At 46.3% G+C, this 69,472-nt stretch overlaps 7 protein-coding genes across 12 annotated transcripts in view; 5 read left to right on the top strand and 2 right to left on the bottom strand.

Moving 5' to 3' along the window:
* Positions 1-446, bottom strand: part of LOC112873408 (UDP-glycosyltransferase 73C1-like) — a 1,767-nt gene extending 1,321 nt beyond the window's left edge. The window contains exon 1 of the mRNA XM_025936370.1: positions 1-446. This exon is cut by the window's left edge and continues 1,321 nt beyond it. Within this exon, the coding sequence (XP_025792155.1) occupies positions 1-358 (358 nt within the window). The 5' untranslated portion in view covers positions 359-446.
* A 13,528-nt stretch (positions 447-13,974) lies between these two features.
* Positions 13,975-16,185, top strand: LOC112894756 (transcription factor NIGT1-like). Its single transcript, XM_025962559.1, has 5 exons — positions 13,975-14,313; positions 14,450-14,700; positions 14,817-15,183; positions 15,304-15,380; positions 15,491-16,185. The coding sequence occupies exons 1-5, from the start codon at positions 14,187-14,189 to the stop codon at positions 15,851-15,853; spliced, it is 1,185 nt and encodes a 394-aa protein (XP_025818344.1). The 5' UTR covers positions 13,975-14,186; the 3' UTR covers positions 15,854-16,185.
* A 5,776-nt stretch (positions 16,186-21,961) lies between these two features.
* Positions 21,962-24,395, top strand: LOC112881233 (3-ketoacyl-CoA synthase 11-like). Its single transcript, XM_025945915.1, has 2 exons — positions 21,962-22,151; positions 22,644-24,395. The coding sequence occupies exon 2, from the start codon at positions 22,649-22,651 to the stop codon at positions 24,206-24,208; it is 1,560 nt and encodes a 519-aa protein (XP_025801700.1). The 5' UTR covers positions 21,962-22,151; positions 22,644-22,648; the 3' UTR covers positions 24,209-24,395.
* Positions 24,396-29,679: 5,284 nt separating this feature from the next.
* Positions 29,680-35,561, bottom strand: LOC112881244 (serine-threonine kinase receptor-associated protein). Of its 6 annotated transcripts, none has more exons than XM_025945921.1 (8): positions 35,300-35,561; positions 34,998-35,205; positions 33,925-34,060; positions 33,066-33,147; positions 31,857-32,032; positions 31,118-31,255; positions 30,885-31,024; positions 29,680-30,158 (listed from the first exon to the last, which is right to left on the bottom strand). In XM_025945921.1, the coding sequence occupies exons 2-8, from the start codon at positions 35,113-35,115 to the stop codon at positions 29,923-29,925; spliced, it is 1,026 nt and encodes a 341-aa protein (XP_025801706.1). In that variant the 5' UTR covers positions 35,116-35,205; positions 35,300-35,561; the 3' UTR covers positions 29,680-29,922. The 6 variants fall into 6 exon arrangements, with proteins under 6 accessions (XP_025801706.1, XP_025801714.1, XP_025801720.1 ...); XM_025945929.1 differs by having other exon boundaries at positions 35,311-35,561; XM_025945935.1 differs by having other exon boundaries at positions 35,340-35,561.
* Positions 35,562-37,123: 1,562 nt separating this feature from the next.
* Positions 37,124-41,629, top strand: LOC112902541 (26S proteasome regulatory subunit 8 homolog A). The gene is made up of 9 exons (XM_025971666.1): positions 37,124-37,443; positions 38,197-38,294; positions 39,175-39,399; positions 39,473-39,535; positions 39,620-39,783; positions 39,924-40,080; positions 40,178-40,276; positions 40,364-40,474; positions 41,149-41,629. The coding sequence occupies exons 1-9, from the start codon at positions 37,233-37,235 to the stop codon at positions 41,287-41,289; spliced, it is 1,269 nt and encodes a 422-aa protein (XP_025827451.1). The 5' UTR covers positions 37,124-37,232; the 3' UTR covers positions 41,290-41,629.
* A 4,407-nt stretch (positions 41,630-46,036) lies between these two features.
* LOC112874598 lies at positions 46,037-47,705 on the top strand. The gene is made up of 3 exons (XM_025938021.1): positions 46,037-46,208; positions 46,313-46,813; positions 46,905-47,705. The coding sequence occupies exons 1-3, from the start codon at positions 46,127-46,129 to the stop codon at positions 47,435-47,437; spliced, it is 1,116 nt and encodes a 371-aa protein (XP_025793806.1). The 5' UTR covers positions 46,037-46,126; the 3' UTR covers positions 47,438-47,705.
* A 20,265-nt stretch (positions 47,706-67,970) lies between these two features.
* The window catches only part of LOC112902131 (cytochrome P450 734A2-like), a 2,558-nt gene continuing 1,056 nt past the window's right edge, over positions 67,971-69,472 (top strand). Inside the window, exons 1-5 of the mRNA XM_025971062.1 lie at positions 67,971-68,135; positions 68,260-68,483; positions 68,586-68,836; positions 68,944-69,340; positions 69,457-69,472. The exon at positions 69,457-69,472 is cut by the window's right edge and continues 1,056 nt beyond it. Of these exons, the coding sequence (XP_025826847.1) occupies positions 68,117-68,135; positions 68,260-68,483; positions 68,586-68,836; positions 68,944-69,340; positions 69,457-69,472 (907 nt within the window). The 5' untranslated portion in view covers positions 67,971-68,116. The remainder of the gene's footprint in view (positions 68,136-68,259; positions 68,484-68,585; positions 68,837-68,943; positions 69,341-69,456) is intronic.

Here is a 69,472-nt window from a genome sequence, read left to right as displayed (position 1 = left end):
GCGCGAAGAAGAAGGGGAGGAACTGGTAGTTGTCGGCGACCATGTCGGCGTTCTGGCAGTCGTCGGGCAGACCGGAGCCCGGCGGCGGGAAGGGCAGCTCCACGAGCTCGAGGGGCAGCCCGACGCGCGCGGCCTGCTCCGCGACGCCGCGCAGCCGCGCGACGTTGAGCGGCGTGGTGACGACGCTCGCGCGCGCGCCGCGCTCCGCGAGGAGGCGCGCGAGGTCGACCAGCGGGATGATGTGGCCCTGCGCCACGAAGGGGACGAGGACGAAGTGCGGCGGCGGCGGCGGCGGCGGCGGCGGCAGCGTTGCTGTCGTGGTCGTGGCAGCTGCGACGGCGGGCTCCGCGGGCGCCATTGCCGACGTGCCCCGTACAAGCGAGTGGCAACGAAGGCCGGGAGCAGCCGGAAGGATAGAGAATGTTGGCCACTCAAGCGGCAACGAATTCCTACTCAGCTGGAAAAGCGCTCGTTGGAGCCACTGAAAAATGGCTTGATTTTGTTTTCTTGCTCGTGGAGGAGCTAGCATTTCACTTTGGGTTTTCTGTGGCAGAGACATTCAGGCGACTGACCCCATGTCCCCATAAGGCATTCCGCCATACAAATTGGCAGGCACTTGGTTTCAATTCTGTGGCATTAGTTCCAACTGCATCAAAGCAAGAGAACTGGAAAGGTCTTTTCCTGTAATGCGTCCTTCATACAACCACAGCATTGTCAGGCTGCTCAAGCAACCAATGCCAAACGTGGGACTATAGGTGAGGTTGAGATGACGATTTTGTTGGAATCGAGCCCTCAATCTCACTCACACTCACGCCGGACGGAGGTAGAAGATGAACAGTGCACGGACACAAACTTGGCGACGAACGCCCCGGCCGCCACACGGCCTGTATGTTGGCTTGCTATTAGATCAAAGGACTCGACTCAACCGTTTACATGGGGATTACAAGGCCCCTTTATAGGCCTAGACACCACAGCGCCCACGCCACCACACTCCGGTAAGCACGGCGCCCACGCACGCACGTCCTGGAGACCCGGCTTCTTCACCGAACGTGGGCAACGAACTCCACGCAAGAAGCGGCCTCCATCCTCATCCGTTAGCCAAGTAGCGCTCCCCACGCTGCCTCTGTAATCCTAACAACTACACGCCGCACGCGTCTGGCTCGGCCACTAACCGGAACGCAAGCCCGTACTCGCGCCGTCCTGGCACAACTCGCCTGGTCCGTGAACGCCCGCCCGCACACACACGACGAACACGACGCCGACTCGACACGCACACGCCACAGTCACGAACACCATGGCATGGTTTATTCCTAACAGATTTGAGCTTCCATTTCGACCAAATAAAAGCGAGCATGGTAAGCTGTACCCATCAAAATGGTAATATTTTCAACCCCTGGTCTAACAGCAATAATCTGAAGCCAGTTTTTGAGATAACAAGTTTTGATATCGCGGCAGTCGATATCAATGGACCCTGTTTGGAACTTCGAAGTCGCTGCTCTGTACCAAGGTTTTGCTGAAGCTGATCCCGCTCCCCTGGTGGAACTCTTCTCTCCTGCTGAAGCTATCGCCGCGGTAAAGGCTATGAACCCGACCAGTGCTCCTGGTCCTGATGGTTTTGGGCCAAGTTTTTATCGATCCACGTGGGAATTTGTTAAACCGGCTGTCATGAACTTCCTCGACTCCTTCCACGATGGCTCTGCAGATTTGGAACGTATCAATCGAACTCACATTGTTCTGATCCCCAAGACCTCAGATGCAAGTACTCCCGGCTCCTTCCGCCCTATATCTCTCCAAGGGTGCCCAGTAAAAATTGCGGGCAAGATCCTGACTACCCGGCTGCAGCAACAAGTTTCGTCCCCGGTCGATGTTGATCAAACCGGCTTCATCAAAGGTCGTTCTATTTCGGAGAACTTTGTCTACGCTACAGAGCTTATTCAGTGCTGCCACAAGAGTAAACCCCCCACTATCGTGCTGAAACTTGATTTCGCCAAGGCTTTTGATAGTGTATGTTGGGGCAGTCTCCTCGCTGTCCTCCGTGTCCGAGGTTTCCCGGATAAATGGTGTGGATGGATTCGTCAGCTTCAAGAAATAGCAAAATCCGCCGTGCTGCTGAACGGAGTCCCAGGGCGCTGGATCTCATGCCGCAGAGGCCTCCGGCAAGGAGACCCCTTGTCCCCGTACTTGTTTATACTAGTTGCAGACGTGCTCCAAATAATGCTGACTCAAGATGCAACTCTTCGTCATCCTCTGGCAGCTGATCGCCCCTGTGCTGTACTTCAACATGCGGACGATACCTTGATTGTGGCTAGTGCTAGCAGTGATGCCGTGCAGCGTCTCAAGGAGCTGCTGGGTAGCTTCTCTCAAGCTACTGGTCTAGCAATCAATTATTCCAAAAGCACGCTGGTTCCGATGAACGTCCCGCTCCATGAGATCGACCACTTTGTTGATGTGCTTGGCTGTGCACAGGGCACCTTCCTGCAGACCTACTTAGGTCTCCCCTTATCCAATGAGAAGCTGAACCTCGCAGCTTTCTCCCCACTCATTTCTAGTGCTGACAAGTATCTATCAGGTTGGAGGGCGAGTCTCCTTAATCACCAGGGGCGACTCGTCCTTGTCAATGCGGTGATCGACAGTCTGCCGGTCTATGCTATGGGCGCCTTGCATCTGCCGCAGGGTGTGATTGATGCCCTGGATGCGCGCCGGCGTGCGTTTCTGTGGGCAGGCGAGGAATCAGTCTCTGACGCTCAGTGTTTGGTGAGTTGGAAAAAACCTTGCCTGCCGAAAAAGGAAGGTGGTCTAGGTGTCCGCGACTTCCATCTGCAGAACACTTGCCTGCTACTAAAGCTGGTTCACCGGGTACATGATGCAGAGAGTTCAGCGTGGGCTCGCTGGATCGAGATGGAGCTCGGCGGCTTGTTGAAAGCCCCGACCACAACGGATGAGGATACACACCTCGCCACTCTCACGCACCTTCTGTTAACTTGATCTCGACCCCGGATCGGTCCAACGACCGATCCGGAGTCCATTACGCGCCCCGATCGGGGGCGCACAGCCAAGACGATGGCATGTGGGCCCCCGTTGCGCAACGCCATATAAAAGAAAGGTGGGGGCCGGGGCACGGGGGATGAGGTTCGCCGCCGTGCCTGTAGCCCACCTAAAACCCTAGCACGATCCGATCTAAGGGGCGCTGAAGCGACGGGAAGTCCCGCCGCCTCTGCACCGAGCACCGCCGCCTCTGCGTCACGCGCCGCCGCCTCTGCTCGGTTTCGCCACCGCCCGTTCACCCTCGCCCTCGACTCCGGCTTAACTTCTTCGTCGCCATGGCTAACAACGGCGAAGCCGGCTCATCAACTGAGGGTATGGACATCTAATCCACCTCCCTCTCTCTCTCTCTGTTATTCTCTCGATTAGTCCCAATTTTCCACATTGTTTAGCTAATCACCGAGCTGGCTTACACTTAGTCGATTCCTAAGACCTAACATTGGTATCAGTAAGCCTAACTAAGTGTAGTTAGGCTCGGGTAAAGATCTCGCACAGCAGTTAGAAGGAGGGGATTTTAAATCAACCCGAGAGAAATTGCAAGGCAAGAAAGCAAAGATCGATATAAACCCTTCGGGGTGAAAGAACCCACGCACCCCGAGCCAACCCCACTAACCCTAACCCTAACCCTAACCCTAACGGTCAAGCAAGAACACTTACCTCGCCACCAGGAGCTCCCTGCTCCACGGGACAGTACCGCCGAGGCCCAGGAGCTCCGGCGCACCACCGCCGTCGATGGGCCGCGACATCCCGAGCGCGCCGTCGCTCGCGGATCTCCACCGTGCCGCGCACGCGGGCTAGCTAGCCACCTCGGGCCCACTCGACGGCGGCGCGCTCATGCATCGGCGAGAGCGCTCGCCGACGAGGAGGCCCGCGGCGGCGCCGTCACGCGGAGGAAGAGGAGAGGCCGGGGGAGGAGCGGCGAAGGAGAGGGTGAAATGTTCAAGGGTTTGAAGGGGAGCGGGCTGGCGATGGCCTTTTTGATCGGACCGCAACGGCCGGACGGCCGTCTGATCAAATCCGACGGCTACAGAGATCCGCGGGCGCGCGGGCCACTTTCAGCCCAGGCGGAGCGCGGCTTTCCCGGCCCAGGCCCAGGTTGCGGCCTGGTGCGCGGGCAAGCCCCCGCGCGCGCGCGTTGGCCGTGCTGGGCCGGGCCGTCTGGGCTGTTTTGGGCCGGTTTGGACAAGATACACAGTAAATTTGTTAAGTATTTTTTCAGAAAATTTCTTTTAGACATTTCTTGTATAGTTTTGTCTCTAATTTATTTTTCACCAACGTGATAAATTCTATAGTGAGATAGTCAGTTAGAAAGTTTCTGAAAGTAAGCATATTGTAACTTTTCCGCTGCAAATTTAATTAAGTTATATCCTTTAAATATTTTAGAACCAACGAGACATTCTAATTAAAGGAGTCAGTTTTCAGTTTTTCTTCTGTTATAATATTGTTATTTTCTGACCAACGTTGATAATAGCAGTATTATAATTTTTTAAGTAAGTTTCCATGCATTTGCTCTAATTCTGCCCAACGGTGTTTTAGAAATAATGCAGCTAGATATTTGTATGTCTTAATATTGACCAACGTTGAATTAAGATATGCAATCCTTATTCTATAAAGCAGTTCTCACTTTTCTTGATTGAAATTTCAGGATCTAACGCAATGACCTTCATTAATGCTATCCCGCCGTTGGATGGTTCCAACTACGAGATATGGGCACAGAAGCTAGAAGTGGCTCTCGCACTGTCAGATATTGACTTAGCCATCACCTCACCGTTTCCCGTTGGTCCTGAAGAACTGGTGAGGGACCCGGAAGAGACCTCTGCCGCTTGGCAAGCTCGTCAGAGAGAACATGCAAATGTTCAAATGAAGTATGATCTTGAGAGAGCAAAATGGAACTCTTCCAACAGGAAGTGTTTGATGGTCATCAAGAGTTCCATTATAGATAGTATCAGGGGAGCAATCCCAGATTGCGCCACCGCAGTTGAGTACTTAAAGAAAGTTGAGAGTCAATTCATTGGCTCTTCAAAAGCTTATGCACAAACTCTGATTCAGAGGTTAGTAAATGACAAGTACACTGGCGATGGTGTGAGAGAGCACATACTGAAGATGAGCAACATGGCATCTAAGCTCAAACCTATGGACATGGAGCTTCCTCATGCTTTTGTTGTCCATTTGGTTCTGACTTCTCTGCCAAAAGAGTTTGAGACTTTTGTTGTTAACTACAACATTAGCCCAGAGACATGGGATCTAGAGAAGCTCATCGTGATGTGTGTGCAAGAAGAGGAAAGACTTAAAGCCTCGCATGGTGACACGCTCAACTATGTTAGGCACGACAAAAGAAACAACTCTTTTGATAAACACATGAGGCCACAAGGGAAACCTCAGTTCAAACAAGGTTCCACTTCTTCTTCTTCTTCGACTCACCCGGGCAAGGGTGCAAAGAAAGATCAACCACACATTGAAAAAGATCAATGCATGTGGTGTCACAAGACAGGATACTACAAGAAAGATTGCCCAGATTTTCTAAGACATTTAATTAAGAAAGGTGAGGATGTTATCACATTTATAGATGAGACCCTGTACGTAAGTTATTCTAAATCTACTTGGTGGATTGACTCCGGTGCAACTGTTCATGTTGCTAATTCTTTACAGGGTATAAGTACAAGGACGATGCTACAAAGAGGGGATAGATGGCTGAAAGTCGCCAATGGAGTTAGAGCCGACGTTGAAGCAGTTTGTCAACTCACGTTAGAATTAGAGAACGGATTTAGACTCCAGTTGCATAATGTTCTTTATGTACCCTCTTTGTCCAGAAACTTAATTTCAGTATCATGTTTGGCAGATGATGGTTATGATTGCCATTTTGGCAAATAACAATGTGAGATTATATCTAATAGTCAGTGTGTTGGTCTTGCCATCAGACAAGACAAACTTTATATGTTGCCTATGCATGAGACTGTGAATTCTGTCAGCAATACTACGAGTATTGAATGCACGACTAACGATGCAAGTAATAAGCGCAAACGATACGACAATGAAAATTCAGCGAAATTATAGCACTGTCGTTTATGCCATATTTTGAGGGGAGAATTGAGAGATTAATTAAAGAAAATATTCTCCATCCAATAGATTTTTCAAATAAAGAATATTGCATCAATTGCGTTAAAAGAAAGTACGTTAAGAAAATAAATAAAGGAGCCAAACGTAGTTCAGGGGTTCTGGAGATAGTGCACATAGATATCTATGGTCCATTTCCCATAAAGTCTGTGGACGGTTATGATTCATTCATAACATTTACGGATGATTATTCGTGTTATGGCTACATTTATCCAATTAAAGAAAGATCAGAAGCATTGGATAAATTCAAAAATTTTAAGGCTGAAGTAGAAAATCAGCAAAATCTCAAGATAAAAATAGTAAGATCTGACCGTGGAGGTGAGTACTACGGTCGACACACCCCGTATGGCCAAATTCCTGGACCCTTTGCAAGGTTTCTACAGAAAAATGGAATAGTAGCTCAGTACTCTACACCGGGCGAGCCTCAGCAAAAGGGAGTCGCTGAAAGACGTAACCGTACTTTAATGGATATGGTGAGAAGTATGCTAAGTTACTCCACGTTACCGATTAATTTATGGATGGAGACGTGAAAAACCACTATTCATATTCTTAATCGCATACCGAGCAAGTCGGTGCCTAAAACATCGTATGAGTTATGGATAGAGAGAAAACCCACACTAAATTATTTGCATGTGTGGGGCTGTCCAGCTGAGGCGAAAGTATTTAATCCAAGTATTGGAAAGTTAGACCCTAAGACAGTAAGTTGCCATTTTATTGGCTATCCAGAAAAGTCGAAGGGTTATCGTTTTTACTGTCCTAATGGATATACAAAGTTCGTAGAAACGAGACACGCTGTCTTTTTGGAGGATCAGATGATGAGGGGGAGCACGGTAGATCGAAAGATTGACCTTGAGGAGAAGCGGGTTTTCGTGCCTACTCCAATGATCCAAGATCCATTTTTCATGTTGCCTATTGCTGCTTCACCTACGGTGTCAGCACCTGTTGTTAGTTCTTCACCAGTTGCTGCTTCATCTACGATGCCAGCACCTGTTGTTAGTTCTCCAGCTACGGCGATGAGTCAGAATCAGGAACCTGTCCTTCAGGATCCGATAGAACCGGTAACCGCACATCAGGGGGAGCAATAGGAGCCCCAAGTAGAAGAAGTGCCGATAGCTGAGGCACCGAGAAGGTCTCAAAGAACGAGAAAGCCCGCTATTTCGAGCGATTATCAAATCTATAATAGCGAGAAAATTCAGATGGAGGGTGACGCCACTTCATTTGAAGAAGCCATGAGAAGCGTTCATTCGTCTGAATGGTTGGAAGCCATGAAAGATGAAATAAAATCGATGAGTACCAACGACGTTTGGGATCTAGAAGAAATTCCTAAAGGAGCCAAAACAGTAGGCTGTAAATGGGTCTACAAGACAAAATGTGACTCCAAAGGGAATATAGAAAGATATAAAGCGCGACTTGTGGCGAAACGTTTCACGTAACCAGAAGGGATAGATTATAATGAAACATTTTCTCCTGTTTCATGAAAGGATTCCTTCAGGATTATAATGGCGTTAGTGGTATATTATAATTTAGAGTTACATCAGATGGACGTAAAGACGGTGTTCCTTAACGGGGACCTTTATGAGAACGTTTACATGGCACAGCCGAAAGGTTTTGTCGTGGAAGGAAAAGAAAAGATGGGATGTCGTCTAAAGAAATCCATTTATGGATTAAAGCAAGCCTCCAGTCAGTGGTATTTGAAATTCGATGAAACCATAAGAAAGTTTGGTTTCAAAGAAAATGAGGAGGACAACTGCATTTATGCAAAATTTAAGAATGAAAATTTTGTTTTCCTTATTCTGTATGTGGATGATATTCTGCTTGCTAGCAGTGATATTGATCTGCTACTAGAGACAAAGAAATTCTTGTCCTCAAAGTTTGATATGAAAGATTTACGTGAAGCCTCATTCGTTTTAGGAATTGAGATTCACCGAGATAGAAACAAGGGGGTTTTAGGATTATCGCAGAAAACATACCTAGAAAAGGTACTAAAGAAGTACAATATGCATGCGAGTAAGCCAACACCTGCTCCTATAGTCAAGGGCGATAGTTATGGAAAATTTCAGTGTCCCAGAAATCAGTATAAAATTGATTAGATGAAAGCGGTACCATATGCTTCAGCTGTCGGAAGCCTACAGTATGCTCAAGTATGTACGCGCCCTGACTTAGCTTTTGTCACCGGGATACTTGGCAGATTTCAGAGTAATCCAGGGATAGAACACTGGAAAATGGTTAAGAAAGCTTTGCGTTACGTGCAAGGAACGAAAGACCTCATGCTAACATATAGGAGATCTGAATCTCTAGTGATAGAGGGTTATTCAGACTCAGACTTTGCGGGAGATAAGGATGACAGAAAATCCACGTCAGGCTATGTGTTTACTCTCGCAGGTGGAGCTATGTCGTGGAAAAGCTCCAAACAGACAGTCACTGCATCGTCTACGATGTATGCAGAATTTATAGCTTGTTACGAAGCATCGGGGCAGGTTAAATGGCTAAAGAAATTCATACCCGGATTAAGAGTGGTTGACAGCATAGAAAAACCACTAAAGATGTACTGCGACAATAAGCCTGCAGTATTCTACGCTCACAACAACAAGTCAAGTGGAGCTGCCAAACACATTGACATAAAGTTTTATGTCGTTAAAGAGCAAATCCAAGATCATACAATCAGTCTTGAGTATTTGAGCACAAAGAAGATGTTAGCGGATCCGCTCACAAAAGGCTTACCACCCAATGTGTTCAGAGAACACTTAGCCGGCATGGGTTTACGGGAAAGTCTATGATTCCTGGACAGTAAGGGCCCAAAAGTAGGGTTCTGTTTCAAACGGAAAGGTATGTTGTGGCTGTTAATCCAATAGTAATAACTGTTGAGACGAGGCATGCTCAATGTACTAATCTGAATAAAATCGGACGTAAGAAGTGAGTGAGTTAGTAGAGATCAAAGAGGAGAATGTTAACTTGATCTCGACCCCGGATCGGTCCAACGACCGATCCGGAGTCCATTACGCGCCCCGATCAGGGGCGCACAGCCAAGACGATGGCATGTGGGCCCCCGTCGCGCAGCGCCATATAAAAGAAAGGTGGGAGCCGGGGCACGGGGGACGAGGTTTGCCGCCGTGCCTGTAGCCCACCTAAAACCCTAGCACGATCCGATCTGAGGGGCACTGAAGTGACGGGAAGTCCCGCCGCCTCTGCACCGAGCACCGCCGCCTCTGCGTCACGCGCCGTCGCCTCTGCTCGGTTTCGCCACCGCCCGTTCACCCTCGCCCTCGACTCCGGCTTAACTTCTTCGTCGCCATGGCCAACAACGGCGAAGCCGGCTCATCAACTGGGGGTATGGACATCTAATCCACCTCCCTCTCTCTGTTATTCTCTCGATTAGTCCCAATTTCCCACATTGTTTAGCTAATCACTGAGCTGGCTTACACTTAGTCGATTCCTAAGACCTAACACCTTCTTCCCGACTATAGGTTGCTTACCACGGTGGAGGTTGGGGACGGTTGCTCGACGTCCTTCTGGCATGACTGCTGGCTGTCAGCTGGTCTCCTATCTAAAGCGTTCCCGGCGCTTTTCACCCATGCGCGCCGGGCTGAAGCCTCTGTCCAAATGATCCTGAGCATGCCACTGCGTCACGCTTTTGTTCCAAGGCTCACCTCGGCAGCTGCAGCAGAGTTTGATGCCCTCTCCTCTCTTCTGGAAGACGTGGAGCTCACCGATGAAGCTGATATTCGCAGATGTCCTTGAGAGGATAAAGCTCATAAGCTCAGCTCTTCAGCCCTGTATAAGGCTGTGATCACCACTGGTGCTGAATGCAACTACTATAAGTTCATTTGGGAGAACCGTGCTCCTTTCAAAGTAAAGTTTTTCGGATGGCCGCTGGTTCAGAACCGCATTCAAATGAAAGAGAATTTATTGAAGAAGCACTGCCTGGACAGTGACACTTGTGCAATTTGTAACTCGGGGGTGGAAAGTTCTGCCCATCTCATTGCAGGGTGCTCCTTCTCCGCGGGTTGTTGGGCCCGTATTGGTGTTGAGCTGGATGAAGATGACATGGCAACTTTGTGGCAAGTCCGGCCGTCGGTGCACCTCCCCCCTACCTATTTCAACGCTTTTTTGCTCCTGTGCTGTGGCGTCTATGGAAACACAGGCATGATGTTATATTCCGTTCTCTCCCCCCTGCTATGATCGGCTCTTCGCGGGATGTCGCGAAGATGCCGAACTCTGGGCTTGTAGATTGCCCCCTGCGGACCGTGATGTTGCCCTTGCATGAGCTCTTATTTTCTCTCCCCCCTCCCCTGCTGTCCTACCTGTAACCAACATGTAACAACCTGCTCATGTATGTGCTATAAAAGGAAATGAAAAGGTGGGGATGCTCTTCCCCCGAATTTCTCAAAAAAAATATATCGCGGCAGTCCAAGATGTCAATTTCGAGTGTTGCTGACATAAACATTTGCATGTTTTGCAGCAAACGTATTGAACCAGAGTCGTCCAAGCTTTTCTGAAACCTGAAAAAAAGAAACTAGACTGCTGAAACTGAAATAGGCCCTGGTCTCTGCTCGGGCTAGCAGCCTTGGAGGCTGTTGCTCTCTGACAGCTCGAGATGAAAGACTCCACAGAGAAAATGGCAGTTCTTTTCGACCAAAAACATTTTGGCGTATCTGTTTTTGGTTCGGAACTGTATCTGCGGTCCATCTAACAGTTTCCTGTAGGTGACATGATGCCAGTTTTTCTGGCAGCCAAAAGAACCACCGTAATGTTCTGGCCATTTACATGTCGAAATGGCAGCTATTGCTTCACTTGCGTCTCAGATGTCGAGATGGAAAGATTGAATTGCTGCTGTGCAGCTGGCTACAAGTTTTTATATGTAAATCAGTACAAGTTGGAGAGCTCCAAAAGGATTCTATCAGAATCCGATGAAATCCATTCAATTAAAAATGAAAATAGCTTGAATCCTCTAGACCTCTTCCGGGCTGAAACACCCTTCCCAAAACACCTAACCCAACCCAGCCCACCTTCTCATCAACAAAGATACAAGCCCACACATAGCAAGAACTTACGAAGTGCCGGCGTTGCACTTGTTTTGGCTTACAAAAAACACCTAACCCAACCCGGCCCACCTCCTCATCAACAAAGATACAAGCCCACAGATAGCAAGAACTTACGCAATGCCTGCGTTGCACTTGTTTTGGCTTAAAACACAGACCTACTTTTACATCACTAACCTTCAGGGACTCAACTGCAACCATTTAGCCTACTTTTTTTTAAGGCAACAGGAGGGATTTCCCCCTCGCCATCGAGAAACCATCCACAAGCGTGGAGGAGAAACCACGGCAAAAGATGCCGAAGGGTGCCGCCGCTGCCTCCCACACCACTGCACAGGCTTCCACCCATGAGCCTAGACAACGGCAAGGAAGCGGAGGGGAGCGAGAGGACTAGCGGTGGAGATGATCAAGCACGTTGTCCATATTTCTTAAGAAACGGATAGTACAAATTATATATTTAAAAAAAATAAAAAATAAAGGTGAAATAGAACGATAAAGCCTCACGAAACAAAGAAGAAGGAAAAAGGATCAACGAATCTATAAATGGATGTTTTTCTATTGACGTTTCATATTGCGCGATGAGGCGATGACTCACTGACTATATTGGCTCCTGAGAATTGACAAAATACTGCAAGCAATATTAGAATATGATTGTGATTTTGCAATAAGTTTGTAAGATTAAGATTATACGATTTCTATGTTCTATGGATGGAGTCCAACCTATATACAAGATGGTATAATTCGCTGTCAAGATGTCTAAGGTGTAGTGAAAATACAGTTATTGCAGCGACGAATTGGACAATTGCCAGCCAAAATCAGTCAACCGGTTAAACCGATGGTCCCAGAATATAACACGTCAGTGTATTGGTAGTTGAAACAACGATCAAGTTCAGAAGAACGCGATTGCACCAGTTGAACCGACGCTACAAGAATGGAGGTGTCGGTGCAATGAGAAGATGACATGATGATCAAATGGAGAAATGACAGAGGCATGGTTAAACCGACAGTGCAAAAGAATACGTCGGTGCAAGCGTCTTGTATTTATGTATGTTTTGGTTCTAGAAGGGTTTCCAAGCAAAATCTTCAGTACCGGTTAAACTGACGGTCGTTGGTGCATTGTGTCGGTATAATAACGTCAGTAGAGGATGACAGTTAGAGTTTAACATCGAGTAGGCAGGCTGAGTGTGATCGGTTAAACCGACTGTGGCGACCGGTTTAATCGACGCTTTATGTTTTTCTAGGTAAAAGCAAATAACGGCTATAAGCTGCCCTCTAGTCTATATAAGGTATCACCCCGAGTCATTTGAGGTTGCTGGAGTTCGTGAGAAGCTACCCACACTCTGAAGAAGTTCTCCAAGTTACCCAAGAGCTCATTGATCATATCCTTGATTTAGTACAGGCTTTGAAAGTGTTAGTGTTAGGATTAGCTCTGGAGAGAGTGAAAGAGCAAGGTGTTGCTGCCTTGTGTGTTGGTTCTTAAGTAAACCACAAGTTGTATCTCGGTGTGCCGATCCCTTGGAGTCTTGGTGGCTCACCAGCAAGTCATCAACCCTCCGGCTTGGGCTTGGTGTGGAGCGGCGACGATGGCTTTGTGCGGGGAACGTGGAGACACATCCTTTATCGAGAAGCTCCTCAGTGGAAAGCGGCATCAAGGTGATCGGGAATTTGACGAGAGCCTTGGTGGCTAAACCTTCGTGGCGAGTTGAGAACAGTTCCGGAACAAACTTGGTAACCAGGAAGTATTTACTATTAGTGAATGCTTCAACAATATGGATTAAGAATGGTTTTGTGCCTACAATACCACGGGATAAATTTTCGTGTTGAGAGTTTGCTTTGCCTCATTCTCTTCCTTTAAGCTTCATATTTCTTATTTCAATGGTTTTAACAAGTAGTATCTTGCTAGAATTGGTTATAGGTTGTAAAACTCTCTAGGATGAGATTTTACACTAGTTGAACCCTAATTGCACATCGAGATAATATATTTTAGTTTATATTTTGTGCTAATTAGTTTGAGTTATAGGTTAAGATTTTACAATTGTCTAATTCTCCCTTTCCTCGCTTAAGCTACGAGTACTGATTTCTTTCAGCGTATTTTAAACCTTAGGGGGTGTTTGGTTTCCTAGAACTTATTTTAAACCTTATTACATCAAATGTTTCAATACCAATTAGAAAAGTAAATATACATAAATTTAAATTTTATTAACAAGATGAACCTATTAAGCCTAACTAATCCATGATCAGCACATATTTACTGTAGTATTACATGGGCTAATCACGGACTAATTAAGTTAATAGATTCGTCTCGCGAATAAGTCTAGAGGTTATAGAATTTATTTTATCATTAATCTACGTTTAATATTTCTAATTAGCATCCAACACATATGATGTGATGAGCTTTAAAATAAACCCTCGAGAAACTAAAGACCCCCTTAAAACTAATCCAACTTTAGAGAGAGAATAAATCGAAAATGGCTAGACTCTTGAGATGCTCCGACGAGGGGAGCGGCTTTCTCCCGAATCTTCCGGTGCGTCGTCGGATGTTCGGCCGCAGCGCGTCAGACCAGCTGCCGGTGGCCCCCTCGGTAGATTCCGCATCGTCCCGATCGATCCGCGGCATCCCCCGCTGTCCTTTTCTCTCCTCTCTCCCCGTCGTCGGTCTTTTCTCTTCACGCCACCGTAGCATGCAGCCCCACCCGCATCGGAAACGGAATCCCCGCCGAATATTCACTCCGCCCTATTTGTGTCCGTCCCTATCCACCCACCCGCCCACCCGTCAGGCCCTCACTAGTCAGCAGCACTCCCTCCCCGCCTGCCGTGCGAGAATAAGCGAGGGAAGATTCGCCTCCTACGCGACGCCCCGACCCCGATTCCCCGCTCCCTGTCTTCTCCTCTTCCCCCCTCTCTCTCTCTCTCTCTCTCTCTCGGTCTCTGTCTCTCCCACGGCGCGGCGTTCGGCGGTCGATCGAGCCGGCACGTACGGCGCGGGAGGCCGAGATGGACCCGCCGCCGCACTCCGGCCGCCGCCGCTGCCGCGAGTACCTGCTCGCGCTCGAGGAGGAGCGGCGCAAGATCCAGGTCTTCCAGCGGGAGCTGCCCCTCTGCCTCGAGCTCGTCACGCAGAGTACGTCGCGCGCCTCCCTGTCTCAGCGACCTCTCAGGGCGGCAGCTCAGCTCGAGCTCGCCGTCCTCCCGTTCCATGCAGTTGGTTCGTTGGTTGGTCGGTCTCAGCATCACTCAAATGTGTTCGTTTCATGCAGCTATCGAGGGGATGAAGAGCCGGATGGACGGCGCCGGCGGCAGCGAGGAGACGGTCAGCGACCACGGCCCCGTGCTCGAGGAGCTCATGCCGCTCAAGCCCAGTCTCTCCGTCTCCTCCGAGGAGCACGAGAGCAGCGGCGGTGCCGGGAAGAGAGAGGAGGCCGCAGAGACGCCGGACTGGCTCCGGTCCGTGCAGCTCTGGAGCCAGGAGCCCCAGCAGCGGCCGTCATCCCCGTCGTCCCCGCGCAAGGTATGCCACAACTTCACAAACCGAGTTGTTTGGTTCGTCCTTGGCCTGGCACTCGAAGTCGAAGGTCAAGTAATAACCACCATCGCCCATCACCTCAATTCTCAATCCCCCCACAGGAGCCGCTGTGCAAGCCGGTGGCGCTGAGCGCCCGCAAGGCCGGGGGCGCGTTCCAGCCGTTCGAGAAGGAGAAGCGCGCCGAGGCGCCGGCCTCGTCGGCGACCACGGCCGCTGCGAGCTCGGCGGCGGCGGTCGTCGGGGACAGCAGCGACGATGCGCCCGCCGACACTGACACAAGGGAGAGGCCGCGCAGCGACGACAAGGAGACGAGCAGAGACGCCGAGGACAAGGGGGGTAATAAGAAGGACAGCAAGGGCGGCGAAGAGGGCCAGTCACAGGCGCCCGCCCGGAAGCCTCGCCGGTGCTGGGCGCCGGAGCTCCACCGCCGGTTCCTGCAGGCGCTTCAGCAGCTCGGCGGATCCCACGGTCGGTGTCCCCAGCAGCACCGATGGATTAAATTATCCTACAAGCTCACCCCAGCAGTTTTTCAAAAATGTGTAGAAACTGATTGATCTCGTGCCGGTGTTAAAATGTTAATGCGTGCAGTGGCGACGCCGAAGCAGATCCGGGAGCTCATGAAGGTCGACGGCCTCACCAACGACGAGGTCAAGAGCCATCTGCAGGTCAGCCTTATTATCTGATGATACTAATCATCATGCCTTGCTTATCTTGACATCATCATAGTAGCGTCTGTTCTTAGCTAGCACTCACATGCCTTTCGTTTTCGCTTCAGAAGTATCGTCTGCACACGAGGCGGCCGAACGCGACGGCGACGGTCCAGAGCGCCGGCACCAGCGCCGCGCCGGCGCCGCCCATGCCGCAGTTCATCGTAGTAGGAGGCATCTGGGTGCCGCCTCCGGAGTACGCCGCGGCGGCGGCGCAGCCAGCCGGCGGCGACGCGCCAGGAACGACGACGACCGCCGGCACGGTGTACGCTCCGGTGGCGACGCTGCCGTCCGGAGTGCATCGGCCGCAGCCTCGGCAGCAGGGCCCGCCGAGGCAGTCGAGCGGGTGCTCGGACGCCGGCCGGCGCAGGGGCGACGCCAGCTCGGGCTCGCCGGCCGTGTCGTCGTCGTCGCACACCACCTCCGCCTGAGCACGCTTCGCCGCCCCCTTTCCCTTGACGCTTGTGATCCTAGTGTAGATCGATCCGACGGTACAGACTACAGAGAGTGTGAGAGAGACGTAAATCTGAGAGTGCTTTGATTTCATGGTGCCAGCTTAGCTAACTGCTGCTGCTTAGCTTGGATCGCGATCCCTGCAGGCTACACACCTAGGTTTGTTTGCTGTTCTAGTTAACTTATTTTGATGCGTCGCACGGTTAGGAAGGCAGTACATTGTTTGGAAGTTGGAACTTCAGATCAGTGTGGATTCACAGGAGTGAAGCTGGTTCGTTATAAATAAAATCATCTACTCAGATATCATCCATCGCTGGGTGCGATGACGGAACGCAGATACCGGCTGTTGCAGCCGTTGATGGCGAGCAAACGGATGAGCATGCGCGGAGACGAAGACGACGGGGGCATAGGCTCCTGCAGGGTTCGGCGCGCGGTGATCCACCGGGGAACGGGAATGTTCCCTCGGCGCCTCGAATATCCCGTGCCGCATCTCCGGCGGGGGATCTCGGGCGGCCGGCCAGCTTGCTTTTGGAGCCGGTGATAGCGATGGATGGTCCGTCCCTTTCGTCGCCGAGGGGTCGTCCATTCGTCGCGGGGCGGCGGGATATTCCTTGTTCCAGCGGCTTTTCGCCGCGCCCAGGGGCCGCTTGGTCCGGCCGCGCCACGGCACCTGCGGCCTGCCATGGCCCCGCTCCTGCCCACCGTACATGGGCGGCCACATCCGTACTCCCTCCAGACGGCCACCTCCGTACTCCTCCTGGCAGGCGAGGTAACGATTCCTTGCTCAGATCAGAGTCGTCCCTGCTGAGTGCGGAGCCTTCTGGTAGCGATTTCTCGGCCGTGCAAATGTTTGGATGAGTCTCTCATCACATCGGACGTCTGTATAGCGATTACAACTGTTACAAAGGGGACTAAAGCTCCATCGTATTAAAAAGAATCTTATTATTTAGGAATATTAAATAAAATCTGTTTATAAAATTTTTACATAGATGGATGCTAATTCGAGATGAATTTAATGAGCCTAATTAATCCATGATTTGCAACAGTGATGCTACAGTAACCATCCACTAATTATGAATTAATATAACTTATTAGATTCGTCTCACGAATTAGTCCGGTGGTTCTGTAATTAGTTTTGTAATTAGACTTTATTTAAGTTTAGCCCTCCAAAATCAAACACCCCCTAATTACAAAACCAATTGTATAAATAGAAGCTAATTCACGAGATGAACCCATTAAATCTCAATACTCTATGATTTGATCATGTTGTGCTACGGTAAACATATGGTAATGATGGATTAATCAGGCTAATAGATTTATCTCGTGAATTAGCTCCATTTATACAATTAGTTTTATAATTAGTCTATATTTAATAGATCTAATTAGTGTCAAACATCCGATGTGACAGGACTAAACTTTAGTCCAGCAGATCCAAACATACCTTAAGTTTGAGATGGGGAAAAGATGAAACTAAAAACAGGAAAAAATAGGAAAGTTGCGGATGATTCATTTGAACTTTGCTAGTTTACGCAAGATTTCACTATATATATATATATATATATATGAGGAAATAATATTTTTTCCACCCCTTAATAACTTCTTTATCACTACTTAGTCCCCCTTATATATTTTTCGTGGCTTCGTCCCTGCTTTGCCCATGGTCTATGTGCTATATGAAATTTGAATTTATCACATATGTTATTTCATTTCTTCCATTCCCCAACCCCTTAACTTTTTTCATAAAATGTCAGTGTTCCTCTTCTCCTGTTGCTTCCATTCTACTTAAATGCTTGTTGAAATGTCAATGTAGCATATGCCACATCAATGGTGATGATGATGGGCGAGGTGGTTGTCGATGCAAGCTCCACAACGCCCGCCCTAAAATTTGGATCATTACCACCTGCTCACATCTGATGACCATCTCTATGGTTTTATGTCTTTAAGCCTGATCATGGGCCACCCAATCCAACAGAACCAGCTTGACATGACATCGGCTGGACTTGGGCCAAGATTATTGTCATGTTGCATTCACCAAGCTAGCGCCGGGCCTAAAACCTCGGGCCAAAACCTGAAAATACTATAGGCCTGACCTGTCTGTCTTGTCTGATTATCGGGCTACGTATTGCTTGGACTACTACTTTTGAGGACTTAATATAAATTCTGAGACCACAATTTGTTCTCTCATCATAATATTCAAGAATTGGTGGTGCAATTTTTTTTTGTTGATATATGGCAGGGTATGAGCTTGTTACCAGGGGCAAGGGCAGGGATTCAACAACAACCCCCCCCCCCCCCCCCCCCAATAACTTATTTATCGCTACTTGACCCCCTTATACATGTTTTTTCTGGCTTTGCCCCTGCATGTTACTTCCCATGGTTTATGTGATTTTTGAGATTGAATTAATCATATGTTACTTCATCCGTTCCATGTTCCTGACCCTTAACTTTTTAATAAAATGCCACTGTATCTCTTCTCCATTTGCTTCCATGCCCCTTTAAATGTTTGTTGAAGTATCAATGTAGCAGATGTCACATCAGTTGATCCTTCAAGTTGGTGAATAGATTGTATTTCATAGTAGTGCATGGATAAGCATCAGGTGTTTCAGATCTGATTTTGATTTAGTTGGGAATTTTACAGTATAAGGATGGGGTGACAAGTAGATGAACTTTGTCAGGTAGCCAGCAGTGGGTGCTTTCAGGGGGAAATCGAATGTCCAGCAAATCGGCACCAGGAACATGTTTCTGAACCTGATCAGACGCCTCCGACATCCAGAACAATGAGAGGAAGCAAATTTAGGGAGTATGCAGAGCATGCATAACATTTTTTTGTTTTCCATGCCATTTTCCCATGGACTGATGGACAAATCGCAGTGCACCTTCTGAATAAAAATTATCATTAGGGACGCCATGCCAAAGCTATAGTTATTTGTCTGAGCAATGCATCCACAAGCACTTTCTTCCTTCTTCGAGCAATTCTGGAGCAGGAAATAGAACAGACTTCTGACGCTGGAATAATATTTTTTTCCTAGTTAGTGTTTTTTTTGGCTAACATGCCTTATCCCTTCTCATTTTTCTTCCATCTGTTAGAAATATACGTTTAAAAAGATCAGATTTTAATTCGAAGCAAATTATATAAAATAATGCTACTGCTATGTAGTTTAAATCTAACAGCAGGCATGCTATGTAGTTTAAATCTAACAGCAGGCAAACTAAAAGGAGTTGAAACAAACTCATGTAACAAACCATCACACTTATAGATCAGCGCTCCGTCCTCGTGAAGATACGACACAGTATAGATCGTAGTTGATCATTCTCGAGCTGATCATTCTCGAGCGGTCGCGCAGTTGCGCTGCCCAGAAACCTTATTGTCGTCCCTCGTGCAGGCTTCACGACGGCAATGCCTCGGAGATACCACTCACCCTTCTCCTTAGTGCACGTCAAGGAGAAGAGCCGGCGAGTTCCAGCAGCTTAATATCACAGCACAGTTAACCAGATGGAGAAAAAGAGAGAAGAGAAGTTTGTGGGTTTTTCATGTGTTATTCCTGGACGTCTCCAGGAATTTCTTATAGATGAGAAAGCAGACCACTGCTAACCGTTTTCGCTATAAATTCACCCACTAATTAGCAGTAGTAATTTTCTAATAACTCGGATTTATACTGTCCATTTAACTTGAGATTATGGCATTGACTGCGCATTAATCATGTCTAATGACTGTTATCAAAAAATTAATATGCAGATGGCAAAAGGTCTTCACCAACTTAGCTTGGCAAGTCACAAGTCACGTGGTTCATCACGTAGAAATATATGCGCTATGCATTATGTAAACTAGCCCCGGTCTTCCTTTTTTATATGTTCAACAATAGACAAGAGCTCTCCCATTTAAGTTGGTTTGCACCACCTCAAACTACCCGTATGGGACTATTGGATGCTATGCATTCTTGCTTTGGAATTTCTGAAATAGGCCTATTCCTAGGTAGGTCTATTTTCCAGCATCTCCCCTCTCTTGATGCCTGCTGGACTCGCCGCACATGTTGCCGATGGACAGAACCTTCTCACCTTCTCTCCCTTTTCGCTACAGTTGAAAAGGGCGACTAAAGGTGCCGGGGAGATGATGGGGAGCTGCGGATCCGGCGGCCGATGTACATACTCTCTCTTTCTAGCCTACATGTCTAGGTAGAGTAGGAATAGTTGTGCCCATGTTGAGATGCTCGGATGGATATTTTTGCTGTCTCTGCTTCTCTGGTGATGTTGCTTACTATGGCGAAGAGAGCGGGAAGATTAGAATAAATCTCCCCATTGTGGTCAGCCCGATTGGGATCTGTTGTATCTCGCTGCCAGCTTGGCTATCATCGTCGTCCTTTGGCCCTGGCATGGTGTGCGCGGTGAGATCTTTTGCTTCTCCACGAGCTCTTCTGTTGTCGTCTTTGTTGGCGGTGGTTTGGTCTTGGCGGGTATCGACTTTGTCACCAACGACATGGCGGGTGTTCAGAGGAATCTTGTTGGGTTCTTTTACTACTCTGTCTACGTTGAGGATGTTGACCTCGCCGGCATCGATCTTTGGAGTTTAGTTTACCAACACGTAGTGAAATCAGGTTGGTTTTTAGTTCTCACCTGTTTTGGTGGTTCAGTCCCCCTTATGGATGACTTGTCGTCCGATGATTTGGGGTGTCTATCGGTCTTTGAAGCGTTAGATTTCTCGATGTGATAGTCTGTGGCTATCTTCTTTAGCCGGTTGTTCAGCGTTCATAGTGCATGTCGGATACATCCCGACATCTGTTCAGCGTTCATAGTGCATATCGGATCCGATGTACTGCTTAAGATGGAAAAAAAAACTATGTGTCTTCTCCAGGGAGGACGTCGGTTTCAAGCTGTGTGCTCCAGCCGGCGGTGAGGACCGGGAGGAGTTTCACAAGGACTTGATTCTAATTTCTTTTCTTTTGAGGTGTCCTTGTAAGATGGGCTGTAATCACCAAAATCTATAAATGAAAAAAAAAATCGCCGATGGAGAAGCTACCGTCGCCGAGGTGGCTATGTCGCAGCTCGACATCGTGATGATTGATGAACTGATGATGGGCGTCCGCAAGGGCCAGGCTGCAAGCCCACAACGCCCTCCCTGAAATCTGGATCAGCTGCTAGTTAGAGGAATTCCAAAACTGGAGGCAATTCTTGTCTGACGACGTTCTGAATTGCCCGTCCGTCCGTCTGTCCTGCTCGTCCTCGCAATCTGACCATCGGAGTGAGGGTGAGCACGTACAGTATCTTATCTTTTCCTCGTCACGGTAGTCGTCGAATCGATCCCGTGCCGCCGAATCTCCAGCCCCGCGCGCGTGGTCCCACCTGACGACGCGTCCGCCGCCGGGCGACAGCTCGCCGGTCAAAGGTTCCAGTTCCAAGCACTGTACCTACTGCTTCCAGAACGGCGGCGACGCGGCTCCACGTGCGGGCGACCACTCGCCCTCCCTCCTAGGCTCCTAGAAGCCGCGAGGAACAAGGAGGCGTAGGCCGCTTGGCGTCTCCCGTTCGCCCGCCCGCTCCCGCCGCACCGCCGAGCGCCGACGGGATACGAGGCGCGTGCCCGACCCCGAACCAACCCTCTGGGCTGGACTGATCATCGTGGGGGCGAGGACGGTCGTGCGGAAGAAGCTTCCGTGGGTCCCGCTCGATCGCGAAGGCCCTGCAGCCGCTTCCACGGCCCGCGCTGCGCTGGGCCGCTGGGGACAGTCAACGCTGACCGTTCGTCTGCCCACACACAACTGCCGCTGACCGCTGGGGCCCAGCCATCGGCCCCGTCTCGAGGCGGCCCCCACGTGGCCGCAGCAAACGCGCCCGATAACGGGTACGCGACGGAGTGACAGACGCCGTAACGGTTATCCGCCCGCCAGCCCGCGTTCAAACGGAACGTGCCAGGAAGTAACGGAACGGAGCCCGCCACCCCGATCCGGCCGTCCATCGGTCGATGCCGAGCGTACGGCTGGCGTGCCGCCGCTCGTGCGCCCGGCCGACGCTGTCAGGTGGGCCCACGCGCCGGGTTCCCTCCCCCCGCTCCCCCTCGTCTCCTCTATTAAACCCCGGCTCCGGCAGGCGGGGGCGGGGAACGACGGGCGGAGGCGGCGGCCGGCTCCTCTGCTCTTCTGTTCGGAACAGCCTGCTCCTGCCTGACTCCTCCGTCTTCCTTCGCGCGAGGCCCGGTCGATCGGTTGGCCGGTTCCGATCCGCCGGGGGGCTTGGGTCTCGAGGCGATCGTATCATCAACCCGTCGCTCGCGCCGTTCGATTGGTACGCGTCGAGATGCCTTTCCCTCTAGTTCTGCGATCGCGCGGCGCATTGATCCGTCCTGCTCCTGCTGTTTTCTCTTCCCCTCCCCTTGGGATGCCCGTGCCCGTAGCTGTGCTCATGATTTGGTCTCGTCGTCTTGACTGGTTCCACCCACCCTGTTGATTTGCAGTAGTCTCTTTGACAATTACGCCAGGGAATAGAACCAGGCTGTCCTTATGTTGTGACAGTTTCTTGGGAATTCCCCTGTTCTTGCTCCATTTCTTCTCTGGATTGCTGCTGTTTTGCCCAGAAAAGGCGGAAATTGCGGCAAATTTAGTCCAGACCTGAGACCCATGAGTTTTTTGTTTCCCAATTTTTGTTGAATCTTTTGGTCATTTATCGATTCTTGACTCCGTTCTGGTAAAAATTAGGAGTATCCATTGCGTTTCAGTCATCCAGATTTCTGCGTTGCAATTTTTTTTTGGCGTTTTTCTGACCGAATCTGCTTCGCAGGGGCCATGGACAACCCAGCGCCGCCAACGAATGCCGCGGCCGTCGCGCCAGAGCCGTCGCCGTCGCGGCGGCTGCCGGACTTCCAGCAGTCGGTGAGGCTCAAGTACGTGAAGCTGGGGTACCACTACCTCATCTCCCACGGCATGTACCTGCTGCTCACCCCGCTGATGGTGCTCGTGGCCGTGCACCTCTCCACGCTGTCCCCACGCGACGTCGCCGACCTGTGGGCGCACCTCCGCCTCAACCTCGTCTCCGTGCTCGCCTGCTCCACGCTCCTCGTCTTCCTGGCCACCGCCTACTTCCTCACCCGCCCGCGCCCCGTGTACCTGGTCGACTTCGCCTGCTACAAGCCGGGTCCCGAGCGCCGGTGCACGCGCGACACCTTCATGCGCTGCTCCCGGCTCACGGGCTCCTTCACCGACGCCAGCCTCGAGTTCCAGCGCAAGATCCTGGAGCGGTCGGGGCTCGGCGAGGACACGTACCTGCCGCCCGCCGTGACGCGGGTGCCGCCCAACCCGTCCATGGACGCGGCGCGCGCCGAGGCGCGGGAGGTCATGTTCGGCGCCGTGGACGAGCTGTTCGCCAAGACGGGCGTGAGGCCCAAGGACATCGGGGTCCTGGTCGTCAACTGCAGCCTCTTCAACCCGACGCCGTCGCTGTCGGCCATGGTGGTGAACCACTACAAGCTCCGCGGGAACGTGGTGAGCTACAACCTCGGCGGGATGGGGTGCAGCGCCGGGCTGCTGTCCGTGGACCTCGCCAAGGACCTGCTGCAGACGCACCCGGGGTCGTACGCGCTGGTGATCAGCACGGAGAACATCACCCTCAACTGGTACTCGGGCAACGACCGCTCCAAGCTCGTGTCCAACTGCCTGTTCCGGATGGGCGGCGCGGCGGTGCTGCTCTCGAACCGGCGGGCCGACCGGCAGCGGGCCAAGTACGAGCTGCTGCACACCGTGCGCACGCACAAGGGCGCCGACGACCGGTGCTTCGGCTGCGTGACGCAGGAGGAGGACGGCGAGGGCAGGGTCGGCGTGTCGCTGTCGCGGGACCTGATGGCCGTGGCCGGGGACGCGCTCAAGACCAACATCACGACGCTGGGCCCGCTGGTGCTGCCGCTGTCGGAGCAGCTGCTGTTCATGGCGTCGCTGGCCGCCAAGAAGCTGCTCAAGGTGAAGGGGGTGAAGCCGTACATCCCGGACTTCAAGCTGGCGTTCGAGCACTTCTGCATCCACGCCGGCGGCCGCGCCGTGCTGGACGAGCTGGAGAGCAACCTGTCGCTCACGGACTGGCACATGGAGCCGTCGCGGATGACGCTGCACCGGTTCGGGAACACGTCCAGCAGCTCGCTCTGGTACGAGCTGGCCTACAGCGAGGCCAAGGGCAGGATCCGGCGGCGTGACCGGGTGTGGCAGATCGCCTTCGGGTCGGGGTTCAAGTGCAACAGCGCCGTGTGGCGGGCGCTCCGGGCGGTGAACCCGGCGGAGGAGACCAACCCGTGGATGGACGAGATCGACAGGTTCCCCGTGGATGTTCCCAAGGTCTCCAAGGTTTCCAGCGCCTGAAATGCTATTTTGCCCTGCCAATCCCCATTCCTTCAGTTCAGAGTTTGCAATTCTTTGGATTCAAGGATCTGCTAGGAATTCGTCATAGATCATCATCAGCTCGGGTTATACGTGACATTAGTTGTTTCTGTATGCCACTCGTTTTATATATAGTTCCGAGTCCTGTGACAATTGCCCTGTGACATCATCAGCTGATTGTTCTGAGTCCTGTGACAATTGCCCCCTTCTACCATCTCTCCATGGCTTCAGTCGTAGATCTTGCGCTGAGCCTTTCGGCTCTTCAGTGAAAAAAAAAACTTTTGAAGAAACTACCTTATTCCACCTCATCTTCGCTGGAAGAAGGTAAAGTTTCAGGTTTCTCCGCTTCATCTTTAAGAATCTTTCTTTCAAGTTTGTAACTGATGTAGAAATAAGCTGTGTGACTTGTCAAGTGAAAAGCAGCACTCAGCTGTGCTCCGTGTTGGCATTGAACTTGCAGTTGTGTCCTATGAAGAACGGAAAAATCCGGTTTACACCGTCGAACTATCGCAGAAGTCCGATTTTCAATCTTCAACTACAAAACCAGATAACGAAGGTCATCCAACTGCCAAAACCGAACAAGTTTGACCCTTTAGTGATAGTTCAAGGGTGTAAACCGGGCTGCAAAATAATACTGTACATACATACGTTAAATGAAAAGTCACTGCAGCTGTATCTGATTCCTTCAAAAAGCAGCACTTGTGTGATTGTGTGTGTATGTCGCGTCAGTTACAGAGCTTCATTCTCTAAGCTCCGTAAGTAACCACTTTGTGCTCAGTTTTAACTTATTTTTCTTGTAATCAACCAATACTTGATCAGCTTACTCAAGCATAAATTCGTTTATTAGCAACCAACTGTCCTGTTCGTCTCTAGGCGTTACACATGATATTGCTGCCAAATATTTCCACAGCTGATCCACCCAAGGCTGAGAAGCCATCTGATATTCTTATCCATCTGCATCTCAATACAACATAGGCCTTCGCTTGCAGAATGGGAAGGGGAGACAAGCGCAATCGGAAGGAACTAGGAAGCGTTACACTTAATTGTCGTACTACCACTGAAATCCATTGTTGTACTCAATTGCGTTTTTCCACATTAGTTAGTGCATCATGGGCTGTCCATTATTTGTTGTCGAGATGGTCAAGGAGAAATTGAAATTTTAAATTTTTTTTCAGCCCAAAAAATTTACCTGTAACTTTTTCAAAAAAATTTGCTATATTTTTTGGATTTTTGTTTGTAGTCTAGTTTGCAGAGGGGAAAAAACAGTTCGGCTGCTTGTTCTTCTTTCTGCACAGATTAGTTAGTGCAGAATGGACTAGCTCTTGTTTGTTGTCGAGATGGTACAGTAGAAATTGAAATTGTAAACTTGCCCATAAATTTTCCTGTAACCTTATAAATTTTGCTGTTTTTTTGTCGTCTAGTTTGCAAAGGAAAAAAAACAAGCTGGCTACTTGAATTTTTTTTTGCACATATTAGTTAGTGCATTGTGGGCTGCCTCCTCTGTTGTCAAGATGGTCTAGGAGAAACTGTACTATGTAATTTAGTTGTCAGTCCAAAAAAAATTTAGCTGTAACTTTTTTTGTTGTTCTTTTGGAATTTTTGTTTGCAGTCTTGTAAAGGAAAAAAGACACAGACAGTTAGTTGGCTCAATGTCATATACTAGACCAGCAAAAAACAACAAGGTCCCCTAAATGCTATTGGCCTATTGGGTCCGCAGTCCACCGTCACAACCGAAATGAGTCTGGTTACCCTTAGCAGGCGTGCTACAGTAAATGCACGTCAGATAACACTTGGAAATGGAATAAGATGTGGGGCTATAGTAGAACCGTTGGATGAAAATCTAATGGTGGAAACATGTGATTGATGGATATGCTATTTCTCAATCGATTGATAGGTGATAGATCTATCTATTATCTTAATAGAGTTAAAAGAAACTATCATATTTGCCGAGAGAGACTAGAAATTACCACGTTAATTGAAAAGAAAAAGATTATACACTGTTGGATGTTATGATGATTTAATTATGCATACTAACCTAAAGAGTCCATATCAAATATGACTAATAAATATATAAATTTTGGAATATAGAAGAAATTACCTTTGCCATCGATTTACATATAGTGACATAGCGGGCTGCAACATTACCAAGTCTTAACTATCTATCCGGACCCTTTCTCTTCCTTATTTTAGGAAATAGAATATCTTGCCTTTCATATCCATTTAAATTGGTCTTTACACCCAAAGTAAATCTATAGTTAACCTAGAGACAATATTAATTTTGAAGGTAGAAACAAGAGCATTTTCCATATTAGTAGCTAAGTTGTCGGCTCACGGTGTGGTCACAACGATAATAAGATAGGACAAGATCAGTGAAAGGTATACCATGACCATGGCACAACTACAATGTAATTCTGATATAATTCTGATATGAAAGATCCACGAGTCTACAATTGAGAATTTGATGTGGATGGAGAGTATGAAGATATTTGTACATAAAGTTGTAGTAAGTTAAATTATTACAAAAGAAACCTATAGAGTTGACACGGAAAAAACTTATGTATTAATTATTTCAATACCAATGTGTTAAATGAAGATATTATGCTTGGTTATACGACATGTAGTTACCATGTTAATCATTGAAAGAAATAGAAATATCTCTACTCTTGATATTAGTGGCCCACGTCATAATAGATTGATTGTACTCTGATAGAAGATTAAAGTATAAGGGTACAACTCTAATTTAAGATAAAGCTTTGCATCGTAAGGAAGGAAAAACATGAGAGATGTGGACTTGCATCTATGAACAACAATGCACCAAGGAACTAGCAGAGCAAAAGGAAGGTGGAAGAAGGTGACATGAGATTGTAGCAGCAGCTGATATGATGCATAGCCCCATGTGGCACACATGCTAGCCACGAAGAGTAAGATAAGCAATCCCCCAATGCAATATGATCATTGTGTGAAGTGTGGCGGCACCCTAACGTTGGGAAGACGGAATGAGTGATCGATGATGGAACCATATTGGCCCAATGCCAATGACCAAGAGAGATACTATCTTGTATGTGCCACACACGTCATAGAGATACGAAACCGAGGCCACTGAAATACTACATATGTTTGAAAGATGATGTGATGATAAACTGGAGTCGAAGAAATCCACTGCAATCTAATTTCCATCTTAGCTGCGATGTAAATATATGAGAAATATAAAGGACCTCGTGAAGTACTTGGATTTAGAGAGGCTTTGTAGTCAAGGCTAGATGCATGAGGCCTTAGTGGATGCTGGTGAGATAGAATGAAAGGCTCAAAGATAGAGAAGAAAAGGAAGAAATCAGTCTTTCCTAGAGGAAAGATGATGACACACAATAGAGGACCCGTGGTGTGTCTCGAGAGCATATTCTCTATTCTTTTTTCCAAATAGTTTAAGAGTTAAAAGATTTTTATGAAACTATAGAAATAGTGTATGAATTAAAAATTTTGAATTAAGTAAAAATTAAAGATCCATAGTGAGCACGAGCAAACAATAGAATCAAAATTAGTAGTTTATTTGCATATGAGTTTGTGCGCGCTAAATATATATAAATAAATATCTAAATTTTAATAACGGAAAGGCTAAGCAAATGAGTATTATAAAAAGACATAAACAAATGGCTCATACAAAATCTAATTTACAATAATTAAATTTAGATTAAAACACTATGGGAAAAGTAAGGGGCATGTTGGGGAAGTGGTGCCGTCCACGAACAAATGATAATCCATGTAATGGGGGTCTAAGGATTTATTTGTAAATGTTTGTACCCACTAGGGGCTTGGGAGTTTTTTTCCTAACCACTATCTCCTTTTATATAAACAATCCAAGGGGTAACTTGAAAGGGACTTACCCTGTGCTCTCCTCACTTGCTCTATCATGTTGTGCTTTCTTTTCTTCATTTTCTTCCATCTTTCTCTCTCTTCTTTTCATCTTTTATTCAAAGGAGAAAAATCTCAGATACGACACTTACAATGGAAGGAGATATTTACAAATCAAATTAAAACATAACCTTAACTTTTTATGTTATTTTTAACAGTTTTCCAAATTGAGAGATGACACTAATAGCAATTGTTCGATAAAGAGGAAATGAAAGCATAATCATTAAAGACATGTGAAACTATTATAGATAAATTTATCAAAAAATCTAGAAATTATATATTGATTTTTATTAATTTATAAAGTATTGATATGAAAATTTAAAAAGATAAAACAACAAATCTAGCCGCGCTATCTTGGATCAGGTGCAACATGGCAACGAGTTCGTTAGGGTTTTGGTGTTTGGGCTGGGCGCAGAAATCCTGACGGTGCGCCAAACGCCGGCAGTCGGGCTCGCCAACCTTAAAGTACACACACGTTGATTGGGTATTAGTGTTAGTGATCTTTATACTTTCACTGAATTAAAATCTTCTCAAAATTTGTGTTACATATTGTATGAATGAATTGCGCAAATCCAAGAGGGAAAGGTTGTGCTAGAGTAGATTGTTATAAATATGCACATCTCAACTTCCCATCCTCTCAGTGTGGACATAGTGGACCGCGGGCAGAAGTAACGGCTCTGCACGCTCTACTGCATTAAACACCATTGCTAGTCAAATAGCCCAATATAAGATCCATTACGTAGCCTGGGACTTAGCTCGTGAACACGTCAAAGCCATAGTTCAAAAGGTACGCTCCATGGACAGCTAAGGAATCAACCAAGAGCCAACCCCATAATATGTTTGTGACCTGGATCAAACGACCATCAAAATTAATCTTGTGCTGGTTTTGCTTTGCTTATCCAGCCAGTAACGACGCAACGGTCTGCGTCCTCCTGCCAAAACGCCCAAAGTACCATGAGCCCAACAGATCACACACGGGACAGCTCCTAGCGACAGCTAGAAGCCGAGAGGCCCATCAAATTTATACTGAAATGTTGTCTAGTATATTATCAAATTTTCTTCAATGGATAACATTGTAAATGAGCAACTGCCTATAAATTGGACATACACCGCAAACGAGATTTATATTTTTGATGATACAGTGAGACGATCCACTGATTAAATTGGTGGAAGAGCAAGCCAGCTAGAGTGTGAGATAGATTTTAATCTCGTGCTCGCAATGTAATTTCTTTCATGAGGTTGGGAGGTATTGAGAAAGAAAGGAGCGTAGTGATCCAAACCATCCGTGGTTTTCATCTAGTTCAGACGTATCTACTCTGCAGGTGATTCTTCTCAGAGTAATTGTGGTTCAATTTCATCGTCCTTGAGTTGCTATTATCGTTCAGCTCAGTCCTCGAATTGAATCAGTAATCTAGTTCCATTCAGACAGTACAAAAGCGAGCATCGGTAATCTGTTTGACCATCTCTGCTCAAACAGACGTCTTCCGGTGTGGCTTGTTTGGCAAGCCTACCCAACGACTAAACGACCAGAACAAGGTCCCGAGACGAACACACACTGTGTTAACAAGGTAGAAAAAGACATGATCAATTTCAACTTCCTCTCCTTTCAATGAGAGAAGAGAGAACTGTCTCGAATGTGTACTGCAAGTGGAGTTAGGAGACCTCCCTACAAAATTCCACCATTTCGTCCCAGTAATGCTACAAGAAACCCACCCGTATTACAACAGACCGCGGAGCATTCGACAACAGCAGCCTCCCAGCAAGCATAGCCAGCACGAAGTGGTGCATCACGACCCCTCTACCTGCCCATCCTTGGGAATGTGGAAGCCCTCAATCTTGCACGCGATGTCATTTACCCCTACCTTCGTCTTCCCGTTTGTGTTTGCCGCCTCCTGCTCTTCGCTGCTAGCTGGGCCCAGCTGCCAGATTCGGATGGTGCCATCTTCCGACCCTGATGCATATGATTCACCGACTGGAGAGAACCGGACGCAGTGAACAGGACCATGGTGCCCCTTGTTACATGCTGTTTTCAAAGAAACACAACCATAAGTTTGATGGGAATAGTTATGTGTGCTCGGTTTCTTGGATAATAAATTACAATAGTGACCCTTATAGAATGAATATTCCACCGCCAGATAATGAAAACACAATGTTCTATAGATTCTTCCATCACATTCCTCAACTACTTCAAATGACTGCCAATAACTTGAGATTTAAATCCACACATGTGAATGCTTGGAGCGATCCCATAAAAAGAAACATAACAACCTATATGTGAACCAGCAATAGTTGCTTGACCACAGCTGTGAAGCAGGCAGCCTCCAGAAACACACTTTTTATTTTGGAAACACCTTATCAAAAAAATCAAAACATGAACCATAGTAAGAGGCACTGATTGAAAACCCTAACTGGCACTGATTGAAAAAAGAGAACCCCCCCCCCTCCAAAAATAAAATAAAATAAAATAAAAAAGAGGCTGGGCTCCAAGCAGAATTCCAACCACTCTTAACTAAACATAATAATAATGGACAGAAGAACTAAAGATTTGCCATGATGTGAAACATCAAGCATGCTTTCATTGAACGTGAAAACCTTATGTTGTTAATTAAAACGAAAAAAAAAGGCTGGAAAATGAAAAATTCTGACAAGGCAAAGGTTATGGCAAGAAAATTCTGAAAGAAGTTGTAGGTAACATGAGAAAGAGCTATCCTATCATTTCCACGAATCCTGTTGAAACAAATGAACGTACCTAATTCTTCTCCAGTGAAGAAATCGAAGACACGAACCCACATGTCTTCTCCACCAGTGACAAATTTGTTCCCATACTTTGGTTCAAGGGAAGCTGACTCTACTGCACATGGCATATTGTAGCTCTTAACAAGTCCATAGCTGCAGAATAACAAGAAACATTCTGTAAGCAAGAAAGCCAAGTAGCCAACACATGTCTTGGCATTGCTAAAGTAAGATACAGAAATGTCTTACTGATTTGCATCCCAAAACTTCACACTTGAGCCATCAGTTGTCGTGATAAACCGACCATCTTGGCTTACTTCCGCACTGGTCACAGGTGACTTGGTTTCAAGTGTTTGGACAATTTTTCCACTCCTTACATCCCATAATCTGTTGAGAGGCGGCACCAATTAATCAAGAAGAACAAGAATACATATCTTAGATTCAACCCATGTTTCAACAAGGTACAAAAGAAATAGTTCAGCTTACTGATGTATAAAATTATATTAATCAGAGTTCTTCAAAAAGTGCAGGTAAGTTTCTAGGAACCTTTAAAGGGTAAATAGTCAATTTTAACTCAGAGATTCCTATACTCAAATCATAGGTTTGACAGATGCATATGCCCAAACTTACTTGCATGTTGACAGACTTTGGACTGTGAGATACTTCAGATGAAGGCTTTGCAACTAAACATTACAGAGAGACCACGGTTTGCTTTCTATGGAACTTTCTTTAGTGCAAACATTTAATGATTGGCCAAAATGAAATGAATTTGTAAAAGGTGAATCCTGCGTGATGCATTTGTGTTTGCAATTTAACAGAGTCCAACCCCATAGAACAGCCAATTATGCCAGGCTCTCTGAATAAGTGTTCAGCATGCCTATTTTGTATATTAAATCAATTTTACATGGCAGCACTAATCACAATAGGGAAGACAAAGGGAAAATATAGAGCTAAAAATTAATACAGTTAATGGTACATCCAGACGAACCTCACACCACCCATATCCGTGCAGGAACTTAGTATAGTTTGGTCACTATGAAGCCAAGTGACAGTTCTGACAGAACCAGGTGATTTCTCAATTTCACGTGGAGCTGCATCCAGACGGTTCAAATCATATATGCGCAAAATCTTCTCAAAACCTCCAGTAAGCAACATGTGGGTATCCTGATGAAACATTAGTCTTTTAGATGAGGTTTATGCATGCAGAAAAACTCCTAGAGTCAATGGGGGAAAAACTTCAATCAAAGGTTAAGGAAACAATTATGTAGGGATTTAAAGAAGTTTAAGATGATCTGTTGGGTAACTTTCTAGAATTAGTCATCAGAAAGTTATCTTCAAGATGGACATTTCTAGATCTTTCTTCACGACTAATGTAACTGGCTTGAGAATAAACCCTATACGGAATTTCAGACTAAACAAATAAGTCCAGAATTTCAGACTAGACAATATAAGCCGATCTTGTACAGTTCAAATTTCAGAAGGTACCTAATTGGAAAACTAGTTAAAACATAAATAATAAAAGTACATATTCCCAAAGAAAGAGAGGATGGATAATCTAACAACCTTCTAAATTAGGAAATTCCAACTCGAACCACATGAGGAGCAAATCAAATAGGGAGCTAACTGGAAAGGAAACTGTACAGTACCTCAGAAGATAAGATTGAAAGTGTACTACATAGACTTACTTGCATGTACTGAGAGTTAGGAGGACAATGCTTTGAAAGTCTGTGGACAACTTCAAAGTACAATATCAACTAAACCAGTTTTAAAGAACTTGTGATGATCAGATCAGGGATGTTCACATCAGCAATTAAACAAGATGCTATTTAAGGTCCAATCGAAAAGAAGAAGTAATATGTGTTGATAAACTTTTAGGCGCAACTATAGTGTTTTTTGACACTTCCAGCCAATGATCACATAAATCCTTAATCCTAGTAACCCATGCAACCAAACGAGAGGACAGCTATTTTTGCCATTATCAATAACTATATGATCAGTCAGATGCTAAATGTCAAGAAGCCAAAAGTAACACAGATAATCACCATCATCCTCAACCAAGAAAAAATAAACATGAATCACTAGGGAAAAGAAGAACTGATAGAACGAGGCAACAAAAAGGGTAATAACAGCAGCCGATGGAAGGACTTGGTTAAGAGAAAGAAACATGCATAATGCTTTAATATGGTTAGAGCATAACCTCAGAAAAAGCACATGCACGGACAATGTGCTTGTGTTCGAAGGAGTGGAGCACATCGCCTGTCAGTGCATCCCATATTTTTCTGAAAGAAAGAGATATAATCAACAACCTATTCCCAAAAATGGAACCATAACACTCTAGGTCATCATGTGGAAACTGAACTTGCATGCCATTCACGTAAACGATCCAGTGTAGTTTGGACATTCCATTTTTCCATTCAGGTAGCTAGCGGAAAATCCATCCAGTCAACATATTATTCTAGTTCTAGTCCAAACCATCCATTCAAGGAGTTTATAATGTGTCTATTGGTAGCGCTTATTTCTCGTAATCTGTTAGAATCATATTTGCTTTTGGGTAGCAGTTATTAGCTACCAAATTCCGAGATAGGTAACAATGAACAAATGTAATGAAAGTTTGACCAAATTGAGTGACATACTGAAATCAAATCAGGAGCCCTAATTTCTTTTGGTGCATACTCTTAAAACATCATGTACTAAGTAAATAAAGACCACCATAAACATATTACCAAGAAATTCCATCGACACTTCGCGAGCAGCCAAGCATACAATGGAACAAAACTGATTTAAGCAAGCCATAAAAGTGCTGTAATCTGTCTTGTTAACAATAGCTTTAGGTCTGCTCCAGGAAAACTGCAGCATATATTATAAGTTTGTTTACCAAGCCATCACAAAATACAACATGCCAACATTAATGTATCAAAAACACAGCCAAATTGAGATAACACACAATTATTTCAGCCAGAGATTGGTAAGCAGATGGTCAATTCAGATGGGTAACTACCATAGAAGGATTATAATCAAGGTAACACGGAGAGGAGTTTGCGGGGTGAGAACCATACGCTGAAAAGTCAGCGGAACCAGAGGCAGCACGCAGAGCATTGGTGTCAAGACAAGCGCTCCAAACAGCACCTTTGTGGCCTTGAAATGTCCCAATCCAATCTCCAGTCTCTCCATTACGAAGCATTGGATTTGAGTCTGAAAACAAAACCATGTTATCAATATCAGCACTAAGTGAACAAGGAACATTAATCTGACAATAAATTGGAGCTCACACAGTGCAGATTGTAATCAATGTCATTGGCCCCGGTAATGTATTTGGCATGCACACACTCTTCCCCAGAATTTATAACATGGTTCACTAGAAAAGAGCTACCGAATAGATCATAAAATTTCTGAAGGTAATTAATTCTAAAAGCTATCAGGAATTGACCATTTAACTAAATCAATAGTTGTAGCTCTCCTGACAAGGAATCTAAATTTAAACAAAGGCACGAAGCATAAGCACATGAATACTTATTTGGCCCAAAGACAACTCTAGTGTCTGCACATTAGCAGGTAAGATAAGATACACCAACTCAGTTCTGCTTTGTCAAATCCGCTGCTGAAACACTGACTACTGTGGGAAGGTGGCAAACAGTAAGTATATCTCATTTTTCAGTGACTCAAGGGTTTATTTTGAACTCGAAAACACTTTCGATGCATTATGTATAACATATTTTGGAGGTAGATTCGAATTTCAGATCAGATCACTGAGCTACTTATTGAACATCAGGAGTTAGCAGTCGCACCAAACGCAAGCCAGCTAAATACTGTGACAAAACTGGAGCATCCGGTATTGAAAGCTTGATGATTCAACCTGACGTTCCAAACAGCAGAAAGTGCTGGAAACTACATTAAGCCAGCATGTGCAACTATAACCAATCCAAATCCAGATTCTGAACCAGATTTTTCTATGCCATTTAAGCCAGTAATTGATTGCTGTGCTATTATTATTAACTAACTGCACTTTTCACATCAGGCACCATCGATCATAATCATCATGCAATTCACATTCCACAATCATAACAAACACACACACCCCACTATAAGAATCTAAATCAAGCAACAGGTGACGGGTTCAGGGATGACGCACCCTTGCTGGCGCTGATGAGGAAGTAGCCGTCTGGCGTGACGGGGCTGTAGAAGAGGTCCACGACCGGCCGCGAGTGGCCGTGGCACACCAGCGGCACCGCCACCTTCTTCTTCTCCATCCCTCCGCCGCACCGGCACCGGGATCCTAACCCTAGCTTCAAGGCCTCACTGCCACCGCGCAAAACCTAAACCAGCGCGGCGCACTAGACCTAGCACCGGGCGAAAAAAGAAGCAAAAATCAGAGGGAAATTGAGGGTCCGCGCGGGGATTGGATGATCCGGATCTGTGGTTTATAATATGTACACAGAAATTACTCCTGGGTGGTGATGGAGAGATAAATTACAGAGATGGGATGGACGGAGACCTACGGATCGGGGAGCTATGCTAACTAGATGAAATGGACGAAGAGGTGAAGATGGAATTTTTTTTCTAATCTCGAGCAGGTGTTGGGGTCGCCGGCTGGCAGCTCCGGCGGCCGCCGCGGGTGCCTGCGTCGACCACGAAAGCGGCAGGTGTACGGAAGCTGGGGTGGCTGCCGGGATGAGGGCGTTGTGTTGCGTTCAAATGAAGTACAGTGCGCAGCAAAAATTGTGGAAAGTGTTCACTGCAGAGGGGGGAAAAGGTATAATGACCCTATGAAGTTTAATCTAATTTCGGATCTGGAATTGATCTTGTTAATTTTTTTCAAAATACGGTACAAAGATATGTAATTCTACCCCTATAATAGTGGCGAAGGAGCAAGGTGACAAGGTATGGCCATTGATATACCTTTATTTTTTCTGTAGTGGTCTATTTCTCTTAATCCTTAGTCTCTCTCAGTTAAATATTGACCATTTTGACGGTAGATGAAAGTTCCCATCGGATGCTCCATTGTAGTATCGAAATAAGATATCTGCAATATCAAAAATATATGGGTACAATATTAAAAAATATGCGAAAAAACTAATTAAGTCATTTGACTCCCGGATACGAAAATTCCCACCGCAACATGAACACTACGTTTCATGCAACATTCACCATGAAATATACGAAAATAATAGTTGCAACATCGAAGATTAATTATTGAAACATATGTCGAAGCATCTTATTTTTTTTCCCCGTCAGACGTCTGTGTCTTAGCATTTCCGAGGCAAAAAAAGAAGGAACCCTCCTCAACAGCAGTAAGAGTGGGTAAGTGGTTTTTTAGTCATACATCTGCATAATAGATAGCAAGTTTGTTGCTTGAAGATTGATTGCTCCGCTATACAATTCTTATGAGCACCTTCAAGACTGAGCCGGCACATCCTTAAAATTAACGAAATTATTATAAACATCTCGCTGTCGACGAACATGTCGCCTCCCATAGCACGATCATGTTACTACTATACTACTAAAATTTGAATAATGCTCTTAGGGTTTATGGTCTCAACAATTAATATGGTAACACTTTAATAATGAAAACTAAGAACATGCAATATCACAATAATCTATATTATAAAGATAAAAGAGCTAACAAATTTTAGGATTTAACATTCTCTAGCAGTTCAATATTTTACATGTTATATACTGAAGATATTTTCCTTTCCATATAGGACACACAATGATGAATTTGTTTGGCTGCTAATCCGAATTAAGATTCAAGTCTTCGCTTATGACGAAAAGACAATGTAAAATGTACATGAACATAGTTTGTAGGAGGCAAAAAGCGATCAATTAGATAGTTTTAAATAGTACTTTGTCCTGACATGCCGGTAAGCATGATGATGGATCTATTAATAGGAAGATATAGATTGAGGCACATGCAAAACAATGCAAAGAAAGGAGAAATACTGTAGTCCTTCAATGAAAAATCTAAAGGCATATATACATATATATTTAAAATTACCATTTTATTTCCGTTTATCTTTTAAGTATGCCCTAACTATTACACCAAATTCTCGTTCAGTTTGACAAATTTATGATTTTCGATCCTACTTTTTCACAAGGTAATACACGTGTCAGTCAAATTTCAAGAGAAACAGTTCCAAAGACGAGTCGGGGTGCTCTCTTGGCGAGTTCCGACTTCGAGTCCGAGACGGCGTGGCCAACTCTCTCTCCGCGCAGGGGCCCGACCACCTCTATAAACCCAAGCGCCGACCGGACCAGACGGGCAGACCCAACCCAACAAGCAAACCCACCACTTCTGCATCCGGGCCGAAACCTTTCTTCGAACGCAAGAAGAACCCCAATCCCGCACCGACCCACCCCCGAGCCGGCGATGGCGACGGTGGCGATGGATATCTCGAAGCCCACGCCGGCGGCGTCCGGCGACGAGGCCGCGGCGGCGGCGAAGGGGAGGAGCGGCGGCGGAGGCGAGGGCCTCCGCCAGTACTACCTGCAGCACATCCACGACCTGCAGCTCCAGATCCGGCAGAAGACCCACAACCTCAACCGCCTCGAGGCCCAGCGCAACGACCTCAACTCCCGAGGTGACCTTTCTGCTCGATCCCGCTCGCCCCCTAACCCTAGGGTCGATGTGCCTCCCAGGTGCGCAGTCTGGTGGGGCTGATACCCGATCGCGTCAGTGGAAACCCTAGCTGTCTATGAGTCCTAGCAAAAGGCGTGAGTTTTAGACTTCTAGTTACTAAGGTTCGTCGAGCTGAAATGCTTTTGCCAAATTATCCGATCTGCGAAAGGTGGCCTGTTGATTACTAATTAGTGTGTTAGATGGACTGCAGCTTAGCTCCAAATAGATGTGCTTAGATGTTCAACTTCTTATGCACCAGGCTGACTAGTAGCGATGAGTTCCAATTGTGGATATCATGTTGGTGGTAGTGGTAACTGTGATTAAGCTGTGTTTGGATATCAAATTTGATAGTAAATTGTTCATTGCTATTATTTGTCTGTGTTGTCTCTCAGTGTTGTTCTATCACATTTACTTCTGGGGTTGTTAGGAGATTATGTCACACCAGTTTTTTTTCTCCTAAGATTATCCATTATCATTCAATGCCTGCCATTATTTGACATGATAAGGTTGTGATGTTGTGGTCGTGTAATGTATGAACATGGTAATATATACTGAATTCACCTCTAGTTGAACGCTTGCAGTGTGAAAATAATTCAAGGATAGCAGCAAGTATAGGAATACTGGCTTGCACGGTTGTACTGTGATGCATCTAATTAGGATGTGTTAACTCTATTCTTCATTCTCTAAATTTGGCCTGGCAATTTCAATTTTGCAGTTAGAATGCTCAGGGAAGAGCTGCAGTTGCTTCAAGAGCCTGGATCATATGTTGGTGAGGTGGTGAAGGTCATGGGCAAATCAAAGGTTCTAGTGAAGGTAATTTTTTCCTGTTTAACTACCAGTAGTCCAGCACCTTGTATCCATATTGTTCTCTGCTTAGAATTGTTCTTGCTGTGGGATCAAACAAAGTTCTAAGAATTAGATCTCATAAGGTCTCTCTAGGTTGGGTTTACCACTTTATTCGGAATAGCTGAAGCATAGCTTCTAAATAGTGTAGAAGAGTGGTCTCTGCTGCCTTCTTTATTATGTAGCACCTATAAATGAGCAGTAACCAGGTCTACATTCTTAAGATCAGTTTACCTGTGGAAGTTGTGACTTTCATATTGCACGCCTGTCCAAAGCTATGCTTACAAAGAACAAACGTTCATCACTTAACTAACGTGAATTTATTCCTATCACATATTTGAAACATGTAAACAAGAATTTACAAGTAAAAGAATTATTTGGCCAATGTAAAGCTTGCATCAATCGTCAATTTTTTCTATCTTGGCTGTGTAAACCTATCACATTGTTGCTGCTATATAGTTTCTATGTACACTCTCGATAATCCTGAAATGCTATATACAGCATAACAGTCTAGTCCGGCTAAACAATTTTTTTTATGGTTTCCAGATTACATTGTAATTGAGTAGCAACTGAAAATTCTGTATTTACTTGTAGCCAACTCTGCATAATAGAAATGTTTTGCAACTCCTGGTATGCTGTATATGTTTTTTTTTGTTGTTGTTTCAATTATATGGCAAAGCTCAGATGAGCTGTCAATTATGTTTATAGCTGTGGCAGATTGGGTGTTCTAGTTATCTAGTTGTTTCTAGTTTTCATCTTGTTATCAGACTCCTGGTCTGAAAGCTCTAAACAGGAGTTCGAACTTCATGGTTATTGAAGTGATATTAACTTTCTAAATGCAATCACACAGGTGCATCCAGAAGGCAAATATGTTGTGGATATTGATAAGAGCATTGATATTACGAAGATCACACCTTCAACAAGAGTTGCTCTTCGAAATGACAGCTATATGCTCCATCTGATCCTGCCAAGCAAAGTTGATCCATTGGTCAATCTCATGAAGGTTGAGAAGGTTCCTGATTCTACTTATGATATGATTGGAGGCCTTGACCAGCAAATTAAAGAGATCAAAGAGGTTTGTTTTGAAGTTCAGTGTGCTATTAATGAATCAAAATATGCACATTCTTATTTGTGAAGTCAACTTTCAGGTCATCGAGCTTCCAATCAAACATCCTGAGCTGTTTGAGAGCCTCGGAATTGCCCAGCCAAAGGTTCGTTTTCTCCCCTGAAGACCATGTTAACTGATTTGAACTCTGCATGGAAAGGAAGAGAGACTAATCTTACTTATTTTCCAGGGTGTCCTCCTTTATGGACCTCCAGGCACTGGAAAGACATTGCTGGCACGTGCAGTTGCTCATCACACTGATTGCACCTTCATCAGGGTTTCTGGTTCTGAGCTGGTTCAGAAGTATATTGGTGAGGGCTCCCGTATGGTTCGTGAACTCTTCGTTATGGCCAGGTAGGCTGACTTTTTATTAACATTTTTTTCTGTTATAGCTGAAGCATTAGTTTTCTGTGAGTTGGATGCATAGTTTTCCATATACATTTTCTGTTCATATCTCTCAGTGAGACCTTAATTATGTGGTTAACTTACTGCAGGGAACACGCACCATCCATTATATTTATGGACGAAATAGACTCTATCGGATCTGCTAGAATGGAGTCTGGAACTGGCAACGGTGATAGTGAAGTGCAGCGTACCATGCTTGAGCTTCTGAACCAGCTTGATGGTTTTGAAGCATCAAACAAAATTAAGGTATGCTTCACTTTTGGTTCCTGTGTGCTGAGTTTACTTATTTATAAATATAATAGGGGAAGGAACATCTTTGTGATGTTTTAAATATTTGTTGCAGGTTCTGATGGCAACGAACAGAATCGACATCTTGGATCAAGCCCTTCTGAGGCCTGGACGCATAGACAGGAAGATTGAATTCCCAAATCCCAATGAGGATGTATGTTCTACTGATCTGCCTGTAATGCCTGTTGATTTTGCATGATTACTTGTGCTGACCAGGGTGCTAAATCCTTTGCCCTTGCAGTCACGTTTCGATATCTTGAAGATTCATTCAAGAAAAATGAACTTGATGCGTGGTATTGATCTGAAAAAGATCGCGGAAAAGATGAATGGAGCCTCAGGAGCTGAGCTGAAGGTTGGTATAAATCTAGACTTGCATCTCATGAACTATGTGCTACCTCTTATTATAATTTTTGTTTCGTTACTTTGCCTGTCCATCAATTTAAGCAGAGAATTATGTTTAGGCATCGTTTGCACTGAATCATCATGCAAGCATGCTCATGATTATAGACTTTTGAGAGTTCAGAAAGCATGCTCGCAATCTCTAGCTGATGCATCTGGGGCCTCAGTATATGATTCACATCAAAGTTCCACTACATTTGTTTAGTGTACTTAATCACCAATTCACCATCGGTATGAGTTCAAGAATCTAAAGGAGTTTGTTAGCTATGTGGTTTTATTTGAGCCTTTTGAACTACAGTGTTGGATCATTGAAATGTATGCACTACAATAATCAAAAGGTCCATAAAAAATTGAATCAGATTGTTCAGTTTAGGGTAACCTTAGATATTCTTGTTATAAGCCAACCAAATCCATATACTTGATCATAACAACTGGTGTTTGTACTAGAACTTTTTAAGATACCTTCAGTTTCTAACTGGGATGGCAAACATGCTTATGACCACAAAGCCTATGTGATCTTATATGCATCAGTCAATTGCCGTGTGTTTCAGTTGTTCAATGCTGCTATTTGTTTTGTGCACCTTCTGCTGATGCAAAGTGACTCAAATCTCATTTCTTTTTGTTCAGGCTGTCTGCACAGAAGCTGGAATGTTTGCCCTTCGCGAGAGAAGGGTACACGTTACCCAGGAGGACTTCGAGATGGCGGTGGCCAAGGTGATGAAGAAAGACACGGAGAAGAACATGTCCCTGCGCAAGCTCTGGAAGTGAGGATCCATGCCAAGATGTCTCCGACCTTTCATGGCCTCACCAAAGCTCCTGCCGTCATATCCAGAGCTTTTTTACGCCTTGCCAAAGCAGTGGAATGGTGTAACCGCATGCTCCGGACCTTCGCCCTGTGCTTTTTAAGTTTATATGCCGTGCATGCCAATATTTAAAGTTTTCTGATAACAGATGTAGTATGTTGTTGCCAAGTTCAAATTTATTAGATCAGCTAGATACGGGATAATGCATTGCTCGCTCGCGATGTACCACGTTAAAATGCCTACTCGGTTTGCAGTTTGATGACCCACTCGTAATGAACACTGCGTACTTGGTCTCTGATTCTCCATGTTGTGTTGTCTTCTGATGGTGCCAAATGGTGCCCATGTTTTTTGCAAATATGCATAGATGTCATGTGCCTGATCCATTCCATATTTCCGTCTGCCCCCCTGCGCGTAGCTGAATTTAGTATTTGCACCTTTGCTGTGCCAGTGGTTTGTTTGGCAAGTTGAGGGTTGAATCCACGGGAGAAACAATCCGAGGAGAGATTGGGTGGATCCCCTCCTCCCACCCAATCCACGTCCATGCGGGGATCCAATCCCTCATATGCTAATTATTATTTGGCTGTCCATGCGGAGTTCAATTCCTCATATGTTAATTATTATTTGGCTAAACTTGGATTGGTGGATTGTCCCATGCTGCTGTAAATTCAATCAAATCAGCATTAAAAAAATCAGAAAAATAAAATAAAAAGATAAATCCGAAGGCACTCGAGTTAACTTTATCTCAGAGGAAAACATCAGATGTTAGCGTTGAAATTTGAAGTGGCCTAGTAGCATGCACTTCTAAAGCATTACATGCCAATATCTGTGTCCTACAACCACTGCTACAACTCTAACTTGCCTATGAAGCATTATGTTGATAATTCAACACAAGAAGTATAATCCCATTCCTATTACATCATCGCTGAGCACCATTCTGAAGTGCTCCATTTACATCATAGCTGGATGAGTGAGGACTTGTAAAAAGCAACGGCATGAAGCAGACATGCTCTTGGCAGAACTGGAGGAGACCTGCAACAAAAAGATCCGTTGTCAATAACGTAGAACTGCAGTGCAGACCAAGTTAAACTCTAGCAAATGTGTCCAACCAAATCGATCAGTATGCAAGTAATGCCAATAGCAAAAATATATTTCAAAGTACTATCTGATACTTCCTCAAAGAAAGTATTTATTGCCTAACCATAGGAAGTAACGTCACTAGCAAAAGGCAGGTTGTAAACCATGAAGCTTCAACACTCATATTCACCGTGAGTTGGAACTTGTATTCATCATTTTTTGCGGCATCGCCCTGTGCCCAAGACTATGTTAGATTTAATGTGGGCTTAGCCCATATTTTGTTCAATTAAATCGAATGAATTCTAAGGCCCGTATTAAAGATCGCGCGTTGAGAACGTTAGACGCGCCGTGATGATGCCAGCCCAAGGGGGCATGGAATTGGTTTTGCCACTCAAGCTAATTAACGCACGGGAGTTTCTGGACCCTAATGAGGAAAGTTAATGAGGAAGGTTACGGGAGTTTTTACTCCGTAGCGTCGCGACGACTCCGCTCCAGGCTGCTGGCCTTTCCGTAGCGTCTCTCCCCCATTCAGCTTCCTGAGCTGCGAGATAAAAAAGCAAGGCTCGCTTGCGGTTTTCTTTCTAACGCGCACTGGTCTCCACACTTCTGCTGCATCCAACGCTTCTCCGTTCCGGTTATTACGCGCACGAGTACCGGAAGAGCAGGCCTCCCAAATGCTGTTGTCCGTGAGTTCACCTGCTCGGGTGAAGACTGGCAATCACGTTTTTGGGAGTACTTGCAAGCGGTACGACTACTCGCTTCGTCCTCTCTTTCCTGGTGGTGCGGTGATCTTTTTCTTCGCGGCGTTTCTAGTGATTGGCATTGCTTACTTTCTGCAGTGCATCCAGCGGGACGACTACACCAACAGACACTATATCGACTAGTGCATCCGGCTCTGCCGCTGGGTAAGTTTCTCATATGTACTAGATCAAATTCATGATATATGTTTATCATGCTTAGATTACACGTGCACATATCTGATGTCACAGACCTGTTGATTATGTTTTTCTAGATTAAATTGCTACTGAAATTGCCTAAATTTCTAACAAACTAAACATGCATGTGACTATGTGAGTCAACAAATTAAGATGCAGATTCACGAAAACTGTGAATCACCGACACATAGTTTCAACAGACTCTGAAATTTAAAAATTGTCCAGAGAAGCTGCTCATATCCGGTTGTGTTCAGAAATTTGCCTGAGCACACCTTTCACTGACAGGATAGCTATGGGAAGCAACTGTAAGAAGTAAAATTCGGAATGAACAAGGTCACAAGCACTAGCGTTTATTTTTGGGAGAGAAAATAGGAGTGCAGTCAGGACTACATGCAGCAGATTGAGAGTGGAAGGGACCCAATGATTGGGCAGAACGCAATGCATCCACACACCTCCCATGACCATAACAAAACAGGCAAGCCCTTCAAGCACCGAAGAGAGAGCGGGGACAGCACAGACATTCGGATCCTGCAGGACAACAACATCTAATGCATGGCAGCATGGGCGACCATTCACGAATTGAATATTCTGTGTATGATCCATTATGTCCAGGATTCATCTTGTACTCCTATTACATTCTCAGTTCCAGGGCAGGCTATCATGCACCTGCACTGTACAAACACGTACCCGCTTTGTATTTAGTGCGTCCTACCATCTGCAGACCGGCTTTACTCCTCTGCTTTCAAGGGTGTGAACTTGCAGAACAGAAACAAACAAATCAGGAATGAAAACCTGAAGATCTTTATCTCATTGTAAAGTTGAACTTGCGAGGAGAGATAAAGAATTTCTGCAACATATCAAAATCTTTAAACTTTGGCGACCTTAAATTTCTAGGTAGTTCTCCTTTACAAAGTAATCACAACTCGACATACTGAAATCAAGCTCAAACATTGATCTCTGCTGTGGGCATCCACTCCATTTCCATAAATTTTTTGACCAATAGCAGCTCCAACTGGTCACAAAATAGCAGAATTACTGCAAAGTCGCAGCCCTGTCGGTGCAACCAGTCCGGTAAAACTGAACAGCACGCACATCCGATTCGATCAACTCGTGGATACTGAAACTGGGCGTGTGTATACGGAGAGCAAGCAACGCTGGAGAAGTGGCGAGACACATGCCCACATGAGCACAAAAGTTTTAACATAAACGCCACATGCAAGTGCACATGCGACTGCCCAGCATCTGCCCCTCCGATCACCTCCGGGCACATGACAACCCCAGATGCGCTCACATGCAGGAACCCATCCCATACCCGGGGGCCCTGCATGCGTCGATGCCGACCTGTTGGGAGAGGGATCAGAGAAGAAGAAGAAGAAGAATTTGCTGAATTCATCAGAACAGGACGAGTCACTCATTGGCAGTAATGCCGTGAAGATAAGAGGACGATTCATATCATATCCCCCGAATAATTGCAGTGGAGTCTCTACAGTGCTCTGAATGTTTGGTGTTTTACAGATGGAGAAAGAGTACTACTCTGACAGACAGCTTGTTAGTCTTCTAATCGAAGCCACCTGGACGCGATCAGTGGAAAGTTTGCAGAGGTTAAGCGAGATGAAGTGGGCAGAGCTGAAAAGGATAAAGGAAAGACTACAGGACTGATGCATGTTGAGAGCATCGCAGGAGTGATCTGTGAGTACTGTATGTAAATTTCAGTTAAATCAGACAGTCGGTGGATACAAGGAACAGAGGTCTTTGCCTCTTTCGATCATCACGTGGAGCACTCATGACTGACCAGAGGGCAAAGCTTTTGCTGACGACGTGCCAAAAGGAAAGAAAAAAAATTCTTCTGCTGCATAAAACGAGGGCAAAACTGCCATCTTCCTCAGGTTCAGCGATTGAACAAGCAGAGTAGTAGGCTAACCATAGACGTTTTCCACAGATGCTTATGATCTCCACCACTTCAGGCTTGGTATGCCAAAGAAAATCTGATTAGAAGAATCCTCTCTTCAGTGCCTGTACGCAGCGAGATCTCATCATATATGAGGATGCGTCCAAAAATAGGCCAGAAAGGCGTACCGATGAGCCAAGCTTTAATTCAGTTCCAGCATTCCGGCAGCTCATCCTCTCATTGGATCTCATTTCACGCCTGCTCCATTATGGTGCAGATGCGCTTCAGATCTACCTATCCAAAGCTTGGCATCTCCTATAATGTCAGAAAGTGCCGCGTACTCCCGTTAGCATTCGTAACATGACGAAACCAGACCCAAGAAGAGCGTACCGACATGCCGATTTTTCTGACGGTTTGTCACTGACTCGCTGCTCAAACTTTTTTTTCTTTGACTCGCTGCTCAAACTTCAGGAAACTGATCAGTTCTTTTTTTCTTGAAATCAGAATAAGGTGGATGAATGCTCGCTCCATGTTGTAAGCTGTAAACTGGTTAAAACCCCCTGCAAATTGATCGATTTTGTTTTTAAAAACAAGAAACGTTACTGTTTGATCATGAGCATGGACTCATGTTCTTGACCCTGCCAGATCACGGAGATCGCACGTTGCAGGCTCTGACATAACTGAACCTGGCCAGTGGTAACGCCCCAGTGGCAGAACAGTAGATTGGTCCCAAATCGAGGTGCAGTCCGGGAGGCAGGGTTCCACTCCATTTAAGCACCGCGCCCTCCTCGCTCTGCTGCAGGCCGCCACATCGATCCACCAGAACGACACGATCCAAAAGGGCAGCGGGCCTGTTCGTCTCTTAGATCGAGAGGTATCTTTGGTTCCTTGCAAAGCGGAGCAGGATGGGAAGGTTAGCCATGGCTGGGCCGGCGATGCTTCTGCTGCTCTGCACAGTGTGCAGACTGGCGCTCGGAATTACAGACGGTAACTCGCATTCCCGGACTTGCTTGAATTTACACTTATCTTTGATGTTCGCGACCAGGTGAGGTTTCTTGGCGTCATCTCTGATTGATTTTTGATGAACGCAGGGCTGCTCCCGAACGGCAACTTCGAGCGTGGGCCGGTGCCGTCGCAGCTGCGGGGGACGCGGGTGCTGGGCTCGTCGGCGATCCCGTCGTGGCAGACGTCGGGGTTCGTGGAGTACATCCCGTCGGGGAAGAAGCAGGGGGACATGCTGCTGGTGGTGCCGGAGGGCGCCTACGCCGTGCGGCTCGGGAACGAGGCGTCGATCCGGCAGCGGCTACGGGGCGCCGCCCGCGGCGCGCGCTACTCGCTGACGTTCAGCGCGGCGCGGACGTGCGCGCAGGCGGAGCAGCTGAACGTGTCGGCGTCCGGGCAGTCGGGCCTGCTAGCGATGCAGACCATGTACAGCAGCAACGGGTGGGACTCGTACGCCTGGGCCTGGGTCGCCGACGCCGACGAGGTCGAGGTCGTCATCCACAACCCCGGCGTCACCGAGGACCCCGCCTGCGGCCCGCTCATCGACTCCGTGGCCATCAAGACGCTCAACCCGCCTCGCCGCACAAACAGTAAGCCGCCACCGTGCCAATGTCGTCGGCGTTGGGGACTCACCTAACAACAACACGATCGATGACTCCGAAATCTGAATGTTGTGCGCAGAGAACCTGGTGAAGAACGGCGACTTCGAGGAGGGCCCGTACATCATCCCGGGGACCAAGTGGGGCGTGCTGATCCCGTCGCGCGTGGTGGACGACCACTCGCCGCTGCCCGGGTGGATGGTGGAGTCGCTCAAGGCCGTCAAGTACATCGACGGCAGCAGCTTCGCGGTGCCGCGGGGGCGGCGCGCCGTGGAGCTGCTGGCGGGGAGGGAGAGCGCGGTGGCGCAGGTGATCCGCACCGTGCCGGGGCGGCGGTACGCGCTGTCCTTCACGGTGGGGGACGCCAGCAACGCCTGCCGCGGGTCGCTCATGGTGGAGGCCTACGCGGGGCGGGAGTCCACCAAGGTGGCGTACGAGTCGGCGGGGAAGGGCGGCGTGAAGCGCGCCGTGCTGCCGTTCCGCGCCGCCTCCGCGCGCACGCGCCTCGTCTTCTTCAGCTCCTTCTACAGCACCAGGAGCGACGACCTCAGCTCGCTCTGCGGGCCCGTGCTCGACGACGTCGCCGTCGTCAGCGTGCGCGCCAAGCGCGGCTAGAGGGCGAGCCGGATCGACGGCCGGGGTCGTTCTTCTTGCTGTTGTTATGGCGGTTACTTGCCGGCAGCCTGTGTTAGCTGGCTGCTCGTTGGACCATAAAAAAAAAAATTTGTTCGGACCTGGGAGGGTTCTCAAATTATACATGGCTACCTTCTTGTGCCCATACTTCCATATGGTCCTGTCTCGCCTTCTTGAGGGAAGAATGTTCCATAAAGCCTTTTTCTTAAAAAAAAAACGGGGGGAGGGTTGTCAGGAGCTATGACTTCCAACTCCCACTTAAGACCTCAGTTAGTTATGTTGTTGAGATGGAATCTACTCAGCCGGTTTTTTTTTTCAACTTATACATAATAACAAATACTTTTATTTTGGGTCAACTATTATTTTCACAACGGAATAAGTGTTTTTGCTGATCGCGACACAGTTCGGTCCATCTTGAGATCTATCAGTCCAGTTTTTCAAAATATTGAGAAGAGTAGGATGCAAGTATTGCATAGAAATATGTATCTGTACTATGTTTCGAGAAAAAAAATACTATCGGTTACATTTAGCGCTCCTAACAATTGCTCGGTTCCGTGGGATATACCTAGGCTCGTCAAAGAAAGAAAATCAAATTTGTTAGTGATACTTTGGTACCGCGAAAAGTAAAATGATACTTTGATACGCATCAAAAGATTGAGGTATTCACTCGAATTCTCACGTGGCCACATGTGGCGACGGAAGCCAAAATAAAAACACTTCAAAATCATGGAGATATAGGATGGAAAAGAAATGGGAAGCACGTTTGTTGTTTTTGAGGTTGGGCCGGTCTGTAACGAGGCCCATGTACGGATCTAAGCCCAGATACGTAACTCGGCCGGAACCATCAAAACTAAAAAGCCCATGAGGGTAAATAAAATTCGGAGAAATTTTGTAGCCCATTGTAAAATAAACCAGCCTAGCTTGAGCGTATTCTTGATTTCTCTATCTATCGTCGCTCAAGGCCCATCGGAGTCGAGAGAGAGAGAGAGAGGGGAGAGGCGGAACGGAACAGATCGGTTAGCCCATTAGGCCCATGTGGCTATTTTTTCATCGTTCTTTTATTTTTTTTTGATCGGGGCTCCTTTTTCCGTTCTTGTTCCACCGTGGCACTGTTGTTGCAAGTTTTGTACCCATATTCAGTTCTTAGACCAGGTAAGTACTTAAAGGTTCAAAATTTGTACTTTAATATAAGGTATTGTAAGATTTTTGGATAAAATATTAAATGAAATCATTTAATGTTCCTTAACTCTTAGCTGTATGCTTACCTTTTCTATTTCTTCATCCGCTACTTAATCTTAGGAACAATTTTAATTATCGTGGTAAACTAAGAGCTCTCGGAGGAAGTAGCCTTGAAGCATCTTTGACCTTGTCTATCATTCAGCTAATTAGTGTCATCAAGATAATTAATAGTTCGGGTAATTTGTGGATCGGAGATGCCGTGACAATATGGGAAGTCCTTGGGCGAAACTCGCGACGTGGGTTTCTTAGCTAGTTAGCTTGCTTGCACCGTGCACCGGCCCACACGAGACATGCAAGATGCGCACCTGCCCACACACCATTCAAAGAGTTAAGCCGCGGACGCAATGACGGGACATGGACGGGGATGCGAGAGCGTGGTGGTACAGACCCGGCCGTCTCCCGACACCACGGAGTGGACCGGTAGCTTGTCGTGTCCATGCTGCGCATCGACATCATCCCCACCCGATCGAGCAGCTGGTGCGTGGTACGTGGTACCCACGGGCCTCGACCGTCGCCGTCCATGGAGCTCGCGCTACGCGCCATGCGCACCCGCCAGCCGTGCGGTGAGGACGCGCCGCGCCGCGAACGAGCCGTAGTACCCGGTCCGTCCGCGCGCCGTCGTTTCGCGTCAAATCAGAAGGCTCGTCGCTCTCGCGTCGCGCGTCGCGCGTCTCGTCCCCGGTTCCGGCCGTGCCGCCGCCCATCACGGGCCGATCGATTCATTTCGGCCGGACGTACGGGCGCGCCGCACAAACCGTTGGGGCCATCGTCCCACCGCGCGGCGCGTGCAGCAGGCAGATAGCCGCCAGCCGGCCGGCCGGCCAGCGCGGCGGCGCCTGGGGGTTTCCAGCGTCCAGGCCACTTCTCGCGGTGGGCCGGGGCCCTGCACGGCGCGCATGGCGCCTGCACAGGCAGGCATCCCCGCGCGCGCCGCCGTGTCGGCTACATGCCCGCCTGCACGCGTACCGGCCGGCCGCACCGCCGCACGCCACGCCTCTGCTGGCAGCGCCGCGCCATTCCCACACGCCGCCGCGCGCTGCATGCCCTGCTATCAATCAAGAGGGTCGTAGCGCACGTGCCGCAGCATGCGCCGAATTCGCCGTCAGTTTTCGTTCTTATTTCGTCGGGGCTCCGGCCTCACATTACCTGGGCCGTGATGGCCGGTGACGCGGACCGCGGGCCATGGGCCAGGTCTGGGTCGCGCACGGCGGAATGGCGCCGAGCCGACAGGGGCGGCGACCGCGCGGGATGGCGGGCGGGCGCCTGGGTCGGATTACCGGCCGTGTCCGGTCCGTGGGCTACGCGTGGGCCCGCCGGCTGCTCCATGCGGTCCGTCATGGAGCAAACAAATTTTGGACAGGAAAATCAATCCCTGTACCCCCGGTACCCTCCTGACGCCGCCACTCCATCAGTTTGGTCCATGATTGCATCAGTCGCCTCGCCGCTCGCGTTATGCCAGTGCCCTATCCGTGCCTTCATTCTGGTTGCAACAAACACAGCATCTTTTTTTGTTTTTTCAAACACAATCTACGGGTTTAAACCTGCAGGTAAACTGAGGTAGGAAGGATAGGATGGGACTGGTACGTTTCGTGCTTCGTACGAGTTCGTAACCATGGGAACACGAGGCTACGTTTTCCCGGCACGACCACGGCCGGCCACTCGTCTCATCCGATTCAAACCTGCCGAGAAAAGCTCGTGCTCAAGTTCACGAAACAAGAGAGGATCCTGCGCTCATCTCTGACGCCACAGACCAGGAGGAGACCGGCCCCTGACACGCGAAGCTTCAACTAACTCCCCCAGGTCGATCAGGTGACCACTTTAGTTTGGCGTCTTGCTGTCGCGGACGCAGCGCAGCACGACTCCAATCCAATCCCATGCGGATTAAACAACAGAGCAGCCCGGCCCGTAACCACTTCCCTCTGACGCCTCCCCTCCATCCGCCGGCCAGCCGGCTTCTTCTGAGTTCTTTCTTCCACTCGGCGCTAGCACAAAGCCAAGGCAACCTCTGAACCAACCTTTCCCTCATCCGCTGAACCAACACCGCGTGATCGATCGGCGTCCGGGGCCGTGTCGCCGACCCAACGGGCAAATGCGAACAAAAAGGCCTGCGATTCGATCGGTTTCAGATGCATCCCTCTGACCGGCCGGAGAGCATGTTTTTGTTCTTGTAGTGCAGGTAGGTAGGCAAGGTCGCGTCAAAAGGGCAATGCCATGGTCTGAAAGTGCATGCCTGAACCCACCCTTCTCCAAGCAGCAGCTGCTTGGATCGATTCAGATGAGACGATCAGGGCTGGTGCAGCCTTTCTTTATGTATTAACTAAAAACATCTAAGTTCGCACCACAAAGTGTTTGACAAGATATTAAAAGGTTATGCAGTTATTAAACATGGTGTTAATGACAAGCTAGATACATACAAACTCCTATCCTATGTATTAAAAACATCTTATTAGTTCGTATCACGCAATTTAGACCCACACAATAGATTAGAAACACCAACGACTAGACTACAAATTAAGCTTCTCGATCCGCCGCTGCCGTCAGCATCTCCCTTTAAAGAAAAAGCCTAGAACGAAAGACTCCTTCATGATCAACGCCGGTCTGCGTGAGAATTATTAGACTATGGTTTAGTCTAAAGGACGTGGCGTCTTAGACTAACGACTACGTAGTTCGTTAAGCTTTGGAGCAGTCAGGACCGTGTGTGTTTCAACGCTGATATGCTTTGGTCCAGTCAAACACGCAAAATCTATCTGTACTTGTGTCACACATGCATGACCATTGCCCTCAACTATACACGGTGGAAGTGGAAGATGTCAACCAAGCCCAACTTCTAATACATGCACTGGATGAAAAGAAACATTTTGTTTTACAATATGTTGCGTCGTCGTCGTCAATATAGCTAGCGAGGGAGTTTTGTTCTATGGTAACAAAATACGTTAACATAAATCATGAACAATTTTTTGTAAGAAAATTCTCTTTTTGTTTTTTTTTCTCAGAGGCCTTTCAGACTTTTGTATTTGGGCTCTCTAGATTTTACTTCTTGTTCTTCAAGCAGTTCATTTCAGGAAAAATAGCTAATAACAGAGTGTGTGTACAGGAGAACCAGAATGTGTCCCCGGCTACGAATGTATGAGTGAGTGGGGAACACCTAAATGATCAACATAATGAAAAAAAGTTAGATGTGGTTTTGTGAGGAATGGAATGTGATGTGCGTACCATCATGGAATCGGAAGTTCGATCTAGTCAGATAGCGTTTGTGTACAGTAGCACAGCTGCAAGTGGGAAAGGGATCAGAATTCAGCTTAAGCTGTAATCCTTTCTTGTAAACTGTAATCATGAACTCATGCGATGATTGCAGAGATAACCGAAAGCGTACGCCCTTTCTTGGAAGTAAAGTGAGTATGACCAAAGAAATTATTGGCGGAACCGGACCGGAGGCCCCCAGCTTTGGACTGGTTCCATGTCAAGCAACGAATCCGTTGTGTCCATTTCAACCGGTCGGAGATTAATCCTTTTCTTCTTATTGGGTGATAAGACTTTTGTGACAAAGACATCATTTCTACATTTTGTTTTTGTGCCACAAGTGAGCCACCACCAAGTCAATTTGCAGGTCCTGATACGCTGTTTACATAAGAGTTTTGACTTCACGGTCTGTAACAACCAAGTTCTCTATGATCACCTTGCCAACTTTTTTTTTTAATTCAGACTGTGACTAATGAAGAAATCAATAAAAAGGATAAATTTGAGAAGCCAAATAAGAAGTTCTTACAAAAAGAATATATACCAACTAAAGCTACGAATGTCTAAAACATATTATATACTATTTATCATGAGAGATAAAACAGTATGTTGGATGCAGATTTATCATGACATTTCATTTAATATTTCTAGAAATTAATGCCCAAAGTAATATGGATTACAAGGAAGAAAAAACTCTACATTATTATCCACAGCAGACGACAAGAGTAACTTAGATGGTGACGTTCTAACTACACTGATTCATTGTGATTCACAACCAGAATTTTTTTTTATGGATAGATAAACACTAGTACATGCGAAGGAATTGGATTCTTTGGTAATGCTTTGCGTTCTTTCAACACGGAGAGAGTATTATATGTGATCTAGGAATCATGCAGAGTCATGCCTGCATGCATGGCCATACTCATGTGTAACTAACTAGCTAGCAAATGTGCATCTATTCTCTAGCTAGCAGAATCAGCCTACCAGATAAATGCTGATAAGAAAATGCATCTCGGCTCATGAAACTCATGTAAAGTGAAGGACCTCTCTCTAGTGTGGTCTTTTCTCTCTCTCTTTTTGAATGATCCTGCGGCAAAGCAAGAAGAATGTGAACTTTAATATCGGATCATATTAGGCGTGTACCGAATTTGTTTGGAATGGCAGAATCTCACCTTAGCTTCCAGGCAACACGATTTGTGCTCTTTTTATCCGTAACCGACACAGAGGTGGTGGCAGTTGGTTGCTGGAGAGGGAAGATTCACTTGATCATGGGAGGAAACTTGCACGACATGGTATATATGATCTACAAAAATAGGGGCATACGGATCATGGACTAACTGATTAATATAACGGACCGGCCAATTGATGCTTCAATGGTATTCTTCCATGAAAGAGAGAATCGTCAGAAATGCTTCCACATCCCAACTGAAAGCAAATTAACTGGAATGCTTCTACGAAGCTTCCAAAAAGGACAGCTTTTGCAAAGTACTTTTCTCATTATGAGGGTGTGCAATATTCAACTTTTTTCCCTTTTGTCTCTAAATAAAAATCAAATTATTAAACTTATTTTTTTTACAAAACATGGTATTAGCTCAGACGCTCACATACATGCACAAATACTCGTATAGGTAATACATTGTACATGCATGCACTTCTATAACTCTATGAGTTCCTCCGAGAGACTTGCAACAGACTTTGATATTTTGTTCATGCATATCGGATTTGACACATGAAAATGGCACGTGCTGAAAAGTACGCTCACAGTGATCTTGGAAAGACGTGACTCTGCAGCTACGAGACACTGGGATTGTGGGGTGAGCCTTACTCATGGTGCCCTGTACTTGTTTCACGCGGACTTCACGTGCCAATTTGGTTTTGCAACGTCCCAGTCCGACAAAAGAATACGTCCAAGATTGCAAACTCATTACAAATTATTAGCCACGCATATTATTATCCAAAATTAAGCTGCTGTACGTCTAATGGTGACAGTGACACGATACATATCGGTCTAACCTAACAAGAAGTCGACCGTCGTCTTCGTATAGTTGCGACTTGCGCCCCCAGTTCAAGCCATCTATCGTCCATTGCATCGAGAGCACAGTGAGCTGATGATCCACTGACAAGTGACAACAACTGAGAGGTCAAGCTCCCCCAGCCCTAGCGTCGTCGCACGAGAGCGAGACACCAGAACTGTCCCGGCTACTGCTGACGGGGACGCGCTGTCCTCGGAGGCACACGGGATCGCCGGACACGGGCGCCATCGCGGCCACTGTTAGTGTTAGCCGTCGCAGCTCTCCCACGGCACGGCGCGGCCACGAGGAGATCACATGCGGGAGCGGGACGGACGCGGCATCGGCGCCCCGGCCCCCCGGCCTGCGGGCGCGCGGCGCAGGGGGGAGCACATGGACGCTGGCAGCGTCGAGGGCGCTGGACGGACGCGCGCCGTCTCGCTCTCGCTCTCGATCCGTGCCGGCCACTGACTCCTGGGCGCGCCCCTGCGCCGCGCCGTGGCGCGGAGCTGTCGACCGGCGGCGCTCGGGAAACGGCTGGGGAAAGCGATCGAGCGAGCCGCCGCGCTACGCGCCAGGGGCCGGGGGGCAGGTCCGGCGACAGCGCCTCTGGCCGTTGCCTGTAGCCCGCCGTGCTCGATCTGGCGGTGGCCGTACGCCCACTTGCGGCTTTCCATGCCAACCTGATCTTGTGGTCTTACCACGGCCGTGTCTCCGGCCTCAGCTTTCGTGAACACGCTGTGAACTTGGGTCTCTAGAATGGCTTTTTTTTTCATCTTTATAATTTTTTAAAATATTTAATTGCTGGTGCGTATTAGCACTTTCTGCGGTTAGTCATATCGAGGAACTCGCCAAGAGGAGACATGCATTTGAGCTTGTTTATTTGCAGTTAATCCATGCGACTCCAGAGATGTGTGTTTGTTTATGTTTGCCTAGCTAGCTCTTCTTTTCTTTTCTTTTCTTTGGAATCGTACACCTACTTTCCTATTAACAAAGAGAAATTCATCTTATTCCAGATGGATTGTGAGCTTCCAACTAATCATTAGAAGATACTCCTCGAATGGACTTATGAAAAAATGATATGCTCATCAGCTAAGTACGATTCTTTTGTCTTCATCGTGTCTAGGTGAAGCGTGCGTGAACCTGCCGCGCGCCTAACTAGTGTTCGTGGACACGCTGTTCAATTTGATTGTTGTTCAGCTTGAGTTTTGTTTAATAAATGTATGAACAGATGAGCAGTAAGTTTAACCACGTACTTTAGTGGCTTCGGATCAGCAGAAGTTTTGTGTACGTAAACACAATACTTGGGCTATTGTGCTTGCCAAAGTAGCTTTTTTGTGGTATATAGGGAATTTAGATGAGTTCATACATTTTTGGTAATCTAATACGTAAGCAGAACAAACGGACTTGGCACTATCACACTTCAATTTCTAGTCTCCAGAATTAAGAAAAGGAAAAAATAGGTTAAATCTGTGTTCACTGTCTTGGTTCATATAAGGATAGGCGGAGCAGCTGTGGGAGCCACCGGTGTCAGCTCCATTAGAAACCGATGTCAAGCTCCATAAATAAATAGTGTGGAACAGTATTTTTCTCACTGATTTTATAGAAAATCATCGATGTCAGCTGACACCGACCAACAGCCCTAGCTATCTCTTCCAAAATTGTTGCATATATTCAAACAATGAAACCAATAGTGTGCGGCTTATGTCGTAATGAGACTCATGAGTTTGAGTATGTCAGTGCACAAATTCTCAGAACAATGCATCATCAAGATAGACGCATAAATACTGACAACCGGCCCACAAAGACTTTGAGAGCAAACTCATGACATAATCTAATCCAATTTTTCGAGTCCTCGTGTATCGTTTGACCCATGCACGAGAAACTAACTAAGACCATGGCCATACTCAATCATGTTCCAAACATCCATTTCCTTATTCAAGGTTGGTGTATCCTCTCCCTTCATGAATCATCGTGATGGATGAGCTAGCCAGCTACTGGCTTGCAGTATGAGTGTGAGCTATTTATAGGTCACATCAGCGAAATGTTAACTCTGGTTTGAAACCAACGTAACACCAACTTTTCTAACATGTCTTATCAGGTCTAGTTCTTGCAAGAGTCAAGGGCATTATGACTTCAGACCTGGTCGTCCGTTTCCTTTTGATTATATTTTACTAGTTATATTATGTTTTGCGTATGAAAGACGACGTGTAATTGCCAATTTGGTGGTAATGTAGGTGTAGCTACTCTCACTCACTGTTGACTGAACTTCCACTTACTGCTGTGATAGTGATTTCAGTGGAGATGAAAAATGTTTTTCCTGACGTAACACACAAGGAGCATTCATGAACAGGGTACGCCCTAAGAGATTCTGATGTAAGAATATATAGGTTGGACCATTTCCTTTTTTTCCAAAAAAAAAATGGCTCTAGATCTGCTAAGTTCTAGCAACTAAATTATCTTCTTTCGTACATATCCATGTATTTCCAGATTGCAGTATAGAATTGAAGAATCTGAAATTAAAAATGGCAGTATAGTGTCCTTTTACAGTGACGCCTAGGTGAAGATGAGTCTGGTTTAGTTTAAGTTGCTCCATCAAGTTCAAAAACACTTACTTTACAGTTTATCAGATACGCAAGCGCGCGCGCGCGCGAGAGAGAGAGAGAGAGAGAGAGAGAGAGAGAGAGAGAGAGAGAGAGAGAGAGAGAGAGAGCGCATGCATGTACGTTATGCTCAAGTTAATAATACGATCATTACAAATCTGTTTTCTTAGTTAGATAAGTCCTAGTTTTTGTTTTGAGGTAAATATTGTTCAATATTTGTACTTCATGCTAAAAACTACATCTGCAACTCCTTTCCAACAAGTTCATTCTGGTGACTAAAGTTCGATTGGAACAGAATTGGAACTTAGTTTTCCCCTTGGCTGTCATGTATGTACTTATTGAATGTTTATATGTTTGCCTGATGTCTTGCATGGACAATATAGTAAGCTGTATGAATATGATGTAGCGTCAAATGCATATTATGTATAGTCCAGTTAGAAGGGCTATACTGCCCATACGTAAGCGTAGCAAAGTTAGGTCGGATCAATCATCGTTTTTAGTAATCTTTAATTAGTTTATTGACTTATCGAGCCATTCGATGTGATCACTGTCACTGTCACAAAATAATGCAATGCAAAGGCCGTGGTAGAAGCTGAACACAAGCACTTTCGAAATTTTAATGCCCTATTTCGAGTGCAGGAATTTTTTTCCTTAGGATTAAGGTTTGAATCTTAATTAATCATCAAATTTCCACATCCAAAATGAACCCGAAATTTTGGAAAGTTATGGCCTAACAATTCAAAGTTACAAATTCATCCTGGACCAAATTCTAGCAGAAATACAAGTTCATAGTCTTCCAAATTAGAAATGAACGTCAGCATGCACGCACGCAAAAAGGATGATCGTTACGATCTACGACAAGCTAGCTGAACTTGCACGCCTTACCTAGCTAGCGCCTAGCTAATCATATTCTATCATGAAACCGTTCTCTGAATTAGACTAAAAGTGAGGGTTTGGCGTGCAATCGGTAACCGCATGCGTGGTTTGTCTCGCTCGTCAATGGTTGGTTGTTCATACAAGTCTCTTGGATGGATGCGTGGTTTGTTGTGGTTGTTCATACAAGTTTCTTGGCAGGTGACACAAAGCCTGACCTTTCATGCCTCAAGCAAGTCAACATACACCTTTCTACATGCGTGTAGCATCAAAGCATGTTGAGATGATCGACCTATGCGGACATCAACAGCTACTATTTGTATGCAAATCAACATACACCTTAATTTCTGCATGCGTATAACTTCTTTTTGGGTTACGTAAATGTCTGGAAGCAACATATTGGATCTCGGCAGTCGGCACGATGTCCAACATACTAGTACACCTTCAACTGCTACTATTCGTATGCAAATCGTAACAACAGGTTACCATGAATCTATCATGAAAGTATTTTCCACGATAAATCAAGTGGTCAAAGTTGCGAACCTGAATAATATTGCTTAAAGAAATGGTCAAAGTTAAATAAAAAGGGGTTTGTCATCCTGGAGGTTTTTGACATGCGTCAAAACAGTTGAAGTTAAGGTTCTTGAAATCTATTCCCTCCGTCTTAAAATAAATAATCTTTTGTAATGTATTTAGATGTATAGTAAAATATATGTATTTAGAAAAGTTAAAAAAAATTGTAATTTAGAACGGAGGTAGTACTCATTTTTCAAAAGAAAAGATATGCAAGCAGCTCGACCACCTTGTTATCTTAATGGAAGCTGGCTTCATGCATCCAGAACACACCGATTATATCTGCATCGTCCACACTCCACAGATGCATGCATGCATCACGCAGTGAGCAGATCACTCCACTACGTCGCCAAGCCCTGACGGTCGACGGATCATGCAAAAGGATGACGACGTGGCATGCATATATAATATACGAGGAAATCCCCGCCATCCGAGCCATCCCGATCCGGAGTGTAAGGACTCACTCATGCAGGCAGGAACATCCATCCATCAGTCCGGTGACCACGCCACCGCCGGCGCGCGCGGCGACCGCCCCTCCCGATGTCGATCCGTTCCACCCGGCGCCCCGGTGAGCTCGTCCAAAAGGAAGCGCGCGCGCGCCAAAAAAGTTGCAGGCGGCCGATAAAGAACGTTCTCCCCCGTCCCATAGCGTGGGCCATGATCAGCTGGATCTGCTAGTAGCCAGCCAGCCGGCTCCCACTACACATTCCTGCGGCTTGAGAAGCCCGAGGCCGGGGCCGCGGCGAGCGAGACTGCCTAGGAATGTTCCTTTCTTAGACGTGCATGCGAGGCGAGCCGAGGCGCCGGTGCCGCCGCGCGACGAGGCCGGGAACCCGAGCATCGTGCTCCGCCCGCGCGCGTGCCCGCGGCACACACCGGGCCGCGCGCCGTGCCGTGCCGGCTGCCCAACGGAGCCGTGGCGCGCGATGGATCTCCCTCCCTGCGCTCCGCTCGCCATGGGCCGCGCGCCGAACTGCGACTGCTGTCTCGATCGGCCGCGGTTGGTTGCCGCGATCGCGCGCTAGCGCTACTACGCTGCCCTGCCTCGCTCCACCGCCGGTGCCGCTCGGGTTCCCATGCATATGCGGGATCGATCGCATCGCACATTTCGTGGAGACTTTTGCGTGCGCCGAGGAGACGGGCACGGGCCGGCCGGGCATCGGGAGCTGCCAGGCCAACGACTCGTTCGGATATGCTCCACTACATTTTTCCTGTCCTAACAACCTACACGTACGACCGGTGTAACCGTGCCACAGTCTCCAACGGCAGAATTCCGTTCGGTTTCTGCATGCATGCTCTACCACGACCGTCTGCTCAAGAATCGATTTTGTTTTATTTGCAGTCTTCCGGTCGACGTGGTTTCCTGAAGAGATCGATCGAAAAGGTGGCGTACGATTTGTCACTCTCACTCGCTCGCAGGCACCAAAGTCCAAAAGCGCCTGTTGCTGCGCTTCAGCTCCTTTTTCTAGCAAGCTAGAGTTAAGCGTCAAGGAACCGAACTGATACGCCTCGGCCGGCCTCCGGGGCATGCAAGTGATCTCCGTCTCCTGGCGTGGCTTGCACGGCTTCGTTTGGCGAAACCAAGACCAAGACACCCGGGCTCTCGATCTCGCACAGCGGCACAGGTCACCGGTCGAGCCTCCTGCTGGCGCGTCCGGGATCTCTCGTTCGTTCTTCGCGGCCGGCCTCCGTCGCTCTCTACTTTTTCTGCTGCTGGCCGTGCCCGACTGACCTTGGGATAAAGATCTCTGCCTTGTCCGTTGCAGGAGAAGCTAGTGCTCGTTTCCTTTTCGGCACACGTATTTGACTTCATGGCAGAGCGAGGTGCGTTGTTCTTCTTAACTCATAATTGCATTTTTCTTTTCGAAAAACAAACATCCAACTCATTGCACTTTTTTTTTGTTGGCCCTCTCTACAAGTTACTGACACTCTACACTTGTATATATGCTGGTCCCTGCTTATCCCTGCCCTGCTGATCAGTAGTACGTGACAAAAGGGTAGGCGAAAGGCAAGCAGAAGCTACTAGGAAAAAAAAAGCTTGCTGTCCTAGAACGTGTAACCGTCGCTCCCATTGTTTTTTTTTGCAAAATAAAGAAGAATAAAATAATATTTAACTTTTTAAAATTTTAGCTTTGCAGTATGCAACTTTGCTAGTTTTGCAACTTCTGCAAAAAAAAAAGGGAATTATCATCTCCATCGTCACCGTGGTAGTTGAATAATTGACATACCTTCTATCTTGGGCTAGCTTGAAAGGTACTGACAATAAAGAGATTCAGTACCCAGAAGGCTCTTGACACTAAAGTTTACATAAAAAGAATACTAACCATTCTTACCGGATGATTGATCCTGGTGATAATTTTTTTACTGATCAGAAGCTTTCTTCTTGGATTCACGAAAGTGACAGATGTGCATAACAGTTGATCTTACGAATAAGATGAGTAAAATGCACCGCCGGTCCTCGAATGGAATAGCTAAATAAAAAATTATATAATTGTTCAAACTTGCTAATCGTATCACTTGAAGTTCAAATCATCATTTTTAAGTTATGAAGTGGAAGTGTTTAACTTATGTGGAGGTTACATGTGGGTCTAAATTTTATTTTTACATGTGGGTCTAAATTTTCTACTCAACTCTTATATTTTCTAAATTTTTGCAAAATATTATTTTAAAACTTTGTGCTGAATATTTTTCCCAATATTTCCTCAAAAATTTGTCCTTTTTATTTTCTTTTCTTTTACAAATTTGATCATATGAGTTTCTTGTTTTACAATTTTTTATATAGATCTTTTGTATTTAAATATATTTATACAAGTAAATTGGTATGAATTAATTATGTGCGTATATAATTTTTTATTTCAACAAATTATATAACTTTTAATTTAGCTTAAACAACTGTGATTTGAATCTCCCGTGATATAATTAGCAAGTTTAAGATTCTGAATGCGCATTTTGAAAGTTTGGGGACTAGAATGACACCCCGAGCCAAATTCGAGAACCGGCAGTATATTTTACTCGAATAAGAATGAGTGAAGAGGTCAACAATATACCCTTTCTACCGTGAAGCGTCCAATAATATATATAATGATTTATCTTTCCAAATGACTTTTGTTTAATTTCACTGAAATAATAATATACTACTAGTACTAGCTTAACTAACACCTAGTACAATTCAAAGGAAAGATCACCTGGTCTAACACGCATGCAGATCAATGCAGGCTACAGATGTGGCCGGTGAAGTGCCATGCCACACTTAGGTACGGTGGTGTTGTTAGATCACCTGATCAGAAGCTATATGTGTGGCTGGCTACAATCAATGTGTGGTTAGATCAGCTTAGCCCAGAGACAGGGGCCACGTTCCCGGCCGGTCCATGTGTTGTTTCTCAGCTCGCTCCTGGTGCTAGCTAGCTAGCTTGCATCGTACCAGAAACCTAGATACATGTACACATCAAGGTTAGTTGGGCAAGTCATCAGCACTGCATTGCTTACTGTCGGAGAAATCGAAATGATTTTTGATTAGTTGTCCCTCACTACATACACGACAATAATCATGAGATTTCCGGGGAAATCACATCAGGATATACTATGAGAGGACGACACTTGTTGATTGAATGCGTGCAGCTGCCTGCTCTTATTAGCATGGCATGACCATATGAAAGGTTTACGTGGCACTTGCATGTGGATATAGCACAGGTTATGGATGAGTCTTCTCTGCAGTACTGGAGAGGAACTCATTTCCACTGACATGTGGGACCAAGTGTAAGCAGGCTCATATGTCAGTGACCCAAGTAGGAACCGGTTCCGCAGGTTATTCATATTCATTTTTGTGCTACCGAACTGAATGGTCAATTCAGTCATCTCAAAACATCATCAGGTTGAGCTGAGGTTGGGCTTGTTCATCAGTCAAGCATTGCATTAGTTGAATTTATAGGCAATGGATCACACTTTTCATGGTGGAGTCAGCGACAAATCCCGGCTCTATGAAATCAAGACAGGTTTGAAATGTGTATATATAGGTATCTATTATATTCGTCGAGAGGGTCTAGAAATTCCCACGTTAATCTAAAAATAAGAAGAATTTGCACCGTTGGATTTTATAAAGATCTGATGGTCTAGATTAACTCAAGAGTCCATATCAAATACGATTAATAATTAGCTATTTTCGAATTTAAAAATTAATAAAAATTAGGATATGACCAAAGAGTCCAAGCCGAATACGATTAGTAAATAGCTAAATTTAAAATTAGAAAAATAAGAAAATTAGGACATAACCAAAGGGTCCATATCAAAAACAATTAGTAAATAGCTAAATTTGGAATTATAAAAATAACAAGGTTAGCATTAGCATTAGCACTTGATAAAAAAGAGTTACTATTAGCAAAATAGCTAAATTCGAAATTAAAAATTTAAGAAAATTAGTATCTGATCAAAGAGTCCATATCGAATATAACTAATAAATAGATAAATGCAAGAAATTAAAATAAAGAAAAAATTAGTAGTTAATTTGTATAGTAATTAAGAAGCACTAAATAAATAGTATAGGTCAAATGTAAATAATAAAATTTCAAATTTGAGTTATAAACGGGACTACAAGTTTACTAACATTTCATATCAAATATAGTTAATAAATAGTTAAATTTAGAATTACATTAATAAACTTAGTAGTTAATTTGTATATAATTTTTGAATAAAGTGTTAAAAGAAGTTATCATGTTTGCCAAGAGGGTTTAAAAATTACCACATTAATTAAAAAAAGAAAATTGATGAGTTATTCATGAAGAAGCTTGCCGAAAAGTAGCATACTCTGCATAATCAGAAGATAAAAAAGTTGCTAAGACGTGATTTTCATCTAGAAACTGATGAGCAGATGAGAGTCTCTAAATATGGAAAACATATAGTTAACTAGCCTAACATAATTATAGGCATAACAATGATTGCACGGTGGTGCACCCATATCGTAGCCATGATATAATCTTAGCCCAGTCACCAAGTTGACCATTACTCTAATATGGATTGCATGATCTCTGTTGCCAAAGCATGGCGATTATCACTAGCGACAACGAGAAGAATTGAGACGGTGATATTTTGCTACGTAGTATTGTCATTTGATGATGGTCGAGAACTAAAAGATTTTATAAGAGAAGGAATGATAGATGATACAACCATTGTGGAGTGATGATGCGAGATCCAGAACAAAGCAACTTGAAAATTGATGTTTGACATGCATGTCCATTCATTGCAAGCTACAGGTAGTGTTCAAAAGTAATGGCGTGCACTATCAGTGATGCATCTTCGGTTACCATGGTATAGCAGGCAAAGAATTTTGGGAGCATCATGGAGATAGCTATACTTAAGACAATATGAGAGTATGCATTACGGTGCTGTATCAAGGGGTGATTGGAGGATAATGAAAAGAAAGTATATTATATTTTTATTGGTGTCTATATTGAACCACTTACCTGAATCTTCTTCTACAGGTTTAGGAATAATTTATTTATCATGCACGATAACTAGAACACTCAAGAAGACTCGTACATCGCAAGTATTTTTTTAAAAGTAATATTGATGTCAAAATAAAATATATAAATATTCAGTTACTTTCAATAAATACCCAAAAATTGTATTTCTATATCAAGCATTCATTTTTTTCTTTAAATTATTATCCAAAAATACACCATGAAATATAATAAGGAAAAAACAAAGATTGCATATGTGTCTGGACCATGATCATTAGGACAAAACAATTACAAAGATACAACTAAACAAAACTATTTGTCTTCAACTTTTTTGAAGTAAAAAAATCTAAAAATTTGGGCGAAAAGACAAGGTACCCGCGCTATTTGCGCGGGGCACCTTGCTAGTTTTCTAAGAATGAAAGGTTTGAAATGTGTATATATAGGTATTTTCTAAGAATGAAAATCTCGGTTCTCGTTGGGACTGAGCTCTTTACGAAATGCTAAAATGCAACCGACTAAGGTCTTTCTCCTATCAGTTTGTTACGTGACAACCTTTGTGCAAACAGAAAAGGCCATTAAATCCTTCTTTTGTTGTTACCCGTTTTGGTTTCAGTCTGACGGGTGGTTAGGCTAATCATAATAGGAGTTTCATGGCGAGTTTCATGGCATTAATTACCATGACACATCAGTATTTTTAATGATGTGGCACTGATTTAATGAGGGAAGAGAACAAACCAGTTTCATCCCCACGACACTCTGCTAACTCGTTTCCAAGACGTTGGAAATGGCGTGAAACGACCACTGTAACCGCCATTGTTTCACGGGGAATCCCGTGCGCCAATAGATCAACTAGCATTTAATTACACTCGTTAGTTTTGGAAACAATGAAATAAAACTCTCCATTAAGGCATAGTATTTCATTCATCCCGCAACTGACGTGACATTCTTGGAAACAGGGATATGAAACCCCATTGTGATTAGCCTTATATCTTTCAAAGCTCTTTCTTCTCTTCATCGAATGGCAGCGCTGCCGGTCCCTTTTTATGCAAAAAAAACATAATTAGGTTCAGAAAAAGGTAGGAGTACCTGCCATTTGCGAATTGCGATGCTGATGAAGCCATGTGTACGTATTAATTGGGATAAGGACACTGTGGAAACAGTTCAATTATGAGAACCAGAGCGCACAAAGTAACCTTAAAATCGATCATACAAAGCGTCTGCTGGCTGGCTATACCACGGATAAGGATTACTACTGCCAACGCTGTGATCTCGCTATCAGTGTTGAGCTAGCTATACCTGTTGTACAGTGCCGGCAGCAGACGTATATGCGCCGTATTAATTGGGTTGGGAATAATAGTGATGTATATGCACTGTATTATCTGGATATGTATCCTGAAAATTTCATTATTGTATATTCCTCCATCCTGAAATATAATAGTGCTGAACCGTATATTCCTCCATCCTGAAATATAAGGTATTAAAAAATTCAAAATTTATACCCAAATATAAGGCATCCTAGTACGTTTTGGAAACTAATTATTCTCGAGCTGGTCATGGAATCAGCAAAATGATAACCAAATAAGGCATTTAATAGAGGTACATATCGTCATTTACTCATCTTCTTAATCTGTCATGAAAATACTAGAATACCTTATATTTCAGGACGGAGGGAGTACATCATTAGAATAAAGATTTAAGCTGGTCTTTAAAAAATGACATTCAGAACATACATTTTGATTGGAAAAGGCAAACTTCCTAAACTCTGATCAGCAATTAATCAGAACACATGCAAGGTTTTGTTGGTCTAAAGAAATTATATCACTACATTCATAGTAACTTTATTTAAGGCAATATAATTATATAAGAATTGATGCTACAATATAAGAGAAATTAAAGGTTAAAACATGTTTACAAAGAATTTCTCAAACCAACATATGCCTTATGACCATGAAAGGATTGAGAGCCTTGTTTTCATTATGTCTAAAAAATATATAAAATATATGAAAGGTAATAATTTTGTTGAAACAAAAGTAACAAAATTTTTCATTGTTTATTATTAAAGTGCTTTGGAACGGTCCTCTTAGCACGTATTTCATTAAGAGAAAAGGAACAGATTCAATGGTACATGAAGTGCTTCTCATTTCTCACGTGTGCATTCTAAAAATATGAAGAGATATAGTCTTTTCTACGCATATTGCAACGCTTAACTATATATGTTGGCTAGCTCGACGAAGTATGTACATGTAAAAAAAATTCGGTTATATACACATTTTCAGAGGATTCATCATACATGAAAGCCAGGAGGGGATCGATGATCATGGAGCAGATCACAGCAACACTCACCACACAAACACATTGCCGTCCCAAAATGTACACGGTGTATCGCAGGGCTGGACATCACATCGTTCACCATCAGACAGCCCTGGTCACCTAGCGCTCGTCGTACAAACAGTAGGCTGTCACCAGCAGGCCATATGAGTGCTCAAAAAGATGGCAATGGGGCGCTCCTTCCAAAATTAAAAGCGATTCATGCTCTTCTCAGAGAATCTGATCAGATTATCACATATCAATGTTCATCTTTTTGCCGATTTATCAGCATTATTAGCTATTTGCTTTTTTAAAAAAGATAATGAAAGAAACTTCTGGCTTGGCATTCACACTGCATGTAGGTACTCCCTGTCACAAATAAGTAAAGTTCGTAGCTAAGTCAACTTTTTACGAATATGATTTTTAATTACATGTATATGTTAAGCTTGAATATTTGAGAATAGACCGAGTAAATTTGTCTCTTAAGTTTAATTTCATAAAAGTATACTATATCCACGTTTAAAATTTGTTTAACAAAAGCAGGTACCAGTCAAAGATGTATATTTGTGGACAGCCAAAACTTCATTATTGTGACTGGAGCGAGTAAATTATTTTTATTTAGGGTAATATATTTTTTTACAGAGATTGCTAGTGAAAGCTAGTAGAAAAATTACTTAGGACAAACTTAGATGAACTTGTGTAGTTTGGATTGAGTTTTGGCTCTACGAGCCTGATTGGTTGGATGCCAAATTTTGCCAAGCTAAAATTATGTCAAGCTAAATTATGGGCATTGCCAAATTGTGCGTAAAAAAATTAGGTACTCACTTGGTTTCGTGCCAAAATAGGACAACCAATATATTTCCCTCTTATAAGGTTCAAGAAGTTTCTAATAACTTACCATAATTTTTTTTATCACAAATATTGAAGTGGCCAATTCTTAAACATAAACCAATTGATAGCCAAATTTTATTGGCATGCTTTGATTTTGGTTCGTAAAAATTGGTAGCCAACCAATCGTACTCTATATTCATCTTAAATACATGCCATCCTTAAATATATACCAAGGTTAATAGAGGGCTATTGCCATTAATAATAGAAATGAATATGCTTGTTCTTTCCCCCCACCAAACATGAAGGTATGAAACATCACAAGCCAAACCAAGATGGTCGATTAAACAAAAGTGCCAAAGGCCACCTCGTTGACCCTCCCAACCCACCCAAGCTCCCAAACAAAACGCCACCCCGCCACCCCCCCCCCCCCCCCCGGGTCACCTCCCTCCCTCCCCTCCCCCTGCGCTCTCCGGCCCCATCGCCGCCGGAACGCGGCCTCTCCCCGTCCCCCCCTCCACACTATATAACTGCCCTCCCCTCCCCTCCCTCGACTTCCCTTCTCACCCCAAAACCCCCCGCCATTACCACCACCTTCCTCTGTCCCTTCCGAAATCCCCCCCTCTCTCTGCCTGTCCGTCACAACTGACAGGCGCGGCCATTACCAGGAGCAAGCGGACGCTCTCTCCGTCTCCAGCTCTGCCCTGTTTCGTTCCAAGAAACAAGGGAGCGGCGGGAGGACCAGCGGCCGGCGGCGGCAATGGGGGAGGAGATGGACACGCCCGGCGCGGGCTGGCTGACGTGGCGCGCGGCGGCGGCGCTCGCCGTGGCGGCGTGGCTGGCGCTGCACGTGGCGGCGCGCGTCGCGGACGCGCTGTGGTGGCGGCCCCGGCGCCTGGAGGCGCACTTCGCGGCGCAGGGGGTGCGCGGCCCGCCGTACCGGTTCCTGCTGGGGTCCGTGAAGGAGATGGAGGGGCTCATGGCGGAGGCCTCCGCCAAGCCCATGTCGCCGGCCACCTCCCACAACGCGCTCCCCCGCGTGCTCGCGTTCTACCACTACTGGCGGAAGATCTACGGTGCGTGCCCTCCTCCTCCTTCTCCCACCTCTCGCTTTCGCCCATGTGTTGCGTCGCCGGGCATGTGTCGCGCGCCCTCCCCCGCCGCCTGATTGCTCGGTCATCTTTTTGGCCGGTTTTGGTTGCGCCTCCGTGATCTGTTCCCTCCCTGTCCGCTTTCCCGGCACCCCCTCTCTCCTCCCCTCTCTCTCCTCCTGCAGAATTGCTCCCTGTGCCTGTCCGTTTGCGCCCAGGGGCTCAGCTTTTGTCTCTTCTTGTCAGCACAGCGCAGCTTCTCTCTCTCCATCTCTATCCATTTGCGTCGTCTCCCTCTCCCTTCTTCCTCCACGGACACCTCAGTAATCTCACCTGTCATGCCGCCATTGCTGCAGCAGCTCTGCTCTTGTCCTTCCCTTGCTCGCCTTGCCCATCTGGCTGGCTTCTTGCATTCAATGGGGCTGGGCTTGGATCATGAGCGGAGCACATGGGAGAAAACCTGTGCGGTACAAGTCTTTTCCTTTTCTTTTTTCTTCTTCTTCTTCTTTGGTTGGTTTCCGTGTTCTTGCTGGCGATCGAGGTGTCGACGGATCGGACGGTTGATTGATCGGCGGCGTGTCGCATGTGCAGGGCCGACGTTCTTGATCTGGTTCGGGCCGACGCCGCGGCTCACGGTGGCGGAGCCGGAGCTGGTGCGGGAAATCTTCCTCACGCGCGCCGAGGCGTTCGACCGCTACGAGGCGCACCCCGTCGTGCGCCAGCTCGAGGGCGACGGCCTCGTCAGCCTCCACGACGACAAGTGGGCGCTCCATCGCCGCGTCCTCACCGACGCCTTCTACCCGGACAACCTCAACGTGAGTGCCCGCGCCGTGCCGCTGCGCCCTGCTCTTCTAGAGTTCGTGCGCCGGCGGAGATGGCTGACGCGCGCCTCGATGTTGGTCTCGTTTCCCTTGCAGCGGCTGGTGCCCCACGTCGGCAGGTCGGTGGCGGCGCTGGCGGAGAAGTGGCGCACCATGGCGGCCGCCGGCGGGAGCGGCGAGGTGGAGGTGGACGTCGCCGAGTGGTTCCAGGTGGTCACGGAGGAGGCCATCACGCGCGCCACCTTCGGCCGCAGCTACGACGACGGCCGCGTCGTGTTCGCCATGCAGGGCCGGCTGATGGCCTTCGCTTCTGAGGTCTTTCGCAAGGTCCTCGTCCCCGGCTACCGGTAAGCGCTCCCCCTCCGGCTCCGGCGCCATTGATCGATACCCGCCAAGCCCCGGCTCTGCTCATTTGAAAGACAGCGACTGACCAAAAAGATGCTCTTTGTTCCAGGTTCTTGCCGACCAAGAAGAACTGGCAGTCGTGGAAGCTGGACAGGGAGGTACGGCGGAGCCTGACCCGGCTCATCGCCCGGCGCAGCGACGAGGCCGAGGCGGAGAAGGCCGGCGACGACGGCGACTTCCGCGACCTTCTTGGCGCCATGATCAATGCCGGCGATAGGAAGACGCGGGCGCCGTCGCCGACGGCGGCGATCCCGGTGGAGGAGATGCTGGAGGAATGCAAGACGTTCTTCTTCGCCGGCAAGCAGACCACGACGAACCTCCTCACCTGGGCCGCCGTGCTCCTCGCCATGCACCCGGATTGGCAGAAGCGCGCCCGCCGCGAGGTCCTCGACGTCTGCGGCGCCGACGAGCTCCCCTCCAAGGAGCACCTCCCCAAGCTGAAGACGGTGAGTCCCTCCCACAGCAGTGACCGCTGCGGTCGATTTTTCGAATTTTCCCCAATGGGCATTCCGGTCATTTCAGCCGCTGACATACAGTGCCCTTCGTGTTCCTCGTGTGGCAGCTCGGCATGATCATGA

This window comes from Panicum hallii, chromosome 1 (genome assembly GCF_002211085.1).
Source record: "Panicum hallii strain FIL2 chromosome 1, PHallii_v3.1, whole genome shotgun sequence".
In the NCBI taxonomy this organism is placed as follows: Eukaryota; Viridiplantae; Streptophyta; class Magnoliopsida; order Poales; family Poaceae; genus Panicum; species Panicum hallii.
The sequence above is the reverse complement of the archived record's forward strand: the minus strand, read 5'-3'. Positions and strand labels throughout refer to the sequence as shown.

Excerpts from the sequence above, each read along its gene's own strand:
- LOC112894756 (XM_025962559.1), top strand. The coding sequence starts at position 14,187 with ATGGACCCGCCGCCGCACTCCGGCCGCCGCCGCTGCCGCGAGTACCTG. Across the intron at positions 14,314-14,449 it reads CCTCGAGCTCGTCACGCAGA|CTATCGAGGGGATGAAGAGC; the intron begins GTACGTCGCGCG and ends CGTTTCATGCAG. Across the intron at positions 14,701-14,816 it reads CCCCGTCGTCCCCGCGCAAG|GAGCCGCTGTGCAAGCCGGT; the intron begins GTATGCCACAAC and ends ATCCCCCCACAG.
- LOC112881233 (XM_025945915.1), top strand. The coding sequence starts at position 22,649 with ATGGACAACCCAGCGCCGCCAACGAATGCCGCGGCCGTCGCGCCAGAG.
- LOC112881244 (XM_025945921.1), bottom strand. The coding sequence starts at position 35,115 with ATGGAGAAGAAGAAGGTGGCGGTGCCGCTGGTGTGCCACGGCCACTCG. Across the intron at positions 32,033-33,065 it reads GTGCATGTGCTTTTTCTGAG|GATACCCACATGTTGCTTAC; the intron begins GTTATGCTCTAA and ends ATGTTTCATCAG. Across the intron at positions 31,025-31,117 it reads AAGTTTTGGGATGCAAATCA|CTATGGACTTGTTAAGAGCT; the intron begins GTAAGACATTTC and ends GTTATTCTGCAG.
- LOC112902541 (XM_025971666.1), top strand. The coding sequence starts at position 37,233 with ATGGCGACGGTGGCGATGGATATCTCGAAGCCCACGCCGGCGGCGTCC. Across the intron at positions 37,444-38,196 it reads CAACGACCTCAACTCCCGAG|TTAGAATGCTCAGGGAAGAG; the intron begins GTGACCTTTCTG and ends TCAATTTTGCAG. Across the intron at positions 38,295-39,174 it reads AATCAAAGGTTCTAGTGAAG|GTGCATCCAGAAGGCAAATA; the intron begins GTAATTTTTTCC and ends GCAATCACACAG.
- LOC112874598 (XM_025938021.1), top strand. The coding sequence starts at position 46,127 with ATGGGAAGGTTAGCCATGGCTGGGCCGGCGATGCTTCTGCTGCTCTGC. Across the intron at positions 46,209-46,312 it reads GGCGCTCGGAATTACAGACG|GGCTGCTCCCGAACGGCAAC; the intron begins GTAACTCGCATT and ends TGATGAACGCAG. Across the intron at positions 46,814-46,904 it reads CCCGCCTCGCCGCACAAACA|AGAACCTGGTGAAGAACGGC; the intron begins GTAAGCCGCCAC and ends TGTTGTGCGCAG.